Source organism: Lagenorhynchus albirostris, chromosome 18 (genome assembly GCF_949774975.1).
Source record: "Lagenorhynchus albirostris chromosome 18, mLagAlb1.1, whole genome shotgun sequence".
NCBI lineage: Eukaryota > Metazoa > Chordata > Mammalia > Artiodactyla > Delphinidae > Lagenorhynchus > Lagenorhynchus albirostris.
Genome location: NC_083112.1, coordinates 63,754,603 through 63,826,691, shown reverse-complemented (window position 1 = coordinate 63,826,691; position 72,089 = coordinate 63,754,603). Strand labels below are relative to the sequence as shown.

Genomic DNA, 72,089 nt, shown 5'->3' with positions numbered 1-72,089 from the left:
AGCTTTGCAGTATAGTCTGAAGTCAGGGAAGCTGATTCCTCCAGCTCTGTTTTTCTTTCTCAAGATTGCATTGGCTATTAGGGGTTTTTTGTGTTTCCATACAAATTGTGAAATTTTTTGTTCTAGTTCTGTGAAAAATGCCATTGGTAGCTTGATACGGATTGCATTGAATCTGTAGATTGCTTTGGGTAGTAACATTGGGTAATCAACCTTTTCACCATGTTGATTCTTCCAATCCAAGAACATGATATATCTCTCCGTCTGTTTGCATCATCTTTAATTTCTTTCATCTGTGGTTCTGACAATTTTTGAATCTTCCCCAGAGGAGAGAGAGGGAGATGGGAAGCGAGAGATGGGGAGGGGGGAGAGAGAGAGAGAGAGAGAGAGAGAGAGAGAGAGACTGAGAGACCGAAATTTAAAGGAATTGGTTTACATGATCATGGAGGCTGACAAGTGTAAAGTTTGCAGGGTGGGCCAGCAGGCTGGAGACCCAGGGAAGAGGTGATGTTGAAGTTCAAGTCTGAAGGCCATCTGCTGGCAGAATTCCTTCTTGCTCATGGGAGACCAGTCTTTGTTCTGTTATGGTCTCCAACTGATTGAATGAGGTCCATTCACACTATGGAGGATAATCTACTTTGCTCCAAGCTCACCGATTTAAATGTTAGTCTCATCCAAAAAACACCTTCACAGAAATACATGGAATAACTTTTGATTGAATATCTGGGCACCCAGCCGAATTGACACAAAAAATTAACCATCACAGCAAGTTTTCCAGGGACCAGACTGAAGAGCATTTATTAACTGGTCCCACACTTCGTGTGTTCCCGTGTGTCTCGAAGGAGGCCCAGGACTTGGCTGTCCTCTTCAGCCCACAGGGCTGACCTTCACAGAACTTGCAGAAGCCCTTTGATCCATCTTGCTCTGAAGCCCTGACATCCAGAAGTGCACTGAAGCCTGCAATTTTTTTTGGTTTTCCCACAGTGAGCATGCAGGCTGGCCTCTTCTACCCACATGATGGGCTGATCTGCTTCTGAGGCTCACCTGTGTGTTCGTGAAACGCAAGGCTTCGCGGGGCAGGAGCCGCCATAGAAAGGGCAGGATATTGTCTGAAGGAAGATGCATTTGCCTCAAGCTCCCGCAGGGTAGCCAACTCATAATCTCACCAAATTGAAGGAACTGTAGACACAGAAGGTGATCCTCAGTCCTAGGGGTTAAATATTTTCATGAGATAACCCAAAGTTTGCCGATTTCACTGTGGAAACAATGATGGATAATCTCAATATCATAAAATAAAAAACTAAAAATGCCACCTCGGCCTGCTCTGAGAAAACAATGTGTACATAGTAACAGAATGCCTAATGTATGGGGGAGCTAAGTGTATCATGGCAAAGAGAAACGCATTGTTTGTCAAAGACTTTGAGAACTAGATGCTTCACAAGACTGGGATATTGTCTGCAAAACTACTGGTACATTATATTATAGTCTTAGAAATTTCCCACACGATGTTCATCAAAAGCCAAGTCCTTAGTCTTTTGCAGAAGAACACATTGTACTTCGTATGGGTATAGCTCAAGGGATTCTGTCACTTGGGTGAGGAAAGGCAAAATATGGGCATAGCTCAGAGATACTGCAGGTTTGGTTCCAGACCACAGCAATAGAGTGAATACTGCAATAAAGCCACTCACACAATTTTTTTGGTTTCCCAGTGCCTGTGAAAGTCGTTTCCACTATACTGTAGTCTGTTAAGTGTGCAATAGCATTATGCCCAAAAAACAATGTAGCTCCTTAATTAAAAATACTTTTTGCTGTTGCACAGCAAAGGAAACCACTGACAAAATGAAAAGAATGGGGGAAAATATTTGCAAATGATATGACCTGTAAGGGGTTAATGTCCAAAATCTATAAACAACTCAATATCAAGAAAAAAATTTTTTTAAATGGCAGAAGACCTGAATAGACATTTTTCCAAAGAGGCTATACAGATGGCCAAGAGGCACCTGAAAACAAGTTCAACATCGATAATCATCAGAGGAATGCAAATCAAAGCCACAATGAGATATCACCTCACACCTGTCAGAATGGCTATTGTCAAAAAGACCACAAGTAAGAAATGTTGAGGATTTGGAGAAAAGGGAACCTTCGTACACTGTTGGTGGGAATCTAAATGGATGCAGCCACTGTGGAGAACAGTATGGAGCTTCCTCAAAAAGCTGAAAATAGAGCCACCATATCATCCAGCAATTCCTGGAAATATATACATCCGAAGGGGAAAAAAACCCCACTAATTTGAAAAGACACATGCACCCAATGTTCATAGCAGCGTTATTAGCCGAGATATGAGAGCAACCTAATTGTCCATCAACAGATGAATGGATAAAAGAAAATATGGTGTGTGTGTGTGTGTGCGCGCGTGTATATGTATGTGTGTGTATATATATATATATATAAAATGGAATGTTACTTATAAAAAAGTATGAAATTTGCAGCAACATGGATGGGCCTACAGGGTATTATGCTTAGTGAAATACTATGTGTTTTCACTTATATATGGAATCTAAAAAATAAAACAGATGAATGAATATAACAAAACAGAAGCAGACTCACAGATATAGAGAACAAACTAGTGGTTACCAGCGGAGAGAGGGAAGGGGGCAGGGGCAAGATAGGGATAGGGGATTAAGAGGTACAAACTACTGTGTACCAATATATAGTAAATAAGCTACAAGGGTATATTGTACAGCCAATGAATATAGCCATAGTTTATAATAAAAAATACTTTATTGCTAAAAAGTGCTAACCATCATCTGACAAGCAAGGTTGTCACAAACCTTCAATTTGTAAAACACAGTATCTGTGAAGTGCACTAAAACAAAGTGTGCCTGGGAAGAAATTTGTAAATGATACTTTAATTCTAAATTTAGCCTAAGATGTCTGCTTGCAATGGGGGTAAAATAAGCATTTTTCCCTGAATTAACCTGATTCAATATTCACTTCTGATTGGCTATTTCAAACAAACCTTAATGCCATGAATCTCAGGCAGAGACACGAGGGGATAAATAGCAAAACATGGGCAGTTGTTCCCCCTCCTCTGGGCTCCCATAGCCCTTCTCATGTGCTTCTACTTGAGGGTCTTGCCATCTCACTTTTGTACTGTTATGTGTTTTTCTCTCTTATCAGAACCATCACGGTGCCTGGCACATACCAGACTCTCTGTATGTGTTAGTTGACTGAATAAATGAGTGAATAGCCAGTATATTATGGTCTGTTGATTCTCTTTAAACATCACTAAGGGAGAAGATGGGTATAGTAAGGAGAAAATTACTCAAGAAACATTTTATTAGAAAGGTATTGAGAAGGAAACAGTTGAACGAAAGAAAAATGCAGGCAATGTGCAAGTCCAGTTGGCTCCGTTCCTGAGATCCTTCTCACTCTAGATGATTTTCTTGGGGGCTGGCCTGGCTCTGGTCTTTTCTTCTCTCTTCGTCAGATCTTCTAACACCTCTGCAAGTTGGACTACTTCCAAGGAAGCTTGGGAATTTTTCTTTGTAAAATTTGGGGATCTAGCTCTAACTATAATCTGAAGGGTCCACCTATGTTTTGGCAAACAGCATGCCAACATTTGGCACGGTGGTTTTGGAGCCTGGCTGGCTGGCCCAGGGCCCTCGGTATCATGGTGATCTGGGGTTGTTGGGAAACCATCCTGAGATAGTTTGGCTGGTATACAACCAGTCATTCTACTGAATTGGTGACCTTTGGAAACCTCTGAGCAACTGTAGGGAGCAGTAGGTTCTATTTTTTTTGTTTGTTTGTTTTGTATTTTTTTTTGCGGTACGCGGGCCTCTCACTGTTGTGGCCTCTCCCGTTGCGGAGCACAGGCTCACGGGTCCAGCCGCTCCGCGGCATGTGGGATCTTCCCGGACTCGGGCACGAATCCGTGTCCCCTGCATCGGCAGGCGGACTCTCAACCACTGCGCCACCAGGGAAGCCCAGTAGGATCTATTTCGATCATTGAAAGCCAACCCGATTTCACACAACGTTGTAATCTTAGTGCTTTAGCAGGTAAAAGGGATGCTCAGCGTATCAAAATATAACACACAAAATATTTTTTCTCCTTCACATCTATGCCTTAGCACATCCAAATTCTGTATTTTACCACCAGTCCATACTTGAAGAAGATCAACAAGGTCTGTTCCTGCCATTGTAAGATCTCTGAGATGGGTGGAAATGTTGATGACACGCCAGAATCCGTTCCAAAGACAGCTCGTATAGAATACACCTCTTAAGTTCCAAGGTGATTCATCTGGGTTGCACTTTGTAGGGTTCAGAAGATGAGAAGATAGGGTTGGGTAACAGCAACGTGTCATTGAAGATAAGTGAATATTGACGACAGAGTGAATGGGGGGATGAGAAAGGCAGAGGAGAGTCAGTTGGCAATGCTCCGAGGCAGGCAGTATATTGTTCCTTTCTGAGAAGTGACTGCCATCTGGCTTCTTTTATATAACAGACTTACCATGCAGTGTCACTACGCCTTACAGAGTAATCTTTGCATGAATTCTGAGTAGGTGCTATAATAAATTATGTATAACCAGATTTAAAAGAAATTCCTCATAATTGAAATATGGGATCATGTTAAACCTCTTATTACTCCAAAAAGGCTTATACAGCTAAACCACATTTCTCTCTCTTTTGAGATACTGTCCTATCCTCTCTCCTCTACAATTGTGGAGTGATTAATATAGTTAGAGAATGGGTAACCGTGAACATTTAAGAGAAGTATTATAATATGAGTGTTGCGACATATTCGATGAAGGTCTCACGTTATATTCTTATTTTCTCTTCGAATTTTTGCATCTTGCATTTTGACACACAGTCCCCGATCCATTAAAATGTAAACTGTAATGACGTGTGTAATACATTTTTTTCTGCAAGTTTTGGCCTTATAGATGAATTTATTTCTTGGGCACTTGCATGCTATGCTTTTGGGAGTGGAGATGCTGCAGTCTTTCTGGAAGGCAGTTTGGGAACGTGTAAAAAGAGCATTAAGATAAACGTGTACTTTGACACAACAGTCCTACTTCTAGGAATTTAATCCATGGAAATGGTCAGAGATGAGTACAAAGATTAAACAAAGATGATTGTTGCAGAATTCTTAATACAGGTGAAAAATTATAAACAACTCTAAATGTCCAAAAATAGGGAAATCGATTACACCAATTATGATAACATCATAATTATTTATGGTGCAGTGAGTTATTATGTACCTTTAAAAATCATGAGAAAAATTTGAATAATATATTTCTAAATGGAAAAATTATAATATAGAACGTGATATCACAATTTTGTTTAAATTTATGTGTATGTACCAAAAACAGATTGAACATATAAATGTCAAATAGTAAGCCATGGCTATCTCTGAGTAAAGGACTTATCCATGAATGACTTTCTTCTTTGGTCTCTTTAACAGTTTAGAAACTTTCTATAATGAAATGGATCATTCCTTCATAAGAGGATAAATGTTAGGACAATGCTAGGGAAGACCCCCAAGAAGCCAGACAGCAAAAGGTTAAACAAGATTTCACACATAGTTGCTCTACTTTTGCCGCACAGGGTAGAGTACATGAGTGATGGTGGAAGGAACCAAAGATCCATAAATAGTATCAATTAGGCATTCTGGCATAGGACCCAGCCTAGGAACTCTCCAAAGACAAAGAGGAAGAACTAGTCTCAGGGAACCCCCAGTGAAATGAGTGAGCCGAACTGCACCTAAAAGAGACTTACAGAACCCAAACAAAAGGATGGAGACTGAGGAAGAAGTGACAAAGGAATAAGAAGAGATCTCTAAGGAAATATTTCCTGGGGCCTGCCAGGAGCCAGGATCCTGAGAGGCCAGCCACCCCCAGAAGGCAGGTGTCACCAACCGTGAGACCTAGGGGGGGCAGGGGGGGCAACTGGCCGGGAGAGTTTGGGGTATTGGGGGTGGGTTTAATGGAGAGTTGCTGGAGCTTCTAGTCTTTCAGAGTAAGCTTGAACTTCTAAGTGGGATCTCCTAATTTTATAAATGTTGGCCATTAAAATGAAAAAAAATTAATAGGCTTTATATTTTTAGGGCCGTTGTAGGTTTATAGAAAAGTTGAGCAGAAAGCAGAGTTCCCATATACCCTCTTACCCCTGTCCCCCAGTTTCCCCCATTATTAACATCTTTCCCTAGTGCAGTACCTTTATTACAATTGATGAGCCAGTATTAATACATTATTATTAACTAAAGCCCACAGTTTACATTATGGTTCACTTTTGGTGTTATACATTCTATGGGTGTTGACAAATGTGTAATAATGTGTATCCACCATTACAGTATCGTACAGAATAGTTTCACTGCCCTAAAAATACTTTGTGTTCCACCTGTTCATTCCTCCCTCTCTCTCCCTGAACCCTGATCTTTTTACTGTCTCCACAGTTTTGCCTTTTCCAGAATGTCATGTAGTTGTAATCATATAGGATGTCGCCTTTTCAATTGGTTTTGTTCACTTAGCTGTATGCATTGAGGTCCCTACATGTCTTTTCATGGCTTGATAGATTATTTGTTTTTATTGATGAATACTATTCCATTTTATGTATGTACTACAGTTTGCTTATCCATATACCTATTGAAGGGCATCTTGGTTGCTCCTGGTACCTTTTTTTTTTAAGACAGCTTTATGGAGGTATAATTGACATATAATAACCTGCATATATTTCAAGTCGAAAATCTGATGAGTTTTCACACACCTATGTATCAGTGAAACCACTACCAAAATCAAGATAATGAATGTGTCTATCACCCCCAAAGGTTTCCTTATGCCCCCTTTGTAATCCCTTCCTCATACCCCTACCTGCCACCCTGTCTCCAGGCAAACACTCATCTTTCTGTCACTTGCGATTAGTTTGCATCTTCTAAACTTTATATAAATGAAATCATGCCATGTCTTTTTGTCTTGCTTCTTTCACTCAGCACAAGTGAGGGCAGGTATTTCCCCTGGATTCTGTAGAAGTCTAAATTTCAAGAAGCTGGCATGTCTCCTGAGGATGGTAACTAAGAAGATGCAGCCAGAGATTTGCCCTAGTGTCAAATGTCCCCTCCATGCAATATCTCCTTACACACTATATTAGTTATGAAAATAGCCCAAACTGTTCTTTCCTTCAGAGTCATGTTGCAGAAGAGTCTCCACTCTCGTGAGTCCACGCACGCAGCACTGTCACAATCTCATGCAGTGAGCCGTCCAAGCACAACGCCCTGCCCTCCCCCCATACTGCCACTCCCTGTGACTGATGTCTTTTGATAGGACTGACCTGGTTTTGATGGAGTGAAGCTTTCAGCCTTCCTTCGCTCTCTGTTTTAACAACCGCAAATTATGGAGAAGCGTTTTTGACATATAATTACATGGAGGATAAAAGTAGATTATAAAAATGTGTATTCTATAATTCCAGTTCGATTAAAAAAAGACTATTGAAGGAACGACTCATTACATCCCTCTGGAATGATAAACAGCAAAAGAGTAATCAGAATTACTTCTGGATGGTGAGATTATGAGTGATTTAAATTTTCTTCTCTGTACTTTTCCATGTTTTTCAAATTTTCTGAAATGAATGTGTGTATTGTTATCAGAAATAGTGTGAAAAAAATTTATATTAAACCCCAAATTTGGGTTTTTGATTTGCAAGAAATTACCAAGTTATTTGGAGTAAGTTCCCACGCCCAACTAACTTGAACCCTAATGTTAGGGGAACTACTGACTGAAACTGCCCACCTTGGCCAGGCACCACAGTAACCATTTGTATGAGTTATTTTATGACAGGAGATCCTGGTAAGGAACACAGAACTAACAAGCCACCACCAACCGGAAAAATTCGGGCAAGGTCAAAAGGAGACCCCAGTCTGTATGTCCTACCAACCTCTCAGAATCCTTCTCACTGGAATCCATCTTGGTTGAGTGATGCGTGTGACACCAGGAAGGACCCTGAGTCAGAATGATTGGCCAGAGACAATCCAGAAACTAACCCCATCACCATAAAACCTGAGACTTCAAGCCACGTGGCAGAGAAGTTCTCCTGGGTTCCCTTACCCTCCTACTCTCCACCCGGCTGTCCCTTCCCAATAAAGTCTCCTGCTTTGTCAGCACATGTGTCTCCTGGGACAATTCATTTCCAAGTGTTAGACAAGAGCACACTCTTGGGCCCTGGAAGGGGTCCCCCTTCCTGCAACACTAAGGTAGCAATAGTCACTGTTTATCATTCATTCACTTACTCCTCCAGCAAACATTTATTACTCAGTTATTACGTGTTAGGCTCTGTGTTAGATATTGGATACAAAGATGAACACAATAGTAATCCCCTTCCATTGGAAGGACCCCTCTTCAGCTGATTAGTTATTCAGGTCAGTGTACTGATTTGAAGAGGTCGGTCAAGTTGGGGGTTGGGAGGCGGGTGGTGGTTAAGAATTCAACTAGGAAGTTGGTTTTGAAAGAGAAGGAGAAGTGTATTGCTTTTGGTACTCAAGACTGTGGAATCCATTCCAATGAAAAATGTCATTCAGCATGATTGTATTAGCGCCTCCATCAGTGAACTGGAAGGGTCATTAAATACTTGAGTGTAGTAGCAACTGCGGTTCTACCAATGTGTTTTCTGACTCCATTATTCTAGAGATTTTTTTAAAGTTAGCTTCTTACTTTGCAATAATTGTAGACTCACGTGCAGTCGTAAGAAATAGTACAAAGAGATTCCATGTGCCCTTTACCCAATTTCCCTTAATGGTAACATCTTGCAAAACTATATTATAATATCACACATTCTCAGGATTTTAATACCTAGGAAAATGAAGAAGAGACCGGTCTGGCTCCTTACCAAACTTCCTATATAGCTGGTACCTCTGCCATTCTTGACAGGATTCTGCAACATTGGCTTTTTCTCTTACACTTTAGTAAAGACCTCCCTGAAGATAGATTTTTTTCTTTATATCTTAAAATATTCAAATATTTCCTTAAAGGGTTACATTCAAATATCTCCTTAAATTAGATTATTTTCTTGAATGAAGTTAGTATATAAATGTCAAGGAACAGCATTTAGTCATCAGGTTATGGGGACCCTGTGAACAGAAAACTTAACCTATGAACAGTAAGGATGTTTGTAGCCATGGGCGGAAGACTGATGAAAAGATTGTTCCCAAAGGAGACTATTGAGCAGTGCACAGCCTCAAAGGGGCCTTCACAGGGGCACCTGGAAGTGAATGTAATCTCCAGCCACAGTGCCATATACAAGGAAGCTTCTATTGCTTATACAAGAAGAGGAACAGTCGTGTTCAGAGATTCAAAAGACTTAAGTTCAAGGGAAAAATCTGAGAGGGGAAGAGATGGAAAGTTTTCCCAGGAGGAGTCCAACCCACCTCCCAACTCAGAAGGAAAAAAAGGAGCTCCCTGGACCTTTCCATAGAGATGGAGGGGCCAGTAAGTCAGGAGACTATCTGGATGTTCAGCTGACGAGTTTATCCTTCAAGGCACAGTGCTTCCCTGTTCTCATTCACGAATTTAATAAATATTACTGAGCACTTTTTGTCTGTCCATCCCTAACTGTTGAGTTGGCAGAAAGATGAGAATTGAGTGACTTTTTGGGGTTTTTTTTTGAGGGTATTGCATTAAAAAAAAATTTTATTTATCTTGGCCGCTCTGGGTCTTAGTTGTGGCACGCGGAATCTTCATTGAGGCATGAAGGATCTTTTAGTTGTGGCATGCGGGATCTTTTTACTTGTGGCATGTGGACTCTTAGTTGCAGCATGCATGTGGGATCTAGTTCCCCGACCAGGGATCAAACCCGGGCCTCCTGCGTTGGGAGTGCAGAGTCTTACCCACTGGATCACCAGGAAAGTCCCAAGAGTGACTGTTAAATAAAAGATACTTGAGACAAAGATGAGAGGGAAAAAAGTGTCCATATCAGGAAAGCGATATCTTATATTTTACTCATCCTGGTTGCCTAGCGTCAGGAAAGAGCACTGTACTATGAGTCAGGAGACTGAGGCTCTGTCACTAACTAGCTCTGTGATCTTGGGTAAGTTATTTCTGACTCTGTGTGGGCATTGGTTTTCTCAGATGATTGGTCCAAACAATTTTTAAACTTCTCATCAGCTGAATAATTTATGAGGTAGGATGGCTCAAAGAGATCATGTATAGGACTAACTGTAGAATAATAAGAGTGGTACTGCCCGACAAATGCTAACCTTTAAAGAAGTAGGCTGCCAACACCCAGTTCGGAATTTCTGATGAGATTAAGCAGAATTCTTCTCGTCACTAGAAAGCAGCTAAGGCTTAAAATGGTGTCTCCCCAACATCTCTTCAGTGTCTCTCTCCCACCCACGTGACCCACACCAACCCTCCTTCAAAAGCCAAAATGTGAATGGTTGAGGGTGACCTGGTTGTGAAAAGATATTGAGTTTATGAGTTTTGATGTCCAGTTTCACCATTTACCATCTGCTATGAGTTGAACTGTGCTCCCTCTGTGTTTCCCCACCAAATTTTTGTGTTGAAGTCCTATCCCCAGTACCTCAGAATGTGACCCTATTTGGAAATAAGATTGTTGCAGATTTAATCAGATGTAAGATGAGGTCATGCTGGATTAGGGGGGACCTCTGGACTTGTGTGGACTTGTGTCCTTATAAAATGGGAAATTTGGACACAGAGGCACACACACGGGGAGAACACCATGTGAAAACTGGAGTTAGGCTGCCACAAGCCAAGGAACTACCAGAAGCTGGGATACAGTCTGAAAAACATCCTTGCCTCTTGCTTTCAGAGGGAGCATGGCCCTGCTGACACCCGGATCTCGAACTTCAAGTCTCCAGAACTGTGAGATAATACATTTCTACCATTCAGTTTGTGGTACTTTGTGTTTAAAGTAACCAAACAAGGAGGCCATTGGTCTGAGGTGGCTCTAATGTTTTGGTCGTCAACGCAAGCAAATCAGAACCTAAGCCAGAGTGAATTCCTGTAAAAGCCTCAAGGTTAAGAACAACCCAATCACAAACAGCCAACTAGGCTTTCCCCCAAAATGCAACCACTTAAGCTATAGCCAATCAAATAGTTTCCTTGCTTTGCTCCTGCACCTTCTCTGTAAAAACCTTTGCCCTAGCTCCTGCTGGTGAAGCACTCCTAACAACTTCCGGTTTGGGGCTACCCAATTCAAATCACTGTTTGCTCAAATAAACCCTTAAAAAATTGAATATGCTTTAGCTTATCTTTTCACAGTTCCTTATGACAATGATAGCAAGCTAATATACTATCTGTGTGATCTTGGGCAACTCAGACAAATTCTGTGAGGTCCAATTTCTTCAGTGGAAATTGAAGACATAGAGGGAGGTTTATTTTTTTTAATGTAGGTAAGTTTTTTTTTTTAACAGAGAGAATTTAATATAGAGAACTGTTAACACGACAGAAACTTGTGAAATAGGTACTTGAAAGGGTAAAAGCACAACCCTAAGGTATCATGGAAGCAGTATCGGTAGCAAAAGGAATAAGTTAAGATTATTAAAATGAGGAGCCTAGAGGTGGGCTCTACGAAATGAAACTCAAAGTTCTGCGGAGGAGGTGCCACTCAGCTGGTGCAAGTGTCTGGAGGGCCCCTGAAGAGGGTGATCCTGTGACTGCGGGAAAACTGCCAACTGCATTCAGCTGCTGCTTCAGGAAGGCATTTTTAAGTGTATTTCATTCCTTAATGCTTCACCCTCTGTAGTTCCCAGTCCCCATGTGCACCATGACTTTGCTTCTTCACTTACAGCTTTGTGTTTCCTTGAGTCTTCAGGGAGGAAAAACATATTTCCACCAAGAAGACTGCTCACCCCTCCATCATTTCTGAGTTCTGACTTGGGCTTCGAAAAATCCTGCTAAGATGAAATCCATTTCTGTGGCATAAATGGACAGTTGGTGTTCATAAATTTCAATTGATTTTTATGACTATAAAAATTATGTCATTATAAGCACCTCTTATAATTGAAGTAAACCAAAATCTCCAATAAATTATCTTGTTTTGCACACTTTTCAGTCTGTTCTTCTTATATTCTTCTGTTCTTCTTATATCACTTTAAAAAAGAAGAATTCATAACAACTAAATTTAAATTTAGTAGGTTGCTGTGTGCCGTGATTTGTAAGAACGTATTTCTTTTTTGTAGCTTATAAAATGAACTGGAAGTTTAGAGTTATTCTTTTGGGCTATGTATATTTGTGTGTTCGTGTGTGTGTGTGTGTGTGTGCACTTGGCCTATTAAAATTAACTAAATTAATTTAGATGAGATTAAATAAGAACAAATCTTTTCCAAAGACGGCGTCAGGCACCACGGTTAGATGCTTTTGGACAGCAGTGATAAAATAATGAGCTTGGTATAAAGTATCAGATTCAGGTCAAGTATTTTTTGAAGATTTATTTTATTTTATTTTTTTTATTTTTAATGATAGAATTCATCTTTGTCAGCTCTTGAAATTAATGAGTTGCCTCAAATCTGGTTTACCCGCTCTCTGTGGCTTATTTAAGCTTTGTCCACACATATATTTGTTGTAATTAATGATGGAGATTCCTAAGTTCTAAGGCTAAGAGAATAGCATACCTGTAAACATAGCACATCATCATTTAATTAATTCAACAGAATCTAGGAAAGAACAGTTCCCTTCATTTCTGGGTAGTAATATTGCATAAAAGATAAGAATATTTTCCATGTGCTGAAGTTAGAAGTATTGATTTAGTTTCCAGAGGAAACATATTATGAAAAGGACTTCTAAGTAGATTCTTGGATTAGATGTGTGCATGTGTGTAAGTGTGAATGTGATTTATAGATGAGGAAACTGAGGCTGAGAGAGGATAACTACTTTGTGCAAGGCCATTGAATTCATAAGTAGCGGTACCAAGACCGAGAAAACAAATCGTGATGTGCCAAAGCCATATTGTTTCTACTACTTACAGGAGGTTCCTTTATATAGTGTCATCCTCACAAGTACCCATCATTCTAGATTTTTTAACTTAAATTTTAAAATTTATGATTAAAAAGTAAGTACTACATGTGAGTGGTTCAATATTCAAAATGTCCAAAAATATAGAATGAAAACAAATCTCTTTTTCTCTCTGGTTCCCCAGCTCTTTAGGCCCCCTTCCCAGAGAAAGCCACTCCACCAGTTTCTTGTGTATATTCTACATATTTACACACACACACATACACATACACTCCCTCACTGTGTTAGCATAGTGAATTCACAGTTATGTATCTTATGATTTTCTCTTGACATTATATTTTGGTGATCCTTGCAGATCCCAAACTGTCTTAATTATACATTTATAGACTATGGTGGATCTGTTAGTACTAAAATTGTCTAAAAAATTTACATTTTCAGGCCATACAACCTGTTACAAATGTATAGGTGGTATTTGCTGGGTTTGATCAGAAGTGGGCAGAAAAGGGAGTGAATCTCTCCCTTTCACAGATCTGTATTTTGAAGGGGGAGTAGCTATATTACTTACCCAAGTCAGTCATTAAATTATAGAGGTACACATAAAAAAATCCATATTGAATACCCATTACCAGGATGAAGGATAAAAGCCAAAATGATAAAATAAAGATTAGAAGGCACAAGTGTGCATAACAAGGAACTGAGACGGATATAAAGATGAGCGATACAAAATCTGAAATTAAAAAACCTGTTTGATGTATAAACACAGCCTTAAGAATAGACTATCAAAAAATACATGCAAGAAGGAAAAAACGCATCCAACTGAAATAACCAGAAACCACACAGCCCGTTCCTAACCCTTGATTCCTCTGAAGAACAATTCACACCACGAAGAAAAGCTTCTAGATGTAGAAAGCAAAACCCTTATCAGGACAGATGCCCAGCATTTACGAAACAATTTGGACACAGGGGAAAAAAATAATCTCTTTTCCCCATGATGTAGCTGCAGAAAATAGATCAAAAAGCATCAGACAGAGGAGTCCAGCAGGGCTAAAAACAAGGAGGATTTTCACATTCAGGGGCATGGAAAAGGAGCAGGCAACTCGCTGACAAGCAGAAGAAAGAGGCAGATGATTGATTTCTCTATATTAATCTTAGCTATGGCTCTAAAATGTTTACCACCCCATTGGATCGCTTACCAGGCTCTGAGCCGTCTCTTCCTCCTTTGAATGTAGCGAAGGCATGGTTTGCATCCTACCTCCAAGGTTTTGCATGTCCACCCTGCATTGTCCACAAATTCTCTAAAGAATCGCGCATTGAGTCCTTTTTATGTGCAAGATGGTACTAGATGCTGAGATGCAAAATCAAAGTGAGCAGAACATCAATTTTCATTCAGATTCTTGCCTCAACTGTAAAAGAAAAGGGTAAAATATATTGCTTTCTGATAAGGCACTTGTCACTCAGATTATTTCCCTCTGTGATATACAGCTGCCTCTCTTTATTGGCTTTCAGAACATTCCATAGAATAGTCCTTGATTTTATGGCTTCCGGTGACAACAAATGGTCTCAATGCGCCCAGGAGGTATTTCCTCCTGGATTCTGCTCTTCGGTTTCTAGCAAAGACTTTCCTTTTTGTAAATAAGGCAATGTTTAATTACAGCCATACTCATGATCTGAGATCTTCTAGGCTCATGTCCTTAGATGTCTGATTACTTACACCAGCGTCTCAGGAATTCTTTTTGAATTCTTCTCTAAGCCTCGGCTTGTTTACAAACAACTTGGCTGGGAGTTTATTACTGTTGGACTTACACAGAAATGTATGTGTGCATCTATACATCTCTCCGCCTCCTTTTTCAAGGAACTTGAGATAGACTGGAGAAATACATAAATTTACAAAAGGATAAAATAAGAATTTCCATATCTAGGAACATATGGGAAAGCAAATATCAAACAAAACACTGTGTGAATCAGTTGCTAGACATGGGGCTATGAATTTGGTTCCAAGCGTCATAATGGTCAAGGCAAAGAAAGAGACACTATCCTAAAATTCATAGGATCTAAAAGTTCAGGACAAGCTTGTTGCTATGGGGAAGCACCGTTTTTCTGGAAACTGAACCCTGAGAGAAATCTCTCCCATGGATCCTCATAAAAATGACATTGTGACGTATATGAGATGATAGAAAAACGCCTTACAAGTTTCACACGGTATTTTGCGATGACATGCCTTAATGTAGGCTTATGGCTTCATACTAAAAGTTAACTCAGTTAACGTAATGGGAGGAGGGACCCCAAATTATTACTTTAGCTGGGCTCCTGTATCAAGATGAGGATTTCTTAACTCTATTCTGACCTGCTTAGGGCTTCCATCTAGGGTAGCAATATTAAAGCACAGAGAGGAGGAGGTCACGGCCTATGGCAGAGATTAGAATGATGTGGCCTCAAACCAAGGAAGCTGAGGAAGGGCAGCAGCCACTGGAAACTGGAAGAGGCAAAAAGGTTCTCCCCTAGAGCCTTCAGAGGGTGCGCAGTCCTACCGACACGCTGAGTTTGGACTTCTGGTCTTCAAAACTGTGCGAGAACACGTTTCTGCTACTTCAAGCCACTCCGTTAGTAGAAATTTATTAAGGCAGCCCGAGGAAATGAACACACATGGAATATTTCAGTTGACTTGATTCCAACATTTCCTTTGGAGCCTTGCTTTATTCTGACCCAGTGACTCTCACCTCAGACTGCACATTAGAATGGCTTAGAGAACTTAGAAAAAATGCTGACGTCTGGGCCACGCGCTCAGAGATTCCACTTCAATGGGCTTGGGCTACAAACTGGCAACGGTCTACAGTCAGAGTTGAGAACATACATTTCTGTGTAAGTCCAACATTTAATTAGTCACAGCAACTTAATATCATAGGGGTGACACAGAAGTACATGGGGTGGGAACAGCTATATAAAAATTTTTTTAACTTAGGCATTTGCTTTGGGACATAACATTCTGTATCTTCATGGCCAAATAGAAAGCATTCTTAGACACTGTCTGAAGCAGTTTTGCATCAGCTGTCTGCACAGACCCTTATGGCACTAAAAGAGTCCTGTTTTCTACCATGAGGAGGGAGTATGGATGTTCTCACAGGTGGCCACCGCTGCCCATCTGGACGCTCCCCTCACTGCCTCTGGAAGCACTGCGGAGGCGTTGCCTTCTAGACTGAAGCTGGACAATGCTTAACTTTAACATAAATCAAAAAACATCATTTGTAAGCCCTTGCTCCAAATTGTCCCACTGCCTCTTGACAATTAGACAATGACAATTTTGAATTTCTGGTGGCATGGTACTTTGTGTAATTAAAAAAGAAAAATCTGCTGCAGAGACGTGCTGAATAGGAGAATAGTACCTTATTATTTGGAGGGAAGAGGGTCCTTCATTGTGAATTGTGGAACAAAGCAATTCCTTGTTCGTCAGCCCTCAATAAATGTTTCTTTATTTGTGAACTTGTGTGATGGCCCGTAGTGGTCTTTCGCGCACATCAGGGAGCAGTCAGGAGTGAGCTGCAGTTAGCAGTGGGGCTGGTCTATGAAGGGCCTTTGACGCCGAGCTCACTGCATCTATTGACTCCCCAGGAAGTCTGAGGTCACAAGCTTGCCTGGAGCACATGAGCCCAGATAATGAAGATGGTTTGGCCTTCTTGAAACAAAGCCAGAAACTTTATCTACTTCATTGTGCACTTTGGGTCATGTGCTAACGATGAGGATTTGTCTAATACTAATCCCCCTAATGAAGGCTTCTCCCAGCCCTTACACAAACCCCACAAGGCCCCGTGATTTGGCAAGCCAGGCAGAATAAAGGCGAAACGGCGTTTGGCTTTTGAACTGAGTTCAAGGCAATTAAAGCCATGGACTAAGGAGGAAAGGAGGGGGGTTAGAAATACCAGTATAATAAGTAGTATGACTGGAGCGCTCCGTCAATTAACTCAATGAGACAAAGGCTGATTTCACGGGGGAAGGCGGTGAGAAGCGCTGCCCTCATTAAATCTGGCCATTAGAGGTGCTTCTAATGGAATTAACTTTGTTTTAGTGGTCTGAGTTATATAAAGTAGTCTGCGCATGTGCACGTACACACGTGCACACAGGCAGGTTCTGTAATTTTTGTGGGTCTTTCTTTCAAGAGGAGAGGAATAGAACGCGAAACAAAAATACACCCCCCAAACCGCAAATCCCCAAAGAACAAAAATCAAAAACGGGGTGGATGCTCCAGTGCTCAAGAGTGGAAGACAAGAGGAAAGCAGGACAGAGGCGAGGAGTGGAAGGCGCGAGAGAGTCCTCCCGGTTATAAAGCCATGAGCCCCCTTCGATGGGGGATTCTGCTCGGCTGCCTGGGCTGTGCGCTCCCGCCGCGGGTGCGGGCGCAGTTCCCCCGGGTCTGCATGACGGTGGGCAGCCTGCAGGCCAAGGAGTGCTGCCCGCCGCTGGGCGCCGATACGGCCGACGTCTGTGGCTCTCGGGAGGGCCGGGGCCAGTGCGCGGAGGTGCAGATCGACACCAGGCCCTGGAGCGGTCCTTACGTCCTGCGCAACCAGGACGACCGAGAGCGGTGGCCACGGAAGTTCTTCGACCGGACCTGCAGGTGCACAGGTGAGGAAGGCGGGCAGACGTGCGCATGCGCCCAGCTGGGTGGGGCAGGCCCGCTGGGAAAAGAGCCCCTTCCAAGGAAGAGATGGGACTCTTGAGATGCTTAGACTAGGCTTTGAAAAGCAAACCAAGTTGGTCCATCGTAGGCAGGGAATTGAGTAAGGCTGATGTCTTGGTATACTCTTCACACCCTTTGTATATCTAGCTATGAACACTAAATAAACATTCCGTGGGCCAATCTTCATTATATGAACGCGTGCCGACACACCACGGGCTTGTCTGTTGGAGGGGGTAGCTAAAGGGCCCAAGAGTCAGCTTTGAAACTCAGAGCAAAAGTCCTTTCAAGATGGATTCAGCGCCCTCTCCTTCTGAAATGGGTTTGCACTTGTTGAAGAGGGTGGTGGGTGCGGCTTGGCCTCTGGAAGACAGGTCGAGGGTAGGTGTTCTGTAGTCCGCGTCTCAGCGTTCCTAATGATTTGAACAGGTCTCAAGCAGGATACGTCTTGCTCGTGAAGGTTATGATTGGGTTGTAATTTTGCCAGCATCGGAGAGATGTGGCATGACAGAGCTTTCTCCGCGAGCTGAAGAAGAGAGGCCGGTTAGGAGATAAAAATGGCTTTTTTCCCTCTTACCTGGGTTTGATGTGAGCGTTTCAAAATTTGCTCAGTGTCTCTCTTTTAGACCTTGGTCTCTCTTATTACCTGTTTCTTTGAAATCTCTGTGCACTTCTTAATCCTCCGTCTCTTCTGAGCCATCTCAAATCCTCTTTCACGGGCCTCCCCTCCAGTGTTCAGCAAACATGCACAGCAGTGATAAACTCTCAAAGGCTGGCAGGGCATGTGGAATACAAAACACATAAGCCATAACTTTAGCAAAGCCCTTGGAAACTGTTCTACAGTGTCTAGCCACACAAGAGTGTTTTCCTTTTGAAATTATGCTTTTATTGATGTTCTTATATGACACTGTCACATAGGAAAATACAGATAATTGAGCTACCTGAGGACATAAAAAGGTAAACTAAGGGAATGCACAAAGGGCTGTGATGTTGATGTAGGAATGTTATCCGATGTTTTTAACTTAAACAAATTCTGAAGCTATTTTTTATACAGTGGATAAACAGGATCCTATTGTATAGCACAGGGAACTATATTCAACATTCTGTAGTAAACCATAATGGAGAAGAAAAAAAATTCTGGCTTTATAATCATTTTGTAGTCATATTGTTAATTCTGTGATTCAAAGGAACTGTTTTGTCTTGGGGTATTATTGTGACAAAAAGTTTTTAATAGCATGTTGAATATATGCTGTTCATTTTTTCTAAGCTAGTTGAGCATTTGCTTCTGTAGACATTATCTTGTAGATTCTCATGGTTTTTCAGTCTAATGAGAGGCGGCAGGTTTCATATTACTTGTGGGATTGGAAACCACACTACAGAGTGACTTCTTTGTCTATGACTCAAAAATTCTTCTAGAAAACTTTTTTCCAGGTCAATTAATGATAGAGTACCACAAGTTACAAAGGTTGGGAATCTCCATTTTATAGAATCCTGGGGGCAGAAGACATTAGGAACTCAGATATAACTGTTAACTCTCCTTATCACCATCTACTCTATATTTCTGACCTGACTAGCAAGTTTTTTAAAAAGTGGAGATGGAAGGAATCAAGGATGGCCGAATAGAAGAGATAATTGCAGTCTCCCTGTCCTGAGGGAATGGTTATAAATATTCCTCTAGAAGTGGCAGTAAATTAGGGTCACAGTGACCTAAGTTGTCTCCCTCCTCCAGGATTTGATCTGTCTAGACTCATTCAGGACCATAGCTCTTTCCATCCCAACTTTGGATGGCTCTACTCATGTTGGCTAGACGGTCTTTGTCTTTGAGCCTCAGCGTGCCAGGCTAGGTCCTTAGTGACTGAGCTGGACAGCTATTTGGTATACATAATAATCACCGTGATGTGTCATATGCCTCAAAGCAAGACACATGTCTTTCAGTTTATTCTCCCTAAAGAGTGAGTTGCTTGCTTTCTGAGAGTAATTTCTTCATGATTTAGAAGGCAGTCTTCAGAAGTTAAACCTGATCTCTGGTAGCCTCAAAATTCTTTTGCAAATAGAATCACTGGGATTCTTCTGGTGTCACCCAAAATTTATTAATGAAGAAATGTATATTAGCAACCAGACTGTTGATGACCTTGAGCTTTGTTAATACAGTGGAAAGATAAACATACCATTCATCTCTTGATGGACATTTAGGTTGTTTCCACATCTTGGCCATTCGGAATAATGCAGCAATGAACATGAGGATGCCAATATCTTTTTGAGATCCTGATTGAAATTCTTTTGGTTAAACACTCAGATATGGGATTGCTGGATTATATGATAGTTTTATTTTTAAGTTTTTGAAGAACCTCCATACTGTTTTCCACAGCAGCCGCACTAATAGTGTGCGAGGGTTCCAATTTCTCTGCATCCTCGCCAAGTGGTATGTATTTGCAACTTAATACCGTTCAGCTCTACAAAAGAAGGAAATCTTGCAGTATGCAACAACATGAATGAAACCAGAGGCCATTATACTCAGGAAATAAGTCAGTCACAGAAAGATAAATACTGAATAATCCCACTTATATGGGCATCTAAAATAGTCAAATTCATAGAATCAAAGAACGGAATGGTGGTTACCAGGAGCTGGGAGGAAGAGGAAGTAGAGGGTTACTAATCAATAGGCATAAAGTTTCAGTTAAGCAACATGAGTAGGTCCTAGAGTTCTGTACAACAGAACTGTACAACATTCTACCTAGAGTCAACAATAATATATTGTACCCTTAAATATGTGTTAAGAGGATAGATCTCATGTTGGCTATTCTTATCACAATTAAAAAAACCACACACAAAAACCCATAGTCTCCTCGATCTTGAAGTTGGTAAAAGATTTTAGCTCAATAAAAAGAAGTAAATGCAAACTCTGAGGGGGAAAAAAACCCTAAATTATGTACTCAAATTCTCTAGAGAGAACTTCTCTATTCTCTGTGGGGATAAATTGAACCCCCCAAATTACTGAACTTAATTGTCAAGAAGTGGTAAATTTCAGGAGACTTTGGCATTAGCCATTCACCTTCCAAGTCTCACCTGCCAGTTGGCATTCCTAAGCATAGACCAGCTGCAGCTGGGTCTTTGGATTTTTGAAAAATATGTGCACCAAATGGTTTATGAACAATTATCTGAGAACTTCTTGTTTGTACAAGTGACTAAGTGCCTCCACTTTCCAATCTCTGAAATGGGGATAATGATGAAACCACATTTGTAAAATCCTTTTGAACTCTGTAAATGAAAGGCCTCATGTGAGTATAAAGTATTGTCATTAATATAATAGAATCTCTAATTAAAAGGAATAGGCTATTTAGAGCTCCTTGTAAATTCACTGATCGGTGGTCTTTAAGCTTAATTAATCTAATAGCCCTTGGAGGTTGAGCTGATGCAGTTCATGTAGGAATGTGCATTGTTTGGTTGTTCTCATTCTCTTTCCATTTTCTCCCCAGTCCTAAGTAGGTATAAGACTTTGTCTTTTTAAATTTAATTTTTACTCAAGGACATACTCAGTGATAGACTGGTATCTAGGGATCCTTTCTTTTTTCTCTCTCCATTTCCCAGTGAGATAACGCAATCCTTTCTAAAAGGGCCCCGTTCATTTATATATCTATATATCTATATCTATATTTATATCTATATCTATATCAATGTCTATATCTATATCTATATCTTGGCTGCTGCTATTGGTGGATTAATGGAAAAATTTAACTCATTAAGTTGATGTTAGGAAATACTAGGAAATCTAAATTAAAGAAATAAACACTTTGTGTGCTAGGCTTTTATGTTATTGCACTTTTCAGTTGTCTTCAGCACTTTAACAAATTCTTTAAATCAGGGTTAGAAGCTCAAATATGAAAGGGGTCTGACTGCAGAGCTGTGGGGTATATTTTCTCTGAGACATGCTGGAAAAGGGATTTTTTTTATCAAATACATTTATGGGTCATAGGTGAGCTCAGATCCACACAAATGCTTTCTTATTAGCATTTCTACATTGCTTTTCAGGGGCAACTCTGGCTTCATGAGATGTCTTTGTTCAACATAATTGTGAAGCATCTCTGGTCTTCTGAGTCAGAATCAATCATTTTGTCTTTTGTCATTCATGGTGTTTGGTTAATTTTTGTTTTCACTTTTCCCACAGTTAGACTTGCGTTGATATTTCGTTCCACCCATGTTCCTCGTCCCACTAGATGAAGGCACTGTGCCTTATTTTTGTATCCTCTAGGGCTTAATGCCTTTTATTTAGTTATTCATGACTCCTTCATCAGCCACCCAACCAATGTTTATTTAGCACCAATTACGTTAGGCCCTTCAGGTACAAAGGGGAAGAAACCCCAACATAATTTTTGATGTGTCCGCAGCGTAGTGGATGAGTAAGACAGGTACGAAAACAGATACTTAGACCATACGACTTGATAAGTGGTATCTGGTAAAACTAGTAATGGTAACACTTCATACAGAACTTACTATGTACCGATACTACTCTATATTAACATGATTGCTTTCCATAAGAACCTGATGAAGTAGAACTCTTATTCCAATAGGACAGGCTTTGAGAGGTCAAGTCCAAAGTTACCACGTGTGGCAATTGCATGAATGTACATAAAGCTGTGGGTGCACAGAGCAGGGCATGATTAGTTTTGACCTCCTTTTAGGTATTAGGTGTTAATAAATTATTTGTTGAATAAATGAATGAGGGAGATAATTAGTTATTGGTAATTTTGTTTCTAGCAACCAAAAAGAATCATGGTAGAGAAAATGCAAAGATCTTAAAACTCATGGCCTAAGTTATGAATTATTCAATTTTAATAATGAGACCCCAAAATTCAAGTTTTATGCCTTTAAATCTAGAAATGTATCGAATTTACTATTTTGAAATTTGTGTGTGTTATTTCTTAGCATTTTGGAGGAAGGAATTGCTCTCCTATTGTAGAGCTATGACTACACATTCACCTCCAATCACCTGGCTGTAGGTAAACAGCTGGAAGTTTAGGTATTTAGTATTCTTCACATGCATTTTGTTCAATCGCTTCTCAAAAAATACTCTATTCCTATAGAAGCTGCCAAATTAGGGGATACATTTTAATCAAAGAAGTTTTAAAAATAGATATTATACAATTTTAGTAGTTACCCCAAGGGAAAATAGACACCAAGCTCCGTGAAGCCTGAAGTGCCTTGCATAGCATTTGATACTGTAGTAGCTGTTAAATAAATATTTGTTAAATAATTTATATTTAATAGCTTCACTCCAGTGATCAACATAAATTTTAATGTTTAATGCAGACTATTCAAGAACTTGATTTTCAGTCTTGGGACTAGTAGAATTTTCCCTTTTAAGTATTTTTTTTAAACTTATGTTCTCATTTGGTGTTGAAACAGGAAAATACAAGTAAGCTGTGTAAGAGTAGGTAGAATATTTTGTATGTTACAAAGAGCATAGAACCCAAATTTTTTAAAAAAATTCTTCTTACTTATGATATTTTCAAGGACATTTTCTTTAACCATCAAAAAATCCATTGGGTTAATACAGGAGGCCTGTGCATTTTCTTCACGTAGGACACATGCTAATCGTTTTGTTTTCATGTTATTGGAAAATTTCCTTTTCCTTTAGAGATCCAAATAAACCTCTCTTTTCTATGGTCATAATATGTTTTACTTGCATCTATTTTGGTACTTGTAGTTTATCAAAATTATTTGCAGGGCCTGCTTTTCCTTCTAATTCACAAGGGAGAGAAAGGAAGAAGAAAACTGAGGTTTATTGAATCATCTACTACGTGCTTTATACTCCTTTTTTTTAATTAAAAAACTTAAATTTCAGCTTTATTGACATATAACTGACAAATAAAATAGTAAGATATTTAAAGTGTCCATCGTGGTGATTTGGCTTTATGCTTCTTTCATTCATTAAAGAAATATTCATTTGTACAAGGCCAAGCATAGGCCTAGGCAGCAGGATAACTGCCTTCCAGTTGTCTGTAGCTGAGACCAGTAGATGTCTACAGTTGACACGATTAATTCAATGAAAAAGGAAATATGAGGTGTCATAGGAGCACAGCATGAGATCATCACCCTGATGTGTGGGATCAGGGATGACCTTGCAGAGAGCCCATCGTGACGCTTAAAGGTGGAATAGGTAACCCATGCAAAGAGGAATGTAGGGAGACCGTGAGGGAAAAGTGTTCTAGACAGAAGGAAGAGCAAGTAAAAAGATCTGGGAGGGGCTTCCCTGGTGGCGCAGTGGTTGAGCGTCCGCCTGCTGATGCAGAGGACGCGGGTTCGTGCCCCGGTCTGGGAAGATCCCACATGCCGCGGAGTGGCTGGGCCCGTGAACCACGTATCAAAAAAAAAAAAAAAAAAAAAAAAGATCTGGGAGGAGGGGTAGGAAGAGAAGGAAGGGAGATTGTCACTCACATTAAATGCTTTACATAACCCCTCTCATCCCCTAGGAGATAAGAGTTATTATCCCTTTTTGTTTCAACATTTCATGCCAATAATATTTAAATGTTTATTCTAACTTATTACCACCTAAGGAATGAGGTGCTGGTCATACCAAAAGCAATAATCAAGGCTAAAAAGGGAAAATTCAAGCTCAGATAATTTAAACTTTAGATGCTAATCAGAAAGATGCCTAGAGCTTGGTATGACTAGTCCTCAGTCCCTGGGGTGATAACAAACAAAGCAGAGCCGTTTGTTTGCGCTTCCTGACGCCACGGCAGCTAATTCACCTGCCAGCCTCCACTGATTTTGTCTTAACTCTGTCTCCTTTGTGAAATAAACCAGCTTTTTAAATGTTGGATTCCACCGTAATTCCTGGAAGTCTGCTTAGTTATTTTGGTTCCACCTTTAGCTTGGTGTATATTCTCTTCCTTCTCTAAATCAATGACCTATTTTGCAGCAGCCCTTCCATATGTGCTGCAGGGGAGGGGGGCCCAGCAGTGATGACATCCAAGGCTGCAGCTCAACCCCAGGGAGGGACCCCCCCCCCCCGCCCCGCCACGGCATGACCCGTGAGAGGAAGGGAACGTGGAAGGCAGCAGTGTTTTAGTTTGCTAGCGCTTCCATAACAAAGGACCATGGACTGGGTGACACACAGAAACTTATTTCCTCACAGTTCTGGAGGCCTGAAGTCCCAGAACAAGGTGTCGGCAGCTGGGATTCTTCTGAGGCCTCTCTTGCTGGCTTGTGGATGGTGTCTTCTCCCTGCCTTCACATCATCTTCCCTCGGTAACTGTGTCCAAATTTCCTTTTCTTATGAGGACACCAGTCATGTTGGATTAGCCAATGATCATTCCCCCCAATGACTTCATTTTAACTTACTTTTTTAAAGACCCTATTTCCAAAGATAGTCATATACTGAGGTACTGGGGGTTAGGACTTCAGCATATGAATTTTGTGGGGACTCAGTTCAGCTCATAACAGCATGGAATTCATTTCCTGTCCTATTTCTTTGCTGGGAATATTTCTAGGAACTCTCTAGTGTTCAGTCCACTTGGAGAGACAACATTTCAAGAGGAGAGTAAGGAAAAGCAATTGATCTTCTCTTCTGTTCTACCCCAGAAATGTCCTCCAAACTACATAAGCTTCCTCTTCCATCTTTCCCTTAATTTTTATTATTTATTTATTTATTTATTTGTACATATGATACATGTATTTATTATACCTACTAGGTGTGTTCTCTTTGGGAAATACGAATCTCTTTGAGACATAGGTTGTTCATTTTTTTTGTTTTCCCACAAATACTGGGACCTTTTGATCAGGAAGGTCTACATTTTACTAACATCTAGAACCAGCAGCTAACACGGTGTCTAAGATGTAGTCAATACATATGAAATACGTAAATGAACGCAATTTTAAGGAAGGGCCAGGACGTGAACGAATAGAAATTTTTCATTTTCAGTCACAAAGCAAAAACAGACATAAAAATGATACAGACAACAAGTGCTATGGTCATTCAAAGAAGGCATAGAATAGATCCAACAAGGATCTCCTCTATGGCACAGGGAACTATACTCAATATTTCGTAATAACTTGTATCCCTTAATTTTTAAAATGCACTAGGAAACTTCGCCGGCTATAACTGTGGAGACTGCAAGTTTGGCTGGACTGGCCCCAACTGCGAGCAGAAGAAACCCCTGGTTGTCCGGCAGAATATCCACTCCTTGACCCCTCAGGAGCGTGAGCAATTCTTGGGCTCCTTAGACCTCGCAAAGAACACGCCGCATCCCGACTACGTGATCACCACGCAACACTGGCTAGGCCTGCTCGGGACCAACGGGACCCAGCCACAGATCGCCAACTGCAGCATTTATGATTTCTTTGTGTGGCTCCATTATTATTCCGTTAGAGATACATTATTAGGTGAGTCTTTTTTTCCCCTGAGTTTAAGGTATTTTATTATAGGTTTGGGATTGGGGATGGGTTGGTGGGTGGGAAGTACTTTCAGGCAAGTTAATTGACAAGAGAAAAACCTCTCAAGGAATCAAAGAGGAATTAGGTTTATGAAAGTCATTGAATTATCAGATGCTGCCCAGTGTTAGAATGCAGTGGTTTCTCCCTGGATGTTGGCTGTGGACATTTGAAAATGTTCTCTCCTATAGTCTGTGTTTTTGGTTCAGGGTCTAAACTCTTCTCTCCGAAGCTATTCATCCTCAAAGGCAAGAGTTGGTGAAGTGGAGGTAAATTCCTTTTGATTCCAGAAGAAAACATGTCTAAATCTGACCATGGAAGCCTTCTCTGACCTATTCTAAAAGCACGTGAAGTTCCTTTGTGCAGAATTAGAGTATTGGTATTGGAAGTGTGTATCGCACTAAACTCACATGTATTAGTTGTAAGACTTTCAGGTCATCGCTCGTGGTGCCCATGCACTGCTGTAATGCCCAGGGCTTTTGGACTTGAATTGTCAAGGAAAAGGATGAGCTGGGCCACAGCAGTGTAGCTTGGCTCAGCCCTTTGAACCACAGTTAGGCTGGATGCTTGAGAAAATGACACCCTGCTCTCCCAGATACTAAAACCTGGGGCCTGGGATGGGAGTTGTCTGTTAGGAACGTCATTCATCTGGTACATCAAATTTTATCCTCTGTTATTTTCAGTCAGGGGAAAGCCATGGCCACCAGTTAGCTCCAGGAGGGCTGGAGTCCAGTCCAGATTCTGCTCCGTGCTGTCCTGAACTTTGGCTCTATTTGCAATTATCCCCTCTTCTGGGGCTTCTCTTTGGGGTCAGGGTGAATGAAGATACAGAGCTCACTTTGAATAGTGAGATTCTCATTTGAAATCATCTGTCCTTGTGTTTATCGCTCACTCCCCCTCGTTTGATGCCCCCTCATCATTTTGTTTTGAGAACTTTAAACTCTGTTTTGCATTAAAACATTTACGAAGGGCTGCGTAGCCAACATCAGTGACAGCAGTTTTTTCCCCTCAGTGTCTTTTAAAAACTTGCCTCATAGGTAAGCGTCTGTCTTTCTTTACCGGTAGATACGGAGGCTCTTCTGGCTATATAGACCTTTATTGTTTTCCTGTCATCACTCTGAGGAATTTTTGCTTTATGAGAGGGTAGTCTCTCAAGAGGAAAAGAAAACTATAGTTTCTGGTTGCATCTAGGAATTAAATTTATATTCATTTCTGTTCATCTCTCTGAAGTTATCATGGGTACTTTGAAAAAGAACTAAAGTTAGCTAAAGTTACTACATAACCATCAAAAGCTGTTATGAGAGGGAGAAGAAGGATAGAACAGGCAGTAAGGAGGTCATTAAATCTCCCAAAGCTTTTCACTAAAATTGGCAGTTCCAGAGGCCAGCCAAATTGGTTGGAATGTATTTTTCTCTCTTCTGGGCTCGGCAACCATGCCTGTCAGCTAATAGTTGTAACTGATTGATGGCTGAGGTAGAATCCGTGGAAGTGCCTTTCGGTTACATAAATGCTGAATTTGGACTAAGTGCAGTTGAAGTTGCTTTATTATTCATTAATCCCTCCCTATAAATACATGCTTTTGTGAGGAATAGGTTAGAAAATGTCTTTTAGAAATATATTTCATTTAGGTCTTGATCTCTTTTGGGGGATACTCATTCTATCTTCATGAAACATTGCTTAAAAATTAAATTTATAACAGGAGCTCTTAAGATGACCTGAATTTCTCTGCTGTCAATCAAACTTTCAAGAGATGAAGGAGAATTTATCCTAAAACTGCTAGTTGCTGCTGAGATTGTTTTGTTGTTGTTGCTTTCAGAGAGATAAATGGCAAAAACAGTTGTTTTCCCTTACGGTTACCAAAGGGGAAAGGGGGGGATAAATTAGGAATTTGGGATTAACATATACACACTACTATATATAAAATAGATAAAGGGCTTCCCTGGTGGTGCAGTGGTTAAGAATCCGCCTGCCGATGCAGGGGACACAGGATTGAGCCCTGGTCCGGGAAGATCCTACATGCCACGGAGCCACTAAGCCCATGCGCCACAACTACTGAGGCCCACACGCCTAGAGCCAGTGCCCTGCAACAAGAGAAGCCACTGCAATGAAGCCACTGCAAAGCTCACGTACTGCAATGAAGAGTAGCCCCTGCTCACTGCAACTAGAGAAAGCCTGCGTGCAGCAACGAAGACCCAATGCAGCCAAAAATAAATAAATTAATTAATTTAAAAAGATAGATAAAGAACAAGGGCCTACTGTATAACACAGGCAACTTTATTCAGTATCCTGGAATTAACCATAATGGAAAAGAATCTGAAAAAGAATATATATATATGTACATATATTTATATATATATACATATATATATAAACTGAATCCCTTTGCTGTACACCTGAAACATTATAAATCAACTATACTTCAATAAAAAAATTAATTAATTAAAAACAGTTGTTTTCCGACTAAAACATCACGGACTTCTTGGCTCTGCAGCACCTCCCAGGTAACATTTAACATATAAAAAAAATCTATTCTGTGACCTCTAACATGTTTCCCAAATGTTTTAGGACCAGGGCGCCCATACAAGGCCATAGATTTCTCACACCAAGGCCCCGCCTTCGTTACCTGGCACCGCTACCATTTGTTGTGGCTGGAAAGAGATCTCCAGGTTGGTCCAAACATTAGTTTCTTTTAATTTTGTTTTGTATTTGGTCAAGACCCATATGAGTCTTTGCTTTCTTGTTGTATCTTGTTGTATCAGTTTCTTGTTGTATCTGATGACATGAATTAAATGACTCGTCATGCCCTTTGCTTTCAGCGCCTCACTGGCAATGAGTCCTTTGCTTTGCCCTACTGGAACTTTGCCACCGGGAGGAACGAGTGTGACGTGTGTACAGACCAGCTGTTTGGGGCTGCAAGACAAGATGATCCGACTCTGATTAGTCAAAACTCCAGATTCTCCAGCTGGGAAATTGTCTGTGATAGGTAATCGCATGTGTACCTGCAGCAGAAATCCAGAGATTTTATTTTCTTATGTCTGAGAGATGGAGAATAACTTTACAATTCTCTTTCTAATGCATGTTGGATTCTGTTTACATGTTTCTGAACAGTATTTTCCTGGGATTTTAAAAAACCCTGAGCCCTTTAATAAAAAGAAAATAGAGGCATGGAAATCACACTTGTGAATTGAATATGCTTGGCCATCACTTTGAGATCAACTGTCTTAAAATGAGAAGTATTTCCTGTATTCAACCAACATGTCTTAAGCACTGATCATATTCTAAGCAGTTTAATAGTGCTGGGAATACAAGGATGAATAAAATATAGCTTCCCTTTGGAATATCATTTTATACTTACAAAGGTAGAAGGCTGGTAAACAAATTACAATATAACGTGAGAAATATTTTAATAGGTGTGTGTCCAAAGCCAAGAAGAGAATCAGTGAAAGTCTTTAAGAGGTGGAGACACGAGTATCCTGAGACTTCAAGGAGGCACAGATCTCTCAACCAGAGGCGGGGGAGGGTAGTGTGTCCTAGACGGAGGGAACATCATGTATGTAGTTCGGAAAGTCCCTAGAAGCAGTCTGATATGGCTGGGCCATAGGGTGCTGGGGAGTTGAGGGGAACAGGAAATGGGGTGGTGAGACGAATCTCTAAAGTACTAAAATCGGGTCATGTGCATCTGGTGTAGAAACTTTTTTCTACCATAAGTGACACCAGCAAATGTTTGTTATTTGCAAAAAAAAAAAGAAAGTACCAAAGAACACACAAGCAGCCCATACCCCACAAAGAACTCTGTCCTCAGGGATTCCTTGAATTTGTTTCTCTTTCCTGGCACACATCTCAGGAAAAGATTCCCCAAGAAGCTCTTCCGTCTGCCTGTATTCATTTGTTTCCTCCACGATCCTCCTGTTTTGAACTCCACTATACTAGTGCCCTTGTCCCTTGTCTTTCGACCGCTCCATGGCACAGAGCTTTGCTGTCCACGCCCCAGGCTGGGCATGTGCGTGTTTTCGGGGGTCTAGGTCTAGCTCACTGTGATCCCATCTTCTACATCCTAAGCTTTTCCTACAACCCTCCAGGCAGTGCTCCGAGGGATGTAGTAAGTGCTTTGTACATGACTTAATGTCGTTCCACAAGGGCACCATTTCTTATAGTGCCTTGGGCTGTTAATAGGCGGTATGTGAAAAGAGACTCCTCTGATCAAATAAATTTAGAGAATGCTGAGTTAAAAGGGTTTTAAAAATTTTAGAATGTCTCAGAGCCTTTCATAAGTAACCGTGTTCTTATTTTTCAAGAGGGGCTTAAACTTATCTGACCCTGACACCCTTATTTCACAGACCATCTCACTGGAACACACTTGGGAAAGGCTGCCTTGGAGGCTGTTTTTTGTCTAGTTTTTAGGTACTGGCGTCTTTCATCCTCATGTGCGCTGATTCTGTTCTCACACACCCAGTATGATCCCCTCACCCATTAAAATGCACACAGAAACATCTTGAACATTTGATCTCTACCAAATGGAATACTGTTCTGATGGTGGAATTCCAGGCCCCAACAGGCATGTAGGATATAATTTTATGGGCACGGGACCTTGCCGGCATCCACGTTTACCAATTAACCATCCCTTCTGCCTTAGAACATTTTCTAATACAGCGTTTCTCCTAATACTTCTCCTCCATATAGTTTCACGTGTTTTCACTCTGACCACCTTCATTTGCCTTCAGTTTGCCTGAAATGCTTTCCTAGCTTTACTTCTGCCCAAACTGGCTTAGCTCAATATTAATACAGTCTAGCCTGGTCTCTCCTCAGTTACTCAAGGTTCAGATGCACATAACAGGAGTCACCGTCTTGCCTAGTAAACCCTCTTACTGTCTTTCCAACGGAATGGTAATTTTTCTTCATTATTTATGTGTTGATTCATATTTCACGCATCTATGTTTTTGAAAATCCTTAATCCATAATTGCTTTTGGAAGCAGTACTTTTACCACATATTTTTGACCCTTGTAAGGTAACGGTAGTAAAATTTTACCACGACTATAACCTTGATTGGTTTGCTGGGCTCAAAGTTATGATACTATCCGTATTATTTCTAATCTCCTTACACATCTTAGCTTGGATGACTACAACCGCCGGGTCACCCTGTGTAATGGAACCTATGAAGGTTTGCTGAGAAGAAATCAAGTGGGAAGAAACAGTGAGAAATTGCCAACTTTAAAAGACATACAAGATTGCCTGTCTCTCAAGAAGTTTGACAATCCTCCTTTCTTCCAGAACTCTACCTTTAGCTTCAGGTTGGTGCTCTGAGCTCTGCGACCCTGGCGTTTTACAATACTTCTAGATTTTCATGCCTGTGGTTGTAATGAACTGGAAGGAAATCCAGGTGTTGGGAGACATCAAAGCTCAGTAATAGGGAAGCACTTGGTAAAAGAGGGTAACAAGGCATCAGTGTCAAGGAAGTCATCATCCACCTACTATCTTTAATAGCGTAGTTCGAATATCTTCTAACTCAGCCATTTAAAACCACCTTTTGTATTTGTAATTTCTGTACACATATAAGTACAGTCTTCAGAACCAAGGCACCTCACTAAACAGAGTATTTTTGAAATATTTGCTCATGATTTTTCTTTTCTCCCTTAAAAAAATGTCAACCATAGACCTTAATATTGGGGTCTGAGATCTCAGAGGAGTATTACAGATTAAATGCAACTCAGATTACAGCACAGCAATGACATTACGATACTTGACATTTGAAGGCCAACTAATAGTTTTCTCTCTCTAAAAAGACAGTAAGCATGATGAGAAATATGTATGGCTATAAATAAGATTTTAAACAAACATCTTTGAAGCTCCAAAAAAGAATGGCAGATAGACTCATGGTCTTCTCCCAAACTGAATTCTCTCTCTCAACCGTGTGTAAATTATACAATTGGTGTGTTATTTGGGGCCAGGGGCAGGGTAGGCTGAACTTACTGCAGAGGTCGTGCTGAGTGTAGCAGAGCCCAGAGTCTGTGCTGAGGTTGGACATATCCCTCAGAATAGTGTCAAAGGTGAGGTGAAGGATGACCTTTACCTTGAAAAGGAGCATGCATTAGTTTTTCATTGTGATACAAGTGCAGTCGACACAGATTGCCTTCCATATAGATTTTAGTTAAGCGAGTGGTTTTCAAAGTGTGGCGCCCAGACCATCATAATTGACATCACCTGGGAGTTAGGTAGAAAGAACCACAGATTGTTAGGACCCAGCCTGTACCTACTGAATCAGAAACTCTGAAAGTGGGGCATGAAATATGTATTTTTATTTTCCAGTGATTCTGAGGATCACTGAGTTAGGGTATGGACAATTAAAATTTCCTGAAAATGAGGAGGGGAAAAAAGAGAAAGGTAAGGGGAATTTGGGGATACGTTTAGAATGCTGAATGTATTACAGTCAAACAGCAGATCTATTTAGTGGAGAAATAGGAATATAAGATTATATGTGAATTCAAAAGAATATTTATTGATCTCAGACCATGTGCTGGGCATGGTACTGAGAACTGGAAATACAAATTTGAAGAAACCACAGTCTCTGTCCTCTAGAAGTTCATATCTAGCACGGGAGACAGATATGACAGTAAATAATTGTCATACAGTACACAAAAGATATAGACTCCAACCAAGCAGGTGTGGAAGTAGCATGGATTAGGAGTTCCCTTCTCTTTAGAAGATCTCATTAAAGGCTGTCGCTAATTCTTAGCTATTTAGCTACAACAGAGCTTCCCATTTCCCGACACAATCTCAAAATAGAAGACTATTATCTAGGCTGGAAACAATACAAAGGGACCTTTATCAATTCATGACTCTTGTCACTGACATACTGATTTCTCTCAGGAATGCCCTGGAAGGATTTGATAAAGCAGACGGGACCCTGGACTCTCAAGTGATGAACCTTCATAATTTGGTTCATTCCTTCCTGAACGGGACAAACGCTTTGCCACATTCTGCTGCCAATGATCCTGTTTTTGTGGTATGTTCAAAGACTCAGAAGAGATGAAAACTTTTCTAGATAATGTGTTGGATTTATGTGCTTTACAACAAGATTAAGGTTTGGTGTGTGTTTTATTCTCTGTGTGAATGGGATGTATGCATATGTAAGTTAATTTAAATCTACAGCATAGGGGTGGTTAGATAGCATTTGAAGTTCCCTAATCAGAAACCTATACTTTAGAGATGGTTAGCTTTGGAATGACCCTAGATGGGAGTTTACAGTCCAGAGGTGGATTCAAAAATTAGCATAATAATATTATAAATTATACCATAATTTAGCATAATATATCGTACATTAGCATAATGATGAGTGATTTTTCATTGGTGGGATGAGTGGTGTTGAAGGTAAGTGATGGGCTGGAAGTACTGTGCAGGTACTGTGACCCTTGCATGATGCCCAGGTACCTGAGGTCCAAAGCTCTGTTTGGTGTTTGGTCCTGGCTTCCCTCACTTCACAAAGGATTCTGGCTAAAAATGAGCTGCTTTTGCCATCAGAATATCAGAAATGTGGACTACTGGTCCCAACTTCTTACAAGGTGGGGGCTTGTCTGTGAGTCCTCCATTGCCATCTTTGTTCTTCTGTAGGATGGTCCTTGTTCCCTGGCTCTAACTTGATATCTCACATCACTTTTCAGGCTATCATTTCAGCCATCGGATTATGCCAAGCATTTTGATGTCTACCTTCTCTGCTATCTATCTACACATCTATTGACACCATATGTCGCTAAATAAGTTTTTATTAAAACACACATTTTAAATTATAAAATTTGTACATACAACTCATATTCATAAGAAAACATGTCACTCCTACCCAGTACTCCAAAATGCTGAGTAGAACAGCGGAATCCTCTGACAAATTGAGGATTAAACCAAGACCTTTCACTCCTACCAAAGGTGGTAATGGTGATGCTAGTAATTTTTTTTGTTTTAAACACCTTTATTGGGGTAAAATTGCTTTACAAGGGTGTGTTAGTTTCTACTTTATAACAAAGTGAATCAGCTATGCATATACATATATCCCTGTATCTCCTCCCTCTTGCGTCTCCCTCCCACCCTCCCTATCCCACCCCTCTAGGTGGTCACAAAGCACCGAGCTGATCTCCATGTGCTATGCGGCTGCTTCCCACTAGCTATCTATTTTACGTTTGGTAGTGTACATATGTCCATGCCACACTCTCACTTCATCCCAGCTTACCCTTCCCCCTCCCCATGTCCTCAAGTCCATTCTCCACGTCTGCATCTTTATTCCTGTCCTGCCCCTAGGTTCTTCAGAACCACTTTTTTTTTTTTTTAGATTCCATATACATGTGTTAGCATACAGTATTTGTTCTTCTCTTTCTGACTTACTTCACTCTGTATGACAGACTCTACGTCCATCCACCTCACTACAAATAACTCAATTTCGTTTCTTTTTATGGCTGAGTACTATTCCATTGTATATATGTGCCACATCTTCTTTATCCATTCATCTGTCGATGGACACTTAGGTTGCTTCCATGTCCTGGCTATTGTAAATAGTGCTGCAATGAACACTGTGGTCCATGACTTTGAATTATGGCTTTCTCTGGGTATATGCCCTGTTGTGGGATTGCTGGGTCGTATGGTAGTTCTATTTGTAGTTTTTTAAGGAACCTCCATACTGTCCTCCATAGTGGCTGTATCAATTTACATCCCCACCAACAGTGCAGGAGGGTTCCCTTTTCTCCACACCCGCTCCAGCATTTATTGTTTGTAGATTTTTTTGATGATGGCCATTCTGACTGGTGTGAGGTGATACCTCACTGTAGTTTTGATTTGCATTTCTGTAGTTGCTAGTAATTTGATTTTCAATCCTAAGTCTCAAGGATTGCCAAATCTTATGTCCTTATTTTGAGGAAACCCGCTAAGTGTGCAGGGCTTGACAACATTTTTCTGTCGATGGCCAGATAGCACGTGTTTTAGGCTTTGCAGGCCAGATGATCTCTGTTGTAGCTACGCAACCCTGCCACTGTAACACGAAAGCAGCTATAGACAATACATGAACAAGTGAGTGTATTACCCGAAGACTGGGTTCAGTCTCTTGGCCGACATGGAGCCAAAAGACACAACCAAGCCAAAGATTGATCCGAAGAAGGAAGGATTTATTGCTTGCAGCAAGTAAGGAGAACACTGGGGATATTTCCCAAAGCAGTGTCTCTGGGAACAGCAAAATTGGGGAAGTTTTAAGCTAAGGGTATATGAATATTCATGAAGGGGCTCGCGCAGAGGAGATTCAGCATAGAACTGGGGCAAAGGTCGACAGAGTCCAATCTTTAGTTGATTGAAGTCACAAGTCAGAAAAGGTTAACATCATCATCTCCTAGGTTCCACTGATCAGGTGGTTGATCGCTAGAGGGGGGTTTAGATTCTTCAGAATAAAGAAAGTGCTTCAGGCCAATCTTTACCATTGAAACGGAACTGAGAGTTCCGTTTCAAAGACAGCTAACTTGTTGTCTTTGCTATAGTTACTTCTCTTGCCTGATAACAGTCAGTTTGTTCCTTTGTTTCCTTAAAATTGTTATTACTGAGGCCTGTTCAAGGGCAAGCATTGAGGACAGGCTTAGATCACAAAACGGCTTAGGCTTAAAATGGCCTCTCTTATGTCGAAAAGCTGTATCTGGTTCTTTCCCACCAGGGATTCCCCCTCCCCTATCTGCCTACAAGTGTGGTGTTCTAATAAAACTTTATTGACAAGAACAGGCTGCGAGCCCTATTTACCCAGCAGGCTTTAGTTTGCCAACCCCAGCTTGAAGGGATCAGTGTCTTCTCTGCCGTACAGATGCCTCTTTAGTCATCTTTCTCTTCCTGCTCTAGTTAGAAGCCCACATTATGACTTTACGGACGAGGAATTCCGTGACTTACACGTAGTTCAAAGACACTAGATGTTTAATCGTCCTTGTCTTCATTACTTTTAATACCTTTAATATTTAAAATGTTGTTTTCTTTGGTATAAGTTATGTATATATAAATAGACAAAAAGCCACAGCCCTTCTCTGAAGGTACAGAAGGAGTAATGTTTTGGCACCAGCTCCAGAACTCACAGTTAATTTAGGCTGTTTTCAAAGAGTTTCATGTTGAAGCCAATTCAGCTTCAACAGTATTGAAAGCCAGGTTAAAGCACTTAAGTTAACAGAGCTATAACTTCCGGAATTTCAAATTCATGAGTCAATTTATGCAAAAACATTGCATATAACATTTATTAAATTTATTTTTCTGAAATCTCTTCAAGCAAGAGAAATACAAAGTTGTGTATGATCGCAATACTCAGTATAAGACGGTATAATGCTAAAATGCAGGAAAAACTCTGAACTGATCTCTGAAATTCTAATTTTAAGGTAATTGAAGGAAATGCACACATTTATCATGGAAAATAATATTAGGTCACAGGAATGCTAAGTAGTTCTGTTTTCAATATTAAATGTAGGTATAACCTAGAAAAGAAAAAAAAGAGGGAAACCAATAGACTAAAAAGTTAAATAGTTAACTGCCACAAAAGAAACTATGTTAGAGACTAGTAACTTTCTTCCCAATTCCTAAAGATAATATTCTTAAAGTGTATTTGGATATTGTCCTCCTAGAAAGTTACATTTGGCAAGTTGTAATTCTTTCAATTCCACAGTAGCTAGCAGACTCATAGGTTGCATGGTTAGTACTCACTGAATAGCTAATGTGTCTGTTCCTCACCTTATATGCTGAAATTCTAAATGGAATTAAGACATACAAGCAGCCTTATTACCATTTGTATTTCTTTCTTTTTTTATTGAGCTATAGTCAATTTATTTACATATAATATTGTATATATTATATATGTAACTGAATCACTTTACTTCACACCTGAAACTAACACAATATTGTATGTACATATGTATTCTTTTTCAGATTTTTTTCCGTTACAGTTATTATAGGTTATTAGATTATTACAACATGTTGAATATAGTTCCCTGTGGTATACAGTAAAACCTTGTTGTTTATTTGTATTTCTTAACAATGACAATCATTTGGATAAGAAAGGAATTTAAGAACATAAACCAAGAAAAGAGAAAATGAGTTTCTAAAAACAAAGATCTAATGGATCACACTAAGTTAAGCCTGTAAGACCTTATCAGACTCTACCTTTCTAGGCTGCAATAAAATGACTAAAATTAATAGGTCATAGTAGCAAATATAAAATACTTCTGAGTTAGTATGAGTTTAGTTGAAATTTTACAAAAGAAGTATATAGGACATTGCTTTTCTCCCATCAAGAGCAAAGCACTTACATTGCTTTTCTCCCATCAAGAGCAAAACACTTAAAAAGGGGTCTATTATATTTATCTTTCTTAAAAAGTCATAGAGTAATATCTTGAGTAATTAAAATAACATTGTGTTATGTCAATTTTAAATGTATTAATGGTTTAATGATTTATAATTGCAGAAATATTGGCAAAAAGTTTTTAGATGTCCATAATTTCATTTCAATATTTCTGCTTATTTTGTTTCATATTCTTATATGTTTATACAGTTGCCAATATAATGCACACATTTTTAGGTTGTTACATAGTTTCCTAAATTTTTTAATTAAAAAAAATTATAACATTATAAGAGGTTCAAATGTAAAAGGCACAAAATGAAGTCCCTGTATCAATACCACCTCCCAGCTATCCATTCCCATTTTTCCCTATTCTTCCAGATATATTTTATAGATATACAAGCACATATATTTATGTATAATATTTCTCTTTTTTATACAAATGGCAGCATACTATAGAGACTTTTGAGACTTCGTTTTACTCTTTAGTTTTTGTTTTTTTACCTATTCTAAACACTTTTTTTTTTAAAGGCCTCATGGTATCCTGTAGCATGAATTTTACCTGAAATTGGTCTCCTACTGATGGATGTTTAGGTGGTTTCTAATCTTTTGCTTTACAAACAATACAGCAATAAATGAACATGTAAGATAAGTCAAGAGGATAGAATCACGGGCTCAGAAGTTAAATAAACGCATTTGAAATTTTGATAGATGTTGCCAAATTGCCCTCTGGGAGGTTGAATGATTTTTTTCTCCGACCAGCTATGTAGCAGAGGGACAATTCCCTGACTCTTTCTCATTAATATGGTATGTTATTACACTTTTTCATCTTTGCCAATGTGATAAGTGAAAATATTTCAGTGAATTTAATTTTCATTTCTTTTCTTCTAAGTGAAGTTCAGCATCTTTTCACATATTTGAAGAACCATTTGCATTTCCTTCTCTGTGATCTGCATGTTCATGTAGGATAATGACTTCTGGGAGAGCAAAAAAAACTAAAGGTTCTCAAGAGAATTAGTTAAATGATTTATTCTCTATGTAAGATAGTAACAAATACAACATCCTCTTTTGATATTTTATTTTTCTTGGAAACCTAATACTCTGTTCATATAAAGATGTATTTTCTAAATTTCACTAGCTTAAGGGAAGCTAATGTGATCATTGATACAATATCCAATCTCCGGAACAGTGGTTAGGTTCTTTAGTGGTTAGTACTTAGTTGATGTGCAATAAATTATTGAGCATCTATTAATGTGTCCCTACACTAGATGCCATGCAAACATAGTCCTTTAAGTTCACAAACTGTGTCTGGTAAACAACTCTCCTCATTTTAAATATGGGGAAAATAAAGTTCAGAGAGGCTAAGAGTTGAGTACAACATCAGATGAACTAGTAAGTGGCTGAGCAGAGATTATAAGAAAAGTTTTCTCCTCAAAAATTTCCCCACGTGGAGTCTTCCAGCTACAATTTTGCCTTTTGTCAGTTTAGACAATTCTAATTTGATCACTTCACAGTTGCTTTCATTATAGCTGAGGACACATTGTCCTGTTAGATCATGTTGATAGGGATTAACACTAATTGGTGAGGCAGGTCTGAATAATTTCCCTTGACTTTTGAAAAGATAGGGCATTGGTTTTGTCATGAGTAAGGATTCATGACTTTAAAATGCCACATTTACTTATTTAATATATGTATTTTTAAATAACTGAGATAGACAGCCACTGATTCCTAAGTAGCATAACATCTTGGTGAATTTTACAAGAGCTGAGGTGCCAGAAAGGGTGGCTGGCCACCTGCTTGGGCAGGAGCTCCCAGGGTGGCAGGGTTTCTATAGGCTCAGTCTGGGTGGTTTTATTTTATTTCATTTTATTTTTAATAATTGAAAAGCTCTAATAATATTTAATTAGGTACAAGAAATACTCTTGACTGAAGTGTGTACCACATTCTGTTGTGATATACTCTTATTTACTCTTTTTTTATTGAGGTATAGTTGATGTACAATATTACATAAGTTACAGGTGTACAATATAGTGATTCACAATTTTTAAAGGTTATACTTCGCTTATAGTTATTTTAAAACATTGGCTATATTCCCTGTGCTGTACAATATATCCTTGTGGCTGATTTTATACACAATAATTTGTAGGGATGGTTTGATTTTTAACTTGTACATGCTAAATGGCTAAATGGAGCTGAAGGGGTTCTTTTCAACTCTAGACTTTATAAGGATAAACACATACTGTACTGAGAAGAACTAAACCTGTAACTAAGAGATGAACTATATACACTTCATTATTGATGAATTAAGTAGTATAACAGCAAACCATAATTTATATACAAATCTAAGATGGTTCTAGCATTCATTTGTGTTCCTCTCTCCTAGAGCTTTGGTGGTCCCTTAGTCTTGAATGGCCTGGGAGTATCTCAGTTCTTCTCTAGAATCTCTTCTAACATCACCCTGGTCCTCTCTTTTCAACCTGTATTGTCTGCCTATGATGTATGCAGTTCAGCATACATCACATCTTTTAAATTGACATACTAATAGCAGAACTCTCCTGTGTTCTCTGTTTGCATCTGTTCAAAATTTAATGCTTAAACTACAAGCTTTCTTCCTCAAGGGTATAGCAACTGAGTTCCTAATGCTCTTTTTTTTTTTTTTTTTTTTTTTTTTTTTGCGGTACGCGGGTCTCTCACTGCCGTGGCCTCTCCCATTGCGGAGCACAGGCTCCGGATGTGCAGGCTCAGCGGCCATGGCTCACGGGCCCAGCCGCTCCGTGGTATGTGGGATCTTCCCGGACCGGGGCATGAACCCGTGTCCCCTGCATCGGCAGGCGGACTCTCAACCACTGCTCCACCAGGGAAGCCCCCTAATGCTCTTGATATTTCTTCTTATATGCATGCTATCATATCTTATATACAGTGTATACTGTATAATTTTATGTATACATATGTATATTTTGTATCCAATGCTATTATACAAATCTTTTGTGCAGAAAGGGTGCTTTCCCTATGCAACTCCTCCAAAATGCCTGAAAAATACCTTCTATTCTGTCTGCTCAGGATGCAGTGAGAGAGTGGGTAGAAAAGGATAGGGAGAGAAAATTATAGCAAAACGGGAAACACGCACCATCCGGGCTGAGCACTGCCCGGGAGGCTATTATTATTCAAATGCCCATTTTCTCTGGTTGTTTCTTCTCTCTCACTGAATGTGCCGTCTATGGAGTACTCATGTCCCTGTGGGAGAGCTTAGTCAGCTAAGTAGAAGTTGGGTGTTGTGTAACTATTTCATGCCTATTGCATATGGCTTATTTAGGTATGTAAAACCAACATCTTGACTATACACTGCTTCAAATCCTTGACAGAACAAGGCAAGAATAAATAAATATTATTGATACCATAAAATAACAAGCATGGTTAGCTATGCTTTTTAGGAGTTACCATTAGGAATTCTCTCATTTAGAAATTCGGACCCAAATTTTTACTTGTGACTTCTAACTTAAGTTTTAAATTAGAGCTTCTCATATGGAACTGTGTGTCTATCATGTGACTTTTAAATGCTCAGATATGAATTCTTAGAGGACCAGAGCATCATCATGTTACCACAATAAGATCCACTCTGATTATGAATGACATCTTCTGGATAGTAATACCTGAACTCAAGTGGTGAAAACCACAGTGAGCTGGTCTTTGATAAAGTACAGATGTGTTTTCAGTCAGCCTCAGGTTTCGATAGTAATGTTCCTCCAGGCACAGATACTCTTCTCTTGTCATCACGAGATTCCATGTGGCCGCAATCTGAATTTGCAGCCATTTAAATGAAGGTTAAGTTTGGTAGTAACTTTATCCTCCAATGATCTTGAGAAAGGCATGCATGCTTTCCCTGTACTTTATTAAGTTTCTTTATGCCTGTAAGCACAACATTTGTTGATCAGTTGCTTTCTTCTGCAAGGGTTACATTTAAAAATTTTTACCTCGAAAGCCCATGTAATCACATTTTCTTTAATACTGCCTCGCAAGTTGAAATTTAGTGGGGTTTTTTTTCCTTCCTGTACCTATCCACACTTTGTTGGAACAAGATAGAATAAGTTTTATACCGAAATTTGTAACCTCATTTCTGAAGCACTCAATTATTAATGCCAAAATGTAACTATGAATCTCTATAGCAGATATAAGTCAACAACAGTTTACTTTTACTTTGTTCTGTTTTTATTTATTATCATCAAATTACATTTGGCCTTTATAGAGATATTAACTTAGCTTATTTTCAACCTGTGTCCAACAAACATTTCATTAGTTTCTCAAGAGCAATTCAGGGTATTTCGTTGAGGAACAATGTTCACAACTTCATCAAAAATACCTAGTCTCCAGGTTGCACTACTTCTCTTTCTAGCCTCTGGATATATTGTTGCTCACAGCATTTTGTCTGTTGCCTTTTTTGCATCTTCTTGGCACACACTGGCCTTTTTTTTTTACTACATTCTATAAATTGGGTACTCTGTGTGTAGTTCCTACTAGAGCTTTTATTGTATAATGTTTAACAACTTCTGAGACCTATAAGAGACCTCTGAGACCTCTCCTTCTTACTCTTCCCCTGTTATTTCTCCAAATTATGAATTGTTTTAGAGTGTTGTCCCCTCCTTAATTATTTACACTTTGTGCTGGGTTAATTCTAGTGCTTTCACCCAGTTATTTACCTCTTACAGCATTAAATCTGCATCTTTCTATGCCCCGAGAGTCTCTTATTTCTTTTCGTAAATCACAATTTGATCTCTCACTTGAACTCAGACAGTATCTAAAAGTTCAAGAGATGCTGTATGGCCTTCCTTGGAAAATACATTCTGGTACACCCCTTTTTCTGTGTATCACTTAGCATGTGGTTCAGCTGCTTAAAACAGAAAACCAAAATTACAGAAGCCTAAACAAAAGAGAGGTTTATTTTTCTCTTTGTGTAAAAGACCTCTAGTGGCAGGCGGTCCAGGGCTGGTATAGTAGCTCCAGTCATCATGAACACCTTCTGTCTTTCTGTTTTACATCCTTGGTGAGTGGCTTCTTTTCTTAACTTCGCTCGCTAGCTGCTAAGATGGCTGCTGCAGCTTCAGTCATCACATCCATGTACCAGGAAGCAGCAAGCAGAGATGGAAAATGAAAAGGGGACACTTTCAAGCGAGACAACCACCTTTAACGAGGTGTCCTAGAAGTCCTATCCAATGACTTGCAGTTAAATCTCATGGATAACTTGACACATTGTTTCACCCCAAACACAAAGGAAGTTACTGTGGAAGAAGCAGAGAAAGGCAACCCACAGTGCTTGCTACACTTAGACACTGTACATCTATTGCTTGGTCTCCACGCTTGAGGCAAAACTTCTGTTTGAGACTGGCAGGCTCCAGAGGCTACACCTGGAGAAGGAAGCACAATTGCCCTCTCTGGGAACCTCTTAACCTTATGTGGAGTTTCCAGGATTTAGGGCATGTGATATTGTTTTCAGAGACCCACACCAACAACTAACACTTAGCTCCTTTTCCAGGGCTGAGGCCCCTTCTCAAAGATGAACTGTTTCTGAACTCTTCTTGTGGGAAACATTGGTCACTAGCATTATCATGTGTTCTTCTCAAGTTGTTGCTCATGCGATAAACTCTATGCCTTTATTCCTCCAGGGTTTAAATTTTGTTACTCAAAGCCAAGATTTCAGAACTCAGAAAATCCTTTCTCTCTGTGAAAGCCCAGGTCTTACAATTTGATGTTTTGGTTTTTAACATGATTGTCTCTGCCATGAACTTTAAAAGTCCGTTCAGGAAAAAAATCCCCTCAGTAAATCACTTGATTCTTTTTACTATCCTGAATGTAGAAAGCTCTCACTGCTGCCTGAATGGGTGGACTAACTACAAGAAACTTTGGGTAAGATTTGAAACTATTATCTACTAAATAAACAACAGTAATACAAGCCAGAAGGGCAAGGCAATTAAAAGGGTGAAGAAGTGCAAAGGACTGAGAAGTCAGACTGGGCTTCCCTGGTGGCGCAGTGGTTGAGAGTCCGCCTGCCAATGCAGGGGATGCGGGTTCGTGCCCCGGTCCGGGAGAATCCCACATGCTGCTGAGCGGCTGGGCCCGTGAGCCATGGCCGCTGAGCCTGCGCATCCGGAGCCTGTGCTCCGCAACGGGAGAGGCCACAACAGTGAGAGGCCCGCGTACCGCAAAAAAAAAAAAGAGGGCAGTCAGGGAAGATGTCTCAGTACAGGGACCACTGAGCTTGTCCTGAAAGACTCTGACGCCAGAAAACAGAAGGAACAGGATTGCAGACAGAGGGAAATAGCACTTGCTAGAAAGAGGCCTGTTTGGCTGAATTGTACAAAATATAAAACTAATTTGCATGGCACTGTCATCAGCTAACAGAAACTTATTAAGCATCTACTCTGTCCAAGTTGTATGCTAAGTCTAAAACTTCAAAGATGAAAAGGCCTTATCTCTGGCTTTTAGGAGTTAGGGGTCTTGTTAGGGGAAATTGATAAACAAATAACAAGTTATAGTATAATTTGACGAGCTCTATAATTGGTAAATTGGTAAACGAATTCATTTAACAAGTATTTATTGAAATAAATGTCCCCCTTCCCCCTTGCAGCAAACCCTGGGTTGACAGGCCCTAGGGACACAGTAGGGAAGGAAAAGCAGACAGGGCCCCTGGGCTCCCTGAACGACAGTCTAGGAGTGAAAGAGAGCCTCTAACCACGGGGCTGATTTCTCACATTTACGTCCTGCTGCAAAATCAGGACTATAAATGTGAAATTTTGCTGTTAATATTTTAAAACATGTAATAATTGCTGTATTTGAAAAGGACTTAGCTTCCTTGAGAAAATACAACAGCACTATGTGCATTACAATGTTTTTAGACTTTTCCTGGCGTAACACTGAGAATTCAGATGATAGGGTTATAAAATGAGCACATAGAAGGGTGTTCCTGGTGAGAAAAATTTGAACACCCATTTTGGATATTTTCTTTCTTTCTTTTCTTTTCTTTCTGTCTTTTTTTTTTTAAACTATCCATTTGTATTATAATACTGGTAAACACGTTTCCTTTCTCTCTTGTTAAAACCAAATCATCTGAATACTGACTACACTATATATCTCAACACACTTGCCTTTTTTTCTGAACCTAATAATTAACATGCATTTGTTGAAGGCCTCAAATATTCCTAAACCAATGTTAAATCTGCAACATGAACTTTCATTTGTCTTAACAAAGGGGTTTATAATCCTGTTTGGAGAGATATGCCATACAGCCTTGGAAACATCACTAAATATGCCAGTGGGTATGTCACCAAGAAGTTCCTGATGTCAAGAAGAACCAACCCCGGGCTTCCCTGGTGGTGCAGTGGTTGAGAGTCCGCCTGCCGATGCAGGGGACACGGGTTCGTGCCCGGGTCCGGGAAGATCCCACATGCCGCGGAGCGGCTGGGCCCGTGAGCCTGGGCTCCGCAACGGGAGAGGCCACAACAGTGAGAGGCCCGCGTACCGCAAAAAAAAAAAAGAAGAACCAACCCTATTTCATTTTAGAGAAAGTTCCAATCAGATTGGTCTGATTGCAACAGACCTATCAATGTTAACACCGTGTTCAACTGTCTTGCAGGTCCTTCATTCCTTTACTGATGCCGTTTTTGACGAGTGGATGAAAAGATTCAATCCCCCTGTGGATGCCTGGCCTCAGGAACTGGCACCCATTGGTCACAATCGGATGTATAACATGGTTCCTTTCTTCCCTCCGGTGACTAATGAGGAACTCTTTTTAACGGCAGACCAGCTTGGCTATAGCTATGCCATTGATCTGCCAGGTAACTAATGCAACTTCTAAATGCATGATTCGTTCATCTTCTAAAGAAGCTTTCTCTCCTTTTTCCTTTCTTTCTAGTGTAAACCACGACCTTAAATTGAAGTACTCAGGTCTAGTTAAGTTTATTGGCAATTTTATAGAGTATCTATATTTACCAAAATGAGCCTTTAAACTACCGATTAAACATCAGAAAAGGGACTGGTTGGATGACTCCTGCTTTAGAAAACTGAAAGTTGTTAAGAGAACTTATTTCACAGGGAAAGTATCTACACCCGATTTGACAATTCTACTTGCATTAATTGAAAACTGGCCGTGGTTTGAAATGCCTAAGCAATAAAATCAAAATACACTAGCCACCTACGGATGGGTACTAGCAGGACCTGAAGGTAAGGCTGGGCTTATGGTGAGGCAGACGCAGCACGTGACTCAGGCACAAAGTTCAAGGGCAGGCCAAAAACTCAGTAATTGAGCTAAGGAGTAATATTCTCAAATACCCAAATTCATGCAAAAAAATCTATGATGAATACACTACCAAAAATTTAAAGACAGCTGTCGTTGTTTGTTTGTTTTATACCCCTGCATCAGTTTGTAAGTAGACCATTTTTTTTTTTCCCCCAGTTAGCCAGTACCAACCTGCTGAATGGGTTTGTGAAGATGACAATGGCCTGCCAATAGATTGGGCTGCACGGGGCTTCACGTGTACATTTTTTTTTTTAATGAAATTTTTGAAGTCATGTTTTTAAGTTGTAGGTTTTTTGTTAGCTTTTCCACCTGGTTCAAAATATGGGAGGATGTTTTGATAAGTGTAGGTAGGGGCATTATATTTTTTTATTTGCCCAGGCCCCAGTATAGCGCCATGTGTCATTTAAAGAATCTTAGGACAGGTTGAGAAAGGAAGGTAAAACAATTTTAAAAATCTCTAAATTTTTCAAGAAGCTGCAAAACATACGGCCTATCTGCTGGTGGCATTTCCCCATTGGTGCAAAGTAATCAAGATGATTTCTGAGGTCACGTGTCTCTCTCTCTCTCTCTCTGTCTCTCTAACTTTCAAAGCCTTTCAGACCCTGGACCCTGTCCTTTCTTTTTCCTTCCAGTTCTACATCTACTGCAGCTTACTGATTTGAAGTTTCCGTTCTTTGGTCAGCTAAGGATATCTCTTTGAAACCTTTCTCTTTTCTCTGGGATTGAACATAATAATAATCAGAAAATTTGGAATGTGCATTTTGACCATGCTTCCATGTCTTCTGGCATCAGCCAATTAACAGGTACAGACCAAGAGTCTAAACATGCCCAGAATGCACTAACTCATTAGAAGATACAAATTACATTCATTTATTGGTTTAACAAAGAAATTTACAATCCTGCCTGGGGAGACATAACTACAACAAAAGGTTGGAGAAGGGAGAGAGGGATTTGGGAAAGGAGCTGGGTCTTGAACTAGATTAAAGAGATGGTAGGTCTTAGGTAGGTGAGGGGGAAAGAAGGGAGCATGTTAGATTGAAGAAGGGCAGGGAACAGGGCTGTGAAAGACACATGTAGTCTATATAGAGGACCATGAGACGAAGGTCTGGTTGTAGTGGAGGGCTTGGGTAGATAACTGTGAATTAAAGTTGGATTTGAGAGAAGGGCCTGGTTACTGAGCGCTTTAAAAGCTGGGCAAAAACCACGAGATGCCACTCTACATCCAGAAAGCAGAAAGTAACAAGTGTTGATGAGTGTGGAGAAAATGGAATCCTCGTGCACTGCTGGTGGGAATGTTAGGGTAGTCTCTGTGGAAAACAATATGGCAGCTCCTCAAAAAATTAAATGTAGAATTACCATACGATCCAGCAATTCTGCTTCTGGGCATATATATACCCTCAAAGAATTGAAGGCAAGTAATGAGATATCTGTACACCTCTGGTCATAGCAGTGTTATTCACAACAGACACAGGTGGAAGCCGCCCAAGTGCCCAATGACAGATGAATGGATAAAAAAATGTGGGCGATACATACAATGGGATATTATTCAGTCTTAAAAAGGAAGGGAAATCCCATCACATGCTGTAACATGGGTGAACCTTGAAGACCTTATGCTAAGTTAAATAAACCAGTCACAAAAGGACAAATACTAGGATTCCACTTCTATGAGGCACCTAGAGTAGTCAAATTCATAGAGACAGAAAGCAGGATGGTTGTTACCAGGGGCTGGGAGGGAATGGAGAATTGGGGAATTACTATTTCAGTTTTGCAAGAGAAAAAATTTCTGTGGATTGATGGTGGTGATGACTGCACAAAAATGAATGTATTTAATGTCACGGAACTTAATTTAAAAATGGTTAAGGTGGTAAAACATATGTAATGTGTGTTTTCCCACAATTAAAAAATAATAAGTAACTAAAGAAAAGCTAAGCAGAGGAGTTTGGACAATAACAAAGGCAATCGTTTTTGGCTCCTGAACCAAGAAATGACAGAAAAAAAATCTGTGTTTTAAGAAGATGAAGATGGCAATAGATCCTGCCAGATTGCTGCAGGAGGAGACAAATTAAAATCCTCTTGGAGAAACACCATTGTGATGAGTCAGGGTCCTCTGTGGGACTGGAGGGAAATAACTAGAAGGACAATCTTACATTTAGAGAAGTGTAGAGTATAGAACAAGAACCCAGTTCAGAGAAACTGAATTTAAGAACAGCTGGCCAAGGATATGATAATTTTTAAGGAAACAACAAAAAATGAAATCCATTAATTTTGTGGAAAAGTGCTTATAAAATATATTTGAATAGAGGATTGGATTTATCATGTGATGATTCAGGTTTTATTCACAACTATTTAAATGGGTCCAAATCCCTTCTGCTCTTGCTATTGATTCTCTCCTGTTATAATAGCCAATCTCATTTGTCTTACTCACTTATCACCCCATAAAAAAGGTAGAGACAATAGAAGAATTTCTAGACCTGAAGGTTGTATATTTTGCAGTTCCCCAGATACCATTTTAGCATGCATTTTTTTTACAAATGAGTTTCTAACTCACAAAAGTAGTTATATACTTCCTATATAACTACTTTTTATTAGTAGTTGGAGGGTTTATTGTAGTTGTAGTTGGAGGGTTTATTAGTATTGGAGGGTTTATTCTGTGTAAGTATTTATCGTAAGAAATTTTTAAAATGCAATAATCTACATTCAAATAATGGAATGCCATTTCCCACTTCCTCCAGAAAAACAATTGTGGATGTGATAAATAGTCGGTAAGGAAGGAGAAGATAAATTTTATTCCGGCCAGTGTAGTTTTGCTTTATCAACAAAAGTGCATGTGAAAGGCTAATAGGTTTATTCTTCCCTTGTCTAAGAGTATTCAGCCGATGAAAATCCCAATCATAGACCCTTCTCTTCTGCTTTAATTTCAGTTGAAGAAACTTCAGATTGGACCACAACCCTCTCAGTGCTTATGGGGATGCTGGTGGTTTTGGTTGGTCTTTTTGCACTGCTGCTTCTCCTTCAATATAGAAGAGTCCGAAAAGGATATACACCCTTAATGGAGACACAATTAAGCAAGAAGAGATACACAGAAGAAGCCTAGATGCTCACGCCTTACCCTAGAGAAGAGGCTGGCCAAGGCTTAGTTCTGACACTGACAGTGAGCAAACGAATCCTCACTGTTTTTCCTTTCATTGACGATCTTTGGCATAGCTCCTCCTGTTGTGGTGATCCCAAATACGGACGGACGATGCTTAGCTGTAGTTTCTGGTTTGCTTTGTTTATCTAACAAACAAGCTAAAGTGCTTGAGGGTGTCTCTACCATCAAACAAAGGTAGAGCTGCTGATGATTGGTGGTATTTGTTAATAATTCCTCATTTTGATTAAGCCTCCTCGTGTTCTGAGAGCACCCCAAAAAATCGATAGAGTGGATTCATTGAAATTTGCAGGTCAGTGTAATTTGAGAGCTGGACAAGATCATGGTTAAATCTTTCTCAGCCCACACGTCTTCATTTGTAAAGGGATGGGGGCAGGAAGGTGCAGGTGCTACATGAGTCTCCAAGGTCTCTTTTAGGTGTAAACATCTGTGATTTTAGGTGGCTTCCTGGTCATCTTTCTGCGGCTTCTTTTTCTTCTTTTCTCTTGTTCTCTCCAGCCTTTAAAATGGCCTTGAAGATGAAAATAGGCCTTATTTTCCATACAGGATGGAGAACGAATGAATGAATGATCAATTTGGTTCTCTTTTATAAATTAGACTTTACAGAGTTTATAAAGAGTCTGCAGTTCTTAACAGCAGAGCTATCACCAGAGTCCATATTCCTTTGCTAGGGAGCCTCAGATGAAAACTTATTCATGCATTTGGCTTATTTTTAAGAGTTGACTTTAAATTCATTAATGCTGCCCTGTACTGATGTTACTTACAAATGCTAATTGCGTCTTATCATTTAAAAGCAAACCATCCATACAAAATATGACAATTCAGAATTAAATGGCTATGATGCACTAAGTAATCATCAGATTATGAGAGATGAGAATGAGGCAGTCTTTACGAAAATGTTTAGGCTTATCAAGATGATCCCTACTTCTGACGAGTTAACGTTTTTTGAGCTCTTAAGGCAGTTTCATCTGTTCACGTCTGGTATCCATGCACTAGGAGTGAAGCCACCGAGGTGGCCCTTCTGTCCACTCACTTCAGCTCCTCTCTACTGGAATGGATGTGTGTGAAGAATGGGGCTTAAGAGCACCCTGGAGCCTTCTCCATATGGGGGGCTACAGGGTGCAAGATTTACCAATACCCAGTGTTATTCCCCGGAATAAGACTGCAGAAGCCAGAGAAATGGACAGAGCTCAATCTGAACTGAATTTGAGTGAGTCTCATAAAGTATATCTGAGAGTAGGCTCAGCAGAGGAGAATCAAGACAGCCCAGAGTCCTTCATGGGGTGAAGCCCTGCTTGGACCTCTAACCAGCGCCACATGCATAGATCTCAATGCCTGCCTTTAATAGAATTCATGGAAAATTCAGCAATGTGTTATGAACATGGTCCACTCTGGCAGGTTTATTTTCTGAACTCAAGGTTGTTGGGGAACACATTTTTACATCCTGTTTTTAAACCAAAAGAGAAATATCTTAAGATGAAGATATAAGTGCGCGTGGTAGGTATGTTCCTGAAAAGTTGTGTATAAATCAATTATACATTAAAAGCACCAGGGGAAATTACTTTTTATGAACGAACTATTATGAATAATTCTATAAAGCACATAACCACCTCTAGCTTATCCTTCGAGTATATCAGAATTTTCATACATCATATTCTCATAAGATTTGTTTAAAAGCAAGATCTATCTGCGGCAGAAATAAAGACTAACCATTTACACTTAGCTCCTTTTAACTATAGTGTGTGCAACTTTTCATAAATATTATGTTTTATGATGCCTTCCTAAGAGAAATAGTTTCCTAATTTTGTAGTTCATATTAGAGTAGTAAAATTTTCTAGCATTTTCTAACATTACAATAAATCAATGACGACTGCCTTTCAGCAAATCTAAAGGTAGAAAAACCCCGTAGAGCAAAAAGTTGGTATTTACTTACAGTGAATACTATGCAGATAAACTCAGAAAATATCACCGAGCATTGTACAGCCATACCTCTCAATGATGGGGGGAAATATTCAACCTTGAAGAAAATGAACAGATTGCTTTATATGCTTCTATCTGTAGTATTAGAAAAATTGTGTGTATATGAAGTATGATTTTAAAAGAAACGCTTCTTAAAAGCTAACATTCAAAAGTGAAATGAAATCCAATAACATCTTTGTGAATTAAATTCTCTTCTAATTCTAAAATTCTTTGACATAAATTTGTGTCTTGCTTAGGATTTAACATTGTTAATTATAATAATCCTAATGAATAATTCTAATCTCACATTAACAAGAAGTAGAAAACTTACTCAAGAGGAAAATAAAAATTGTTTTGCAGATTATTGTTCGTCTGTTGGGGGCTATTGTTTTTTAATTTGTGAACATCAATTCCCATCTTTTTGGCACTCGATATATACATGAAATTTTATGTATATACATAAAATACATAATAACTACTTCACTTTTGAAAATAAGTCCTTAAACTTGGATGGCATTATGCTAAGTGAAATAAGTCAGACAGAGAAAGACAGATACTGTATGATATCACTTATACTTTAAATATAAAACATACAATAAAGTAGTGAATGAAACAAAAAAGAAGCAGACTCACAGATATAGAGAACAAACTAGTGGTTACCAGTGGGGAGAGGGAAGGGAGGAAGGGCAAGACAGAAGTAGGGGATTAAGAGGTACAAATTGTCAGGTATGAAATAATACAGCCAATATTTTATAATAACTCTAAATAGAGTATAACCTTGAAAAATTCTGAATCACTATATTGTACACCTGTAAATTGTGTAATATTTTATATCAATTATACTTCAATTAAATAAAAAAGAAGTCCTTAAATATGCTGGTGTTTCTAATTTCTATTGAGTTTCTAAGCAACTGCTACTTCCTAGCTCTCTATGATATAGGCAGGAAAAGGAGATACTACCCCTTTTCCCAGGTAAAGAGTCACCTCTGATGTCCCTACAGTCTAAAGTCTAAAGACTGAAATTGGAGTGGGGGGGGGTAGGGAAGCCACTTGAAGTCACTGTCTAGGGAGGCAGCCTCCTCCTAGAGGAGGCTTTCAGCTCAGTCAGCTTGTTGGAGACGCCCCGAAGAAGGAAATTAGAGCCAATAGAGGTAATTGTTACATGGCGTTCGCTTCCACTTCTAGATTTGAAGCTTCTAGAGGTCAGGTTGTACAGCTCTCTGTACAGCTCCAATGCCATTGTATCAAAGCACTTTAAATAAATAGCTAGAAAACGGTGGTGGTTAATTGATACAGGCACATAAAAGAGCGAATTCACCTCCCCTACCCTACCCCCTGCCCCCTCAGTGGGAGATAGCTACTCTCTTCAATGCAGTGGCAAAACCCAACTCTTCCTATTTCTCCAGGGCCTTGTTCATCCTGATTACTCTGTAAATATTTTTTGAATGCATAAACTAATCTCAAAGTAGAACTTTTTTTTTTTTTAATTTTGTTTTTTCAAAGTAGAACTTTTCATTCAAGGCTTCTGGCATGTGTTTTGACATGTACTGGATAAAACATAAGATAATGGGGTCTTGTATCGCTGCCATGAAATGAATAGCAGCCTATCTTTCAGATTTTGAGTTGTGCCTATGCTAGATAGAATTTTACTCCATACAACCTAATATGAGGGACTACTTCTCAGCCATATTTTCTTCTTGGGTGTATCTTTTCCCCACCACTGGTAGGCCCTAATTCTACCATTCATACAGACAAGAGTAGAAAGTTAAGACCTCACAGTATCATTATAGGGCCTTCCACCATCTGATGTCTTAAAAGCCTTGTTTCCGTGGAAGGAGTTAGTGGGCAAATGATATAGCCAGGCAAAATCAGTGCCTTTCTTACATGGATGGACCCATTGGTGAAACTAAAGAAATTCTCAAAGATAACATGATACTTTACTTATAATGGCAGTTCAAGATGAAAATAATTCCTGTGAATTTAATTATACTTGGGTAGGTAGTTTAATGAAATCTTGAAAGCAACACACAAGAAAATTGTGAGCAATAGGATAAAAATTTTGAAAGCTAAACAAAACAAACACACAAGCTTCCTATTCAAGGCCTGACTGCTCTGTATATTATCACCAACAGTATTTCTATTTGGAAGAAACCATTAACCCACTTATGTTATTTGCCACGTTGATTCAAGCCAGAATTCTTGGATGTAACATGACGGAATTTGGTCCTTTCTTCTAGCCATTCTCTGCTCCTTTGCTGGTTTATAACAAAGCTAAAACTATCACAGTGTCTCCCAAACATAACTGCGAGAAGCTTAAACTTGTTCCTTTTTATTAAAATACTAGAGATTTCACTGCCAGAGTAGACACTCTGATTACTCATTCACTTTGTATGTTATTGGGTGTTTCTGAATTTGTAATGAGCACAAATGACCATTTTGATTGAGAGGAATTAGGCTCACAGTAAAGCAAAACCTGCCCTCTTGTGTTGTATTAGAAAATTGCACAATTTTGGTAAAGTTCTTAGAGCTGTTTTCCTCTACCGTGGTTAATTGCCTGGGGTCAGAGAAAAAAACAAATGCCAGAAGGTTTGCCATCAATTCAAAAATCGGAACAGATAAAGCACAATGTTTAGAAGGAAATGATTTCCTGTGCAGGCAAGGTAATCATATAATTAAAGCTCTTAGACTTTCCTTTCCAATGTACTTTGAAATGTTAAATGTTCCCCTGCAAGTCATAAAACTCTGGGTGAACATTTCAGGCCACTGGGCAAAACTCTTTTATGCTTGTCAGATACACAGAGGGTATAATTTAGTCAAATATTATTTATATGATCATACTGCAGCTGGAGATAGGGACTACTTCTTTTTCAACTAAAAACAGTTATTGAGGGTTTCCCTGGTGGCACAGTGGTTAAGAATCCACCTGCCAATGCAGGGGATAGAGGTTCGAGCCCTGGTCCGGGAAGATCCCACGTGCCGCAGACAACCAAGCCCACGTGCCACAACTACTGAGCCTGCGCTCTAGAGCCCACGAGCCACAACTACTGATCCCACATGCAGCAACTACTAAAGTCCGCGTGCCTAGAGCCCGTGCTCCGCAACAAGAGAAGCCACAGCAATAGCCCCCACTAGCCACAACTAGAGAAAGCCTGTGTGCAACAGTGAAGACCCAACGCAGCCAAAAATAATAAATAAATAAATTAATTAAATTAAATTAAAAAAACTGTTACTGAGAAGGTGGTAAATTTCAGTAAAGTTTTTAGAAAAATACTGGATCAGTGAATTGAAACCAGATATAAATATCTGAATTTGGGTGTAGGTGTGAGCAGTGTCAGAAAATGTCCTTTACTGTAGAAAATTCACTTTTCAAGACTGGACTATTGGCATGGTGGTACCCAAAGCAAATGTTTACTTGGGTGCCCACAGTGGCTTATCTCATATTAGGTGATTGCAAAGATAAAGAATCTCAAATAATAAAGATAATATCTAGGTTTTGTGAAGCTCTTTCTTCTAGTATGTACACCCAGGTAAAGATTAGAGGGGGGAAATAGGCAGGGCATTTGTTTGCTTATTCTGAGAAGTTTTGTTTAAGTGAAAAAATTGGGGCTGAAATTTTCCAGCTGGCTCTATCTGTTATTCTCTTTCTCTGGTGGTTCTCTCTGAATGGGGATTCCAGACACGGCGACAGTAGCTGTTTTTATGGTGAGTAGGGAAAAGGAAAAAAAAAAAAGTCCTCAAAGCAGCAATGGGGAAGTCAGATTCAAGACACTTAGAATGTCATTCATTTACTCCCTATTGATAAATATGTTATTATGTGGCACACTTTGCTGAAAACTTAATTTCCAAAGCAGCAAGTTTATTATTTATATTTCTACTTAAAGTCTCATTTCTAATATTTCTGCTTCTTTAAAAAAGCAAGTTTGGGAGACTTGCATGGGGTTCCCCATAGTTGTATGTCCCAAATTACGATTGTTTGCTACTTCAGTAAACCTTGTTTTCCTGGTTTAAAAAAAAGGGGGGGGGGAGTTTTGTCTTGACTATTGCTACTAACCAGCTTTTTCCTTCTTAAAAGAATATCCGTATTTCAAAAATCTTGCATTCCACACCAAGGAGTGATGCTCAGCTAAGCCACACGTGTCGATGCTTTGTCTCACGAGTAACTCAAGCGACGGATCAGTCTTGAAAACAGAAATGTGATCTCAGTCATAATCCGAGCAGTCCTGTACCACGCTCTCCTCTTTAGTTGTGGCCAACACATAACTTCCAACCTTTTCAGCTCTGAAACTCTGACGTGAGCTGCACCTTTTCTTTTCCTTTCAGGCATTTTACAATTCTGAGGCTTGTTAACATTTGATAGACTCAAGGTCGTTGTTCTTCCTTTCTGTGCATTTCTCTTTCCAGCCAGGTGCTCTTATCAAGATGCGGGCGTCTTTGTGTTTTTAACACTTTTCCTTGAGACAGTCCCAGCTCTTTGATCCTGTGCTGACTCGGAATCGTTTGCTGTCAGCCGTGCCCAGCGGAGATCTGGTGCCTCCTGGTGCTGCTGTCTGCCAGCGCCTGACAGCCTCGTCGGGCCTCTCCGACAGTCAAGGAGCTCTTCCAACCCAGTGACATGCAAATTTGCTCCTTTTCTGCTGTAGTTTGTCACAGCCCACATTTTCCACCTTAGCTGCACAAAGGCAGGCAGGGTAAAATCGTTCTGGGGTTGATGCTGGCCGCAATGTATGTGAATTCATTGTTTTTAAACAACAGCTACTCGGAACATCAAATTACTGGGAGCTCACCTTGCAGCTAGGTGGCAGGAAAACTACCTGCTTTTCTGTTTGCTGGAGAGAGGATGCCACCGAATGGCTTTTATCACAGGGCAACCTGCTCACCTGTGTTGTAGCTGTCAGAGGATAAGAACTCCGTGCCTCTGGAAGTTTTGCTGAGACTTCTGGGTATGTACCTAACTACACAGAATCACAGGAGAACAGAAAGACTCTGCAGCTCATTTCCTGTTTATATCTGTCAGCTTAGCCCCACTAGAACTTATTCCCTTCCTCTGTACACTAAAAAGGTCATGAAAAAAATGTTACCTAAAAAGCCCACTATTTTTTCCCCTATTCAAACCACCAGTAAGTGATTGACCTTAATTATCTCCCTGTGTGAAACCTCTGGCAGTTGAAGATAAGGGTTCTCAGCTCCCGTGAATAGCACCGTGTTTCCTGAGCCCAGTCACAAGTCCGTGTTCTGTACAATCCGAACATAATTCTCTGTTGACACTTGGCAGGTACCTTTTCTTGCCCTTGGCACTGGTTCAGTGGTTAGGGAGGGCTCCCAAGGGCTATTTTCAATGGCAAAAGGACACTTTGGGGATGAAACACGAACTGGCCTTGTCTGGCATGGAAGTGAAACATATGAAGAAAGCTATTTTTTTTAAATTAATTTTTGTGACAAAACATATATAACAAAATTTTCCATTTTAACCATTTTTAAGTGTACAATACAGTGGCATTAAGTACACTCACAATGTTGTACTACCATCACCCCCATCTGTTTCCAGAATTTTTCATCATCCCGAACAACCACTCTGTACCCACTAAGCAATAACTCCCCAATCCTTCCTTTCCCTCACCCCTGGAAAATTTAACAAGGCTTTGGGAAGTCTCCACCGTCTCTCTCCTGGTACCCTCAGCTCTGTGATTTTGGTGGAAACCTAATGGTCTTAAACCAATTACTTTTTTCCATAACATTGGCTGCAGCGTTTCAGCCATGAATGCAAAACTGATAGCCGAAACATCAGAAAGGGATTTTTACTGAGGATTCTAGGAAATAAGGCCAAAAGTCATGGTCTCGTCCCTGAGTGATATGATGGGAAGATGTGAGGTCTGTAATCACAGCAGCCATTTTGTCTCCTTGAGGGAGTGTTTGAAGCAGTCAGGGAGTACCCCACTTTTTTCTTAATTTAGGCCAGTTTAAATTCGTTTTTCTCTTACAATATGAAAAATCCTGACTGATAAATTCATCTTCAGGGAATTTAAAATTAAAGTGAGGACATAGAGGAGTTCATTTATTTAGTATTTATTTCCAGATACCATAATCCATGCCTTCAGTTGAGTAAAAAGAAATTCTTCTTTGTTCTTTCAAGATTGCAAGAGAAACATATCAACTTCTAAGGAAGGGCTCCTCTGAGTGTAAAGGGACAGTAGAGTGCAGTCATTCAGTATGTGGCATTTAAATTCCAGCTCAGTCACTTATTCACCACCTAACCTTTTTTGACTTTTTAACTGCTCTGGGCTTTAGTTTCCTCGTCTGCGAAAGGATATTAATAATGTTCCTCCTGTTCTGTACACACATAGCTTGTTTTAAGAATGAACTGAGTTCATATATTTATTCTTGAGAATACTGCCTGTGTATTAGACTAGGGGCTCAAACAACAGAAATTTATTTTTTCACACCTCTGGAGGCTAGAAGTCCAAGATCAAGGTGCTGGCGGGGGTGCAGACAACCACCATCTTGCTGTCTCTTCACGTGGTCTTTCCTCTGTGTACCTGTACCCCTGGTGTCCCTTTGTGTGTCCAAATTTCCTCTTCTTATAAGAACACCAATCAGATTAGATTGGGGCCCACCCTACTGGCCTCATTTGAACTTACCCCTTTAAAGACCTTATCTCCAAATATGATTACATTCTGAGGTTCTGGCGGTTGAAATTTCAACATATGAATTTGGGGGGATATAATTCAGCCCATAACAGCCTGGAACGAAGAAGTCACTCAATAAATGTTGATATTTTTTGTCAAATCCCTTTGGAATGCCTGGCGTGTGGAAGCAATGCAGCAGGTTTCAATTTCATCGATCAAGACACGAAACGGTGGCTCCAAACTTAAAAGGAGCCTCTGCAGGGTAGGCAAAGATAGCTGAAACCTAAGCAGCGCTCTGCAGAAGGATCACTGCCCTTTTATTCATGATGCAAGGAGCTGTGCGATTTCCTGGTGCTCAGGTGAGGGGTGGGAGGGTCACTGAGCCACAGATGGTTTCCATTGGCATGAAGACCTCTCACCCCTGGAGAGGAAGAAAGGCAAGGAGGGAGAGACACAGAGAGAGGGGCGCTTCAAGCAGAGCTAGCCATCCTGTTAAGCCCCAAAGGACATGCTACCTTTTTCACTTGGAGAAAGAACCGGACTGTAAATGGGCTGTGAAACGTTAAACGTGAGTGAACTTTAAGCAATTGACATGATGTTTCTGCTTCATTACCGATTTCATTTTTTCTGCTCCTGAAGCCATAGAAAATGTTCCCAGCTACCAGTTCTTTCTAAGAGATAAAGAACTTTAAGAATGGACTGAGGTTAGATTTCCCACAGATATTCTTTGGACGCTGCCCTTTCCTTGGTTTTCATCCCTTGGTTTGGCTTTGAAGTGAGAGTGAATCAGAGTCAGGAGGGAAAGGGCTGACTCCCCGCCTTAGGCTGGAGGGTGAGCTGTTTCCTGCCTCCCAGGCAGGAGAAATGAACAGATTCCCCGCCTGTTCAGCCCCATGAGCCCCACCCCCTTGCTTAGCGCTTCCCTGGATCCTTGAAGGTTTCAATTAGTCATTTTAACCTTTCCAGAGGTCACTTTTTCGTCTTTGCGTATTTTGTTTGTTTTTCACATATTTGGCCATTGTAGAACATATTCTTCCCAAAATTATGCGTGGATACTCTTAGCCTGCCTTACAAATTGCACTTTGGATTTGCACAGATCAGCGAACCAATGAAGATTGTGAGCTGTTCCACTCTGGGGGTTCCCTGCCAGGCGACGGCTCAGTTCAAGAATTGTTCGCTTTTTCTCCCTGCAGTACTGGTGCGCCTTTCTGAGTATTTAATTTCATGTTTACTCCTTACTATTTTAGAAAAGTGTGTTAAAAAAATGAAGCAAAAGAAAGATTAATGCTAATGCTAAGTTTCACAAGTTTAGTACGTTGGGGATCAAGATGGAGATCTAGTGAGGGTTGATGTAGCCTCGAAGGAATGTAAGCTGGTCATCTATGGGTTTAATTGTGCAGGAAAAGAACGGAAAGAAAAATAAAAATTCTGAAAAATACATCATTAAGATTGTGTGGAAACGGTGAGGTGTAATTAAAAATCTGAGAATGTTTTTTCACTCTGGGAATCTATATCTGTTGCTGGATTTTCAACTTCAACGTCTTTGGATATTGACTATCATTGGAATGAGAATCAGCTGTTGTCAGGTGACTAGCAGTTGGCTGAGGGTAATTTTAATTTACAACCCCAGTCAGACTATTCTTTTTCATTAGACCATTAACAAGGTCAAAATAATGTCTATTTATGTAAAATGTTAAACCTAAGCGAGATGAACTCTACATCCACCCGCCCCCCCATGACCCCCAACCCTGGAGATTGTATATTTACTGAACAAAATTTAAGGGAACAAAGGCAAATATACTTTGGCCCTTTTATCACTCATCACTGTTCCCAATTCAACTAATAAATAGAAATTTGTATTCTTAATCCTAATTAAAAAGTCCTTTCCCAAAAGTAAGAGGCACGACTGAGGTCACAACCTTGGGGTCCAGATATGACCATGTCTCTTTTGTTTCAGGTTAAATGACATCTGACCCACTAGCAAGAAATGTGGGATTCCCATCTCTGGGCTTCCCCCTTCTTGAATGACTCAGCACTGCTGGGGCTTATGCAGTCTTCAGTCTGACTTAATTATTCTTGTGGTAACTTCTCATGATTCCCCCGGTATGCCTTTTGAAAACTGTAAACAGTCCCCTCCTAGCTAAAGGATCCGTGCACTGTTGTCCACTGCTGTCCCTTTCCCTTTAAGACGGGGCCCCCTCAGGCTGCTGAGGTGAGCGCAGCTCTTCTGGTGCCATCTCCCAGGGTACCGGTTGCCCCAGGAACATGGGGTTTGGCATCCGACCAGTCTTGTTTCTGAACTCACTGTCCCCTTTCTTTGCAGAGGGAAGGGATTCTCTCCCCTCCAAACCTGGCAGCTTTTCCTTTGCAAACCTTGGAACTCTGCAATATGACTCTAGAGGTCAGGAAGATGGGAGGGTTAAACTGCAGGAGGGCGGTAAAGAAAGAGCATGGGGAGATCCGCAGTTGTGGGCCGGGAGACAGGAGACTGAGATCTAGCCCCAAGTTTTCCATTTACTGGCAGAGTGATTTTGGGTAACCAACCTGACCTCTCCGAGGTTCCTTTTGCCATTTTATAAAGTTGGTGGGGGGCGAGGGGGTGTGGATTAAAGGATCTTTAAGACTCTGCTAAACTAAAGAGGAGAAACTATAGGATATAACAGAAGGAACACTGAACTGAGAAACAGAAAGCTGGCTCTAAATTCTCTTTCTAACATTTGCTGGTTCTAGATGTTGGACAAACTATACATGTTCTCTGACCCTCAAGTTTCTTTCACAGAAGGATGATACTGCCTCCTTCATAGGTTGGTTGCAAGGACTGTTAGGTAACACAGGTGAAGACACTAAAAGTGGTGCTCGCACATAGATATTCAGCAATCATGCATAGAATCTCAACTAATGAATCTGAAGTTCATGCTTTGTGATTATAAAAAGGACTGGAGGACCGTTTCATTGCCGTGGGATTTTTGCCTTACTTATCTTCAGAAACTTTGGCTGACAAAGGCAAATAAAATGTAAAACGGAGGAAAATTCAAAAGATCAAAAGGATAAAATGAAGCAAAAGGAGAGAGGAACTGATAACATCTTTCTGGACATAATTTAATTACAGCGTGGGATACCAAATTTAGCGCGGACTTTCTTAGCTAAGTAAAATCTAGGAATACATTGGCTTTTATAATTAGCAGTCGAACCTTCAAGGAAACATGCACACTCACGTGTAGTGTTTGGTTTGTAACATATATTGATTATGCCAGTCCTTACATCATTACAGAGGGAGCACAGATAACCTTGGGCAGTGTCTTCATCTATGGTTTGGTAATTTATTGTGAACTAAAAAACTCAAAGACGGAGTGAAGATTTTTGTTCCTTTGTTTTCTTTTGTTTGGGGGTTCAGAGAGTGGGAAAATAAGATTGGTTTCAAAATAGAATGATAATAAACTGGCATTGGTGTCAGGAATTTGGATAAAAGAATGGACATGGATTGTGTAATGTCAGTGATTTCTGCCAGTCAGATACACTTATATTTTCATTTAAAAGTGTCAGTGCACAATATAAAAATGACCAGTACAAGGTATGCTGTAGTTTCATTGTTTACAACATTAAATAGTAAATTGAAAAACACCATGACAAGCTGGGAGAGTGATCATGGAAGAAAGGGAAAAGGTTTCTATTTTATACGTGTAACTGCACTTTTCTCCTGCACAAGGCACCCGACATTTTCATTTTGTGATGGGTCTGGTAGATTATGTAGCTCTTTCTGCTGGAGGTACTGACTGAGGTGAAAGAGGGATTCCCTCTACCCTATAAATGCATATGGGCATCAGTGGAGTCCCCAGCCCAGCAAAAGTCTGGAAGAAGCCTTCCAAACATTCCTTACGATAGCTCATCTTAGCCTCTCTTATACTTGGGAGCAGAGTCAGAGGCAGGCCACCATATTGATTTTCTCTGCTCTCTGGTTGTGGGAGGGGCCAAAGCTGGCCAGGGCTCTTCTGGGCTCAAGTAGCTATATCTGTTGACATCAGAATAACACACACATGGAGGGGAAGGTTGGGAAACATGGCCTTAATGAGATCCAGCTGTGGCTGAAATCAAACGACTTCGGCCTCTCACTGTTGTGGCCCCTCCCGTTGCGAAGCACAGGCTCCGGACGCGCAGGCTCCGGACGCGCAGGCTCAGCGGCCATGACTCACGGGCCCAGCCGCTCCGCGGCATGTGGGATCTTTCCGGACCGGGGCACGAACCCACGTCCCCTGCATCGGCAGGCGGACTCTCAACCACTGCGCCACCAGGGAAGCCCCAAAAGACTTTAAAAATCTGTACTCAAGATGCTGAAAGTAGAGACCAAAAACAACACCTCCTTGAAAATGGATTTGATTTACCCTCAAGACCACTGCAAATATTACCAGTTTGCTTAGAGCCAGCTGAGTCGGGAAGAACATAAAGGTAAACAATTTTGATTATACAGTTGATTCTCGTTATTCACGGTAGTTATGTCCCATAAAGTCACAGCAAACCCTGAATTAGCGAATAGTGAATCATTGCTTCTGGGGGAAATACCGGGTTAGGTTCCTATGACCCTCTGACATTTTCATCAACCCATCTACACAGAACTTTGTTTTATGTATGTTTTTGTTTAAAGGCTTCTTATTTAATGTAAATTGTCAATTCATTAACATTGAACTCACGGCCCAGAACATTACATGCCTGAACGAAGCTTACCTAACACATGCATTTTGTCTGTAAGACACATCACAGACTCCTTGAGTTTAGGAATGCTAGACAGTGGGGGCCATTAAACAGCAAAATCACCAACGAAAAGCACAAAAATGCGAACAGCATGGCACTAACGAGACTGCAGCAAGGACGGTCATTTATAGTCGGAGAGCTGAAATGAGAGAGCAGAGCCTCATCCTGTTCGACCTCAGCTGGGATGTGTGCATCAAGGGACTCACAGTGTTCACTTCTCTGTGCATATGCGTGTCTGTGGACAACTGTAGAAATGCCTGAGTATTGATTTGGGGCTTTCAAATAAATTTTAGCAAGTAGACAAATTTGCAAATATGGAATCTTTGAATCATGAGGATTGATCGTGCTGAGGAGGGAGTACAAAAACACCAGTTAGGTACTTAACTCTAGTATTTAATGTAAAGTTTCAAACCAAAAGATTTTGGTCTCTTCCGGGAATAAAACATCAAATGAAAGTGAAAAGAAAAACAATACGAAGTGTGTTGGTGGCATGGTGGACTTATTCCATCCAATTCTTATGAGAATGAAAATCACAGTTATAATGGCAGAGCAGATAGAGGGTTTTTGGTTTGTGTTGCTATTGTAGCTATTGTTAACAAGTCATTCCGTAAAATTAGGTCACCTGAGGCATGAGTAAATTTTTCACGGAGGTGAGAAGTGTAAAAGACTGTTCCAGAGTGAATTACTAGTGTTAATCTCAGAGTTGAATAAACATAGCAGGAACAACTACTGGGTCATGGCCTGAAGAGATAGCGAGGTTGCGTTGCAGCGCTTCTCTGGGGAACTCCAGATTTGCTGGTAAGGAGTGTGTGTAAGGGGTTCTGAGTCCTAGTTTCAAAATAGGGACTAGAAAGTAGGTTTAAGGATTTGGGTGCTCACCTTTTTGAAGATTTTAAAGAGGGGCGTTGCAAACTGGTTTTGAAACCGCACAACTCAGATTGGGAATTGAATCCACGGTCCTTTAACTGAGTTCACACACCTGGTCTCAGGACTTAATGAAGCTCAGGTTCTTTATGTCTCATCAAAGAAAGATTTCAGTGAGAGATATAGTGATAGGTTAGAAGTGGATTTATTTAGAGAGACGCAGATCCTGTAGACAGAATGCAGTCGTCTCAAAAGGTGAGAACAGCCTTGGGAAAAACACACTCCACAGACAGAGCGTGGGCCATCTCAGAAGGTAAGAGGCCCCGAAATATGGGGTGGTTAGTTTTTATGGGCTGGGTAATTTCATAGGCTAATGAGGGAAGGATTATTCTGACTATTTCAGGGAAGGGGTGGAGATTTCCAGGAATTGGGAAGAAAAGATTTCTTTATAATAGCAATAAGGCACATTCAGAGGGAAATTAGATGCCTAAGGATCTAGAGGTACTTAACACTTTTCCTTTTTTCATGCTTTACAACTGTGATTAACTCAGCACAGACCACCCTCCACCATTTCTGATTGCTTAATTAAGAAACGTCTTAGAATTTTCTCCCTATTAGTTTCAGGCAGATTAGAAGGAAAAAAAATATTTTAACAGATGCTAAAGTGTCTTTCCAACGATTTGAAGATTAGGAGAATGCCTTTTATAGAGCTTCCGAAGTGTTCCCTGGCTGCTGCTTCCAGAGCTGAAAAGAATTTAGTGGCTGAGTACTTAATGCAAAGCCAAGAACGCTCTGACAAAGAACTCCTGGGCAACTACTACTCTGGCTCCCAAGAGTTATTGCCAATTAAATTGTATCCTTGTCCTGTATGATCTATATCAGGCAGTAGGTGTAACAACACGACTGAAATAGTCTTGTCTTACACTGTTAATAAAAGCACACGTTCACTAATATATGTGTACCGGCAGGAAATATGAAATGGTGCGCTCCAGTTGGAAAGCTGAATAGTGTATTGGCAACTTGGTAGGCAAAAGACGGGGTAAATACACTTCAAGTTTGGGAACAGGGTAATTACTGTTACCATCTGGTAACACATTCTTTATCTGAACTCAAACCTCTTATGTATTTTAAACACTCATGAGGCATCTTGCTAGGCAACCAAACACAGGATTACTTTTTAAGTGTTACCTTGAAAGCTTTTCAAGATTCCTTTTGTCTGAAAACACAATGTCACATCTGGCATGATTGCCATCACCATATAGCAGAGTTTTTTTAATAGTATTTATTAAGCACTTTCCAAAGATGCATAATCACCAGCATGAGTTGGTGTTCACAGAGAGTCATTAGTCAGCTCCAGCTTCAATACTTGTGGAAAAGTCAGACTCAGCAAGAAACACATAATGAATGGAAAGCAAATACCAAACACAACATCCCTGCAGCCTGCTTGTTCCCCTGATGGATGGGAACACTGTATTTCACAGTGGAGCTGCCTGGCGATTTCTGAGCACTGTCTCTCAAATATTTGGCATGAAATATCATGAGCTAAATAAGCACAAGGAACACAGCAGCTAACGGGAGCCTTATGGGGAGAAATGGCATTTACTGTAATGACCGCAGCTTAGGAAATTGCCACATTCCACACTGGGTTAATAAAGGCTTAGGGCGAAGCGGAGAGTGACTGGGAGCGTGGAAGAAATGTCAAGCACCTTCTTCTAGCTGTCAGTGGACATCAGAACTCTCCTCTCCCCTCTTCTCCTGATTCTCTCCCCATGGCCAGAACAGGGCTGGGGTAGAAAAGAACTGTGATTAGGCTAATTCAGCCGCTGGGATGGGATTTTCTGCACTCCAGAGGATGGGATGCTGCACACAGGGTAATAAATAGGAAAGTATGATGAGAAAGCTGTAATGCAGTCAAGAGGTTAGATGGTCCCTTAAGTGGCACAAAGCCACCGCGGCTTATCTCGATGTCATCAAGACCCCATAAGCTCGAACAGGAACTTTGCTGGTCAGTATTTTGCCTCGTTTGTTTCTTTGGAGTATGTGGAGTTGGGAAGAAAAAAAACATCCAAGTCTCCTTTTGATCAATTATTCTAGCCCGTATATATTTATGTGCCTATACATATGGCTTAATGTATATCCTTCCAGAGCTATGCATTCTCCCCATACCCCAGGGTATGTATAGGAAACACAATCTGAAAAATCCTGACAGAGTAAAAGCATAGATGGAAATGAGATGATCACTGACTATTTTTCATGTACTTTGCCTGCAGTGGAGTCCACACTAGATCGTTTCCACAGGTAGGCTCTCTCCTTCCTTCATGCTACTGCACAGCAGGCAGAACTTGACCTCTGTTCTGTCTGAGCTGTGTACCTCTTCAAGTAACCACACTGTGTTTCCAGCTCTGGGGATTTCAGCATTTTTCTTTTTCTCCACCTTTTACTGAGATATAATTGACATATAACATTGTGTAAGTTTAGGTGTACAAGGTGTTGATGTGATACACTTAATATATTGCAAAGTGATTACCACCATAGCCTTAGCTAACGCCTCCATTGTCACATAATAACCAATTTTTTGTATGTTGAGAATATTTAAGATCTACTCTCTTTGCAACTTTCTAGTATAAATACATTATTTTTAAAATTTTTATTTTTTTAATTTTTAATTTTTTAAAATATCTTTATTAAATACATTATTATAAACTATAATCACCATGCTGTACACTAGATGCCCAGAAATTATTCATTTTATAACTGAAGTCTGACCAACATCTTTGACCAACATCTCCCCATTTGCCACATCCCTAGCCCCCGCTAACCACCATTCTACTGAGTTCAACTTTTTTAGATTCCACATATGTGATCTCATACGTTGTTTGTCTTTTTCCATCTGACATTTCACTTAGCATAATGACCTCAGAGTCCATTCATGTTATTGCAAATGGCAGGATTTCCTTCTTTCTCAAGGATGAATAACATTTCATTGTGTATGTATACCACATTTTCTTTATCCATTCATCCACTGATGGACACTTACATTATTTCCAAATATTGCCTATTGTGAATAATGATTTCAGCATTTTTCTGTATCTTCTAAATTCTAGCTATGTGTGACATTGGGAGAGTCATTTAGTTTGTCAGTGCCTCAGTTTCCTCATCTGTCTAATTAGGACAATAAGAGTACCTACTATTTTAAAAAAATATTTTTAGAGTAAGATGAATTACTATATGGGAAGGGCTTAGAGGAAATTTAGGCATTGTCTTTATTGGTGTTTCTGCTGTTCTTTTTTAGTAGGTGTGGTTGTTTGGTCCTTGAGGAGAGGGAATATGTATTGATCAATTATATATCTTCCCAAACATATAATATAAATATATGAATTGAATTTAGATCACTGGCTAGATCTTGCAAGTCTTATATAATATTGTATCATATTTTTAATTCTACTAGGAGCCTTCATATTTATTCTATAGACAATGCAAATCTACACATTTATGTCCAACTGATCCTTAAAGCCTGAATTAGCCTTTGAAGTGCTGACTGATTTAATCAACAGTAAGTTCCTTTCTGCCAGGGGCCTTCAGTCCAAGGGGTATCTTTTTATATGTCGGGTGTCAGCAGGTGGCACATTTTATACCACACTTTGTTCTCTTTGGAACACATCCTCCCAGATGTTAAGGGAACAGTGCACAGTTTTATAAATCCAAGGTAGGAATCAATGGGAGAGTGCTGCAAGTAGTTAGAAATAATAATTGAATGAGCAAAATTTGTGAGTTAGGGTGAATTCCTCATTAACTATGATAACTTCATACCCGTTGCTTCCTTGCATTCTGATATGCTCATTTGAGCGGGAGAGAAAGATGGGGGGTACGTTTCATGCCTAGGAAGTTATTGGTGCCGCTTGATGTGAACATCATGTGTCATGTGTGCTGGGGCAGGAGGTAGGTTGAGAGCTATAGGTTGAGAGTTATTCATCAAAATATTGATGGTGCATGTGACTCAAGAAACAGAAGGAAATGATTGTACTTGTTTTGGGACTGCTAAGATCGCAAATGGAGAAAGCATGCTTCCAGCTGCCTCCTTCCAGCAGCAGCAAATGGAGCCAGAATACAACTTCTGGGGCTGCACCAACTGTCAGAGGTTTCGTTCGCTGACGTACCCAGCAAAACGACTGAAAAGCAGGAGGGGTCATTCACCTGGGATCAAGTGCCAAGTATGGCCCATTTTGAGATGTTTAGAGGTGGGCATTTGTGAGCTGGGATTCTATAGTGCACTTGATGATGTCAGAGTTATTTTTGGATTCTTGATTCTAATTCCAGATGTTTTTCAATGGAAGTAGGCAGGGTGAATTTAAATAGGAAGCTGAGTTGTCAGTAATACTACCCGGTACGTCTTCAGCTGGGTGGCTGTTTTGGAAAACTCTAAGGTGTCATGCACACTTGAGTGCAAATTGATCTTGTGAATAGCCATTATTCATACGGAGGGTGACCGTGTAATATATCATTCAAACAAGGGATACTCTCCAGAGAGTGAAAGGGTGCTATTAATAATTATATTGGGACAACAGATATAACTGGGACTGTCTCAGACAATTTGGGACATAGAGACTTCTTATTTATACCTTGTGAGTGGAGAAGGGTATTTAATCATTCAATGTACCACAGTTCCTCTGAGGTTTCTTGTGTTGTCTTTTTTTTTTTTTTGGCGGTACGCGGGCCTCTCACTATTGTGGCCCCTCCCGTTGTGGAGCACAGGCTCCGGACGCGCAGGCTCAGCGGCCATGGCTCAAGGGCCCAGCCGCTCCGCGGCATGTGGGATCTTCCTGGACCGGGGGACGAACCCGTGTCCCCTGCATCGGCAGGCGGACTCTCAACCACTGCGCCACCAGGGAAGCCCTTGTGTTGTCTTTTTTAAACCAGTTTTCTTTCCACAGCACCCCTTTGCCTTTCTGTTTACTCCATAGTGCATGGTGAAAGCCTGTATTTATTGCAGCAATTATACAGTCAGCTTGTTCATGAGTTTGCTCTCTATTCCCACGCTTACATTAGACCCTGGACTTCTTGGAAACAGGGCACATGCATTCTTATCTATCATCTATCTATCTATAATCTACCTATCTATCTATCATCTATCTATCATCTATCCATCTATCTAACTATCTAATCATCTATTTATTTATATTGTGGTGAAACCCACATAACATAAAATTTACCATCTTAATAATTTCTAAGTGTATAGTACAGTCTATGTGTCTCCTTGTGCAGTAGATCTCTAGAAATTTTTCATCTTGTAAAACTTAACTCACTGACCAGCAGCTCCCCTTCCCCTTGGCACCTCCACCCCCACCACCCCTTAGCAACCACCATTCGTAAGGTCCTCCCGTTTCATCCATCTGTAGCATATGAAAGGATTTCCTTCTTTCTTAAGGCTGACTAGTATTCCATCGCATGCATCCACCACGTTTTCTTCATCCTTTCATGCACTGATGGACGTGTAGGTTGTGTCTGCCTCTTGGTTATTGTGAATAGTACTGCAGTGAACATGAGAGTGCTAATCTCCCTTCAAGATCCTGTTTTCAATTTCCTTGGGTATATACCTGAAAGGGTGGTATTGCTGAATATGTTTAGTTTTTTTTTTTCCTATGTTTAGTTTCTAAAGGAAGCTTCATACCGTTTTCCACAGTGGTTGCACCATTTTATATTCCCAGCAATAGTGCACAAGGGTTCCAATTTCTCTGCATCCTCACCAGCACGTGTGACTTTCTATTTATTTATTTATTTGATGGTGGCCATCCTACCTGGCATACAGTGTTAGCTCACTGTCATTTGATTTGCATTTCCCTGATGATTAGTGACATTGAGCACCTTTTCATATGCTTGTTGGCATTTCTCTGTGATTTCTTTTTAAGTTTTTCATTAACTGCCATTATTATACTGTCTGTAGGGAGTCTTCCCTTCGAGAGGAGACTTTCACAGTGAAGGTTCAGGATTGATCAAAATAACATAGACAACATCACGTGTTTCATTGTTGTGTGTGTGTGTGTGTGTGTGTGTGTGTGTTTTGTTTTGTTTTGTTTTGGGCCACACCTCGTGGCATGCGGAACTCCCCTGACCAGGGATTGAACCCGCACCCCTTGTAGGGGAAGCGCGTAGTCTTAACCGCTGGACCACCAGGGAAATCCTCGTGTGTTTCAAATGGCACTGGATTTCTATTCTTTTCTCTTGCTTCATTTTACCTCCTTCGTGCCATCCTACATCACTCTCCCTGCTCGTGAGGCCCCATGAGGGGAACGGTCATAGGATTTCTCCAGTGGAAGAAAGATTGTGGATGTAGGGGAAGTCTTTTTTATTTCTTTCCTGGAGAAATTCATTTTGCCTTCACGTTTCTCATGGCTCGTGCTGTATGTCTACTAATACGCTGCTCAATTTAACTTTTCTCTTTTCAATTAAACAAAAGGCCCTCAAGCTTAAAAACAAACACGTGCACAGAATCTGGGCTTATCTTTGGCTGTAGGAATATAGCCTTAACATGCTAATTCATATGCAACGGTCCAAACAAACAAGTAGTGAAATCATTATGGTGTTATCAACAAGCTTTTTGATAAAGCCGTTTGGGTGAAATTTCTTTGGCTTGATATAATTTGGGGACATCTAATTTTTCACACACAAGAATTCAGTATAGGCTGATTCACAGTATGTGATTCAGGACCAGAGATGAATTAGAAGACTCTTTGGGGTATCGTTCCACTAAGACTCAGCTTGGAGGATTTGTTACTGGGTTTCTGTGGCAGAGCTACTGGGGGCTGGTTCTATAAATTAGTGAGAGGTCGATAGGAGCCAGAATGATTCACATTAAAGTCCTTAAGATTTGGGTAGATTAGGGGTGAGGGAGAGAAAAAGAAGCAGAAAGGGAGAGAATGAACAGACTGAGAAGACCGTGGCTCCACCAGGAAGTGTCTCTGATCTGGAAAATAAGGATGACAATTCCTGCCTACTTCATGGAGGTGTGGTGAAGATTATCAAAGAAAATGAATTCGAAAGCTCCCTTGGGTGAAATGCTTTATGTAAATACAAGGCATTTGATATCATGAAAGAGTAGGAAATAGAGTTTTGCGAACCAACCTTCCTCTAACTTGATATTCACCTACCTTTATGAAATGTCCAAAGAGTACCTTTTAAAGTGGGATAAAACCTGTAATCAGTAACCTCAATTCTCTCAGGTAAGGAGGGCAACGACATGAGGTGGAATCCAACAATAAAAGGAGCTCTAACTCCATGAAGAAGAAAGACACATGGTACTCCACGATCTGGTCCTTATTTTAACTGAGAAAACCGTCGGCAAGGACTTCGATTCAGCTGAGTCTCAATGTCATACTTTCAAGATACAGTCAGGTTAGTCAACAAAGCAGCCAGACCAGTTGTCTGTTTGCATTGACTAACAGCTGCATAGTTTTTTAAATTTTTATTTTGATTCTTTACTCTTTTTTAAAAAATTAATTAATTTTTGGCTGCTTTGGGTCTTCGTTGCTGCGAGTGGGCTTTCTCTAGTTGCAGAGAGCGGGGGCTATTCTTCGTTGTGGCACGCGGGCTTCTCATTGTGGTGGCTTCTCTTGTTGTGGAGCACCGGTTCTAGACGTGCGGGCTTCAGCAGTTGTGGCACGTGGGCTCTAGAGCGCAGGCTCAGTAGTTGTGGCGCACGGGCTTAGTTGCTCCGCGGCATGTGGGATCTTCCCGGAACAGGGCTCGAACCCGTGTCCTCTGCATTGGCAGGTGGATTCTTAACCACTGCGCCACCAGGGAAGCCCTTCGTTGGATAGTTTTGATTTATATTTTAGGTCCACTTGACTGTCTGAACGGACAATAAATTATAGACAAGGTTAATGTATAGGAAGAACCCCTGAGAGTCGGGCTAAGCCTGACTGATTTGCTTTCTGTGAATATGATGTTTAAGCCAACTTGACAAACAAGAGGAAAGCAGATTTGGTACGTATGTTCCTGTCCTAGGCATCAAACTTTGGTTCACAATGGCTTTAAGTTCAATGCTATGCAAAAATCCCAGAATCAGTCGTATGTCTGCTTAGGATTTTAATTTTGAAAAAAACTGAAAACAGAGAGCAACTAAATGGCACTACATCTTGGAATAAAGTTTTAATATATATCCTCTGTGCGAGTAAACATCTGTGAATGCCTGTTCATATTCCTTGTTGCCAATTCTCAGAACACCCTCGGAAAATTCAATTGTGTGTGGAATAAAAAACCAAGATTATCCTTATATACTGCTGCTTTTCTGCCTACTTGTTACAGATCTCAGTTCCTATCATGGCCTCCCCTGTGTGGCTCAGCAAGTTCATTAATCTCACTGTTTCATTTTATTCAGTATAAAACGAGCATTATTATTCCTACATCATAGAGATCCTATAAAGATTAAGTATATACATAAAGACCTTAGCATACTTCTTTGCTAAAATGTGTTTTAAAATACTAATAAGCGCCCCCAGCAGGGCTGCTGTGTAGGGCTGGGTCCTTCTAGGGCTCTGGCTTCACCACGTGGTAAAAGACCAGGGTTTTTAAGCATGCCTTCCCCTGTTTAACTTTCCATCCATCTCCCACTATCCAACATCTCACTTACTAGCCCTCATTTCTGTACATCCTTACATTGGCTTTTACTCTGCCTGGAAATCTCTGTCCCCATGTCTGCACGTGGCATCTTCTTCCCATGATTAGGTCACAGCCTGAGTATCACCCAGGCAGCCTCTTCTGGACCACTGGTCTCAAGGGGCATCTCCTCCTTAGTCACTACCCCATTTTGTCTCAGTTCTTCATGGCGTCTTGCTCTGGTACCCAGAACTGTGTCTGGCACGTGATACAGAGCTCATCACATTCTCTTTTAAAAGAATAGATGACCGTTACTGCCTAAGCCAATTTTTTCTTTTATTTAAGAACTCTACAGACATTAGTTCCTATGGAAGGGCAGATGGCTTTATTCAAGGTAAATACTCTTCTGCTTCCCTTGAATCCAGTTTGTGTGTCTTCTTTCTGCTTCTCTCCAAACTTGAACACTCACTGGGTAAAATTTCTGT

At 40.2% G+C, this 72,089-nt stretch overlaps 1 protein-coding gene across 3 annotated transcripts; it reads left to right on the top strand.

Moving 5' to 3' along the window:
• Window positions 1–17,269: 17,269 nt before the first annotated feature.
• DCT (dopachrome tautomerase) lies at window positions 17,270–49,013 on the top strand. Of its 3 annotated transcripts, XM_060128969.1 has the most exons (11): window positions 17,270–17,576; window positions 25,711–26,010; window positions 28,624–28,724; window positions 28,875–29,041; window positions 31,168–31,347; window positions 32,924–33,059; window positions 37,980–38,013; window positions 38,847–38,867; window positions 44,041–44,090; window positions 45,010–45,211; window positions 48,588–49,013. In XM_060128969.1, the coding sequence occupies exons 1-11, from the start codon at window positions 17,282–17,284 to the stop codon at window positions 48,764–48,766; spliced, it is 1,665 nt and encodes a 554-aa protein (XP_059984952.1). In that variant the 5' UTR covers window positions 17,270–17,281; the 3' UTR covers window positions 48,767–49,013. The 3 variants fall into 3 exon arrangements, with proteins under 3 accessions (XP_059984952.1, XP_059984953.1, XP_059984954.1); XM_060128970.1 differs by lacking the exons at window positions 37,980–38,013; window positions 38,847–38,867; window positions 44,041–44,090 and having other exon boundaries at window positions 48,594–49,013; XM_060128971.1 differs by lacking the exons at window positions 37,980–38,013; window positions 38,847–38,867; window positions 44,041–44,090.
• Window positions 49,014–72,089: the final 23,076 nt, after the last annotated feature.

Excerpts from the sequence above, each read along its gene's own strand:
- DCT (XM_060128969.1), top strand. The coding sequence starts at position 17,282 with ATGAGCCCCCTTCGATGGGGGATTCTGCTCGGCTGCCTGGGCTGTGCG. Across the intron at positions 33,060-37,979 it reads CCAATGATCCTGTTTTTGTG|GTGGTTTCTAATCTTTTGCT; the intron begins GTATGTTCAAAG and ends ATGGATGTTTAG. Across the intron at positions 38,868-44,040 it reads TACAATTTTGCCTTTTGTCA|GGAAGGAAAAGCAGACAGGG; the intron begins GTTTAGACAATT and ends GGGACACAGTAG.